Source organism: Magallana gigas, chromosome 10 (assembly GCF_963853765.1).
Source record: "Magallana gigas chromosome 10, xbMagGiga1.1, whole genome shotgun sequence".
NCBI lineage: Eukaryota > Metazoa > Mollusca > Bivalvia > Ostreida > Ostreidae > Magallana > Magallana gigas.
The window spans coordinates 5,688,415-5,760,503 of NC_088862.1; the positions used below are offsets into that span (position 1 = coordinate 5,688,415).

At 31.3% G+C, this 72,089-nt stretch overlaps 1 protein-coding gene and 3 long non-coding RNA genes across 4 annotated transcripts; 3 read left to right on the forward strand and 1 right to left on the reverse strand.

Moving 5' to 3' along the window:
* Positions 1-34,183: 34,183 nt before the first annotated feature.
* Positions 34,184-36,631, forward strand: LOC109620421 (uncharacterized). Its single transcript, XR_010710151.1, has 2 exons — positions 34,184-34,899; positions 36,245-36,631. It is a non-coding gene; the product is annotated as an uncharacterized lncRNA (long non-coding RNA).
* Positions 36,632-44,928: 8,297 nt separating this feature from the next.
* Positions 44,929-46,060, forward strand: LOC136272246 (uncharacterized). Its single transcript, XR_010710207.1, has 2 exons — positions 44,929-45,307; positions 45,657-46,060. It is a non-coding gene; the product is annotated as an uncharacterized lncRNA (long non-coding RNA).
* A 1,092-nt stretch (positions 46,061-47,152) lies between these two features.
* Positions 47,153-48,682, forward strand: LOC136272250 (uncharacterized). Its single transcript, XR_010710209.1, has 2 exons — positions 47,153-47,557; positions 48,298-48,682. It is a non-coding gene; the product is annotated as an uncharacterized lncRNA (long non-coding RNA).
* Positions 48,683-57,896: 9,214 nt separating this feature from the next.
* On the reverse strand, positions 57,897-62,852 carry LOC105342355 (uncharacterized). Its single transcript, XM_066074209.1, has 2 exons — positions 60,558-62,852; positions 57,897-60,358 (listed from the first exon to the last, which is right to left on the reverse strand). The coding sequence occupies exons 1-2, from the start codon at positions 62,718-62,720 to the stop codon at positions 58,799-58,801; spliced, it is 3,723 nt and encodes a 1,240-aa protein (XP_065930281.1). The 5' UTR covers positions 62,721-62,852; the 3' UTR covers positions 57,897-58,798.
* Between the last annotated feature and the right edge of the window lie 9,237 nt (positions 62,853-72,089).

Sequence of the window (72,089 nt, forward strand, 5' to 3'; positions counted from 1 at the left end):
GAGCACAAGAGTATCAAGATGGCGGATACGATGAGCAATTATGAGTTTAACATATGTAAATTTGAATTATTATTGACTGTATCGACTGGTATCAGATTTCTTTAATGGGGTAAAGTTAAAGGGCGCTTAAACGGTGACAAAATAAAACAAAAGACTGTAAATTAACTGTAAATTAAGCAGTCTGTCTATAGAATTAAAAGGAATATTTTAAAAAATCATGGTAGCCTAAATATATCCTAGAGTCATCGGTATTTATCTCAGATTTCGGTCTTTCAACTTTTCCAAAAAGTTCTATATACTTTACGTATATATTTTTTTTATTTCACTTATTTAAGAAAATGTGAGTCTAACAAATCTAACAGATTGCTGTTATTCGTGGGGGTCAATTTTATCGGTGACCATAACTTTCATGGCAATGTTGCTATGTTTGTAGTGTAATCGGGATATTTTATATTTTTTTTATTTCATATCGTCATCAGGATCCCAGGAAGGAGATGATAACCTATCGACCAGAAGGATTAAAAAGACAAAAGGAACTACGAAAGTAATGGCCGAAGACTCGTGGAATACAGATATAACTCAAAGTACAACACGCGTATCAACGATGAATGCAAATTCTGATGGACACACAGGAACGTCATTGGACAAAACTGGAAGTTTGATATGCACTAAATATTCTAAATGATTTTACAAAGATATCTCTATAATTGTAGCATTTGTTATTTTGAATACATTTTTGAAAATATATCTTTGATTAATTGGATACAAAAAACTCGTTATTTATCAATAATTAATAATTGATTTAGATAAATTTATCTTTGCATTTATAAATATGATAGCAAAACAGGAAAATGCTTATGAAAAAGAAAGGTATTGTACAGGTTTCCTTTATGTATTTTAAAATTATCTTAAATTAGATAAAATTCTGCGTTTTGAAACATTTTCTTGTTGGCGAGCCTATATGTTGATTAAAAATCGTTAAATGGTTTGTATATGAAAGTGTAAATGAGCCCGCATGAGATTGTATTATTTTTAAGATTTCGTTCTTAAAAAATCGTACAAGCTTTGTTCGGATGTAGCTCTCAACAAGTCAAGATGAAATCTCATTGGATGTTGATTTCGGCAAGGGACCTAGGCGTTCATTGTACATGTATCTGCAAAGTCACTCAATTCCATCAATACCTGTAAGGCATTTAAAAAGTTTTTAAATATATGTATGACAATACAGGTTGGTTTTATAAAAAAAAAATCAACAATAATGTTAATGCAAATACAGTTTTAGCATTTAATTGTTCTGGAAATACGTTATATTCACTGGTTAATGTTCGACCACTTGAATATCTCAGCATGCATTTTAGTAATTACAAAGTTATTTGCTAATAGGTATATAAGGTATAACATGACTCATAAATATGTGTAATTTTTCGTATCAAATTAAAAGTATCAGAAATTAAAACATGAAATATTGTAATAGAAATACCAAGAAAAATTTAAATGAATAGGATAAATTTTACCTTCAAATGTCACAAGTCTTACTATTTTATTTTCTAAGAGCATTTGGAATGATTGAACTAAATACACAGCTGACAATAGAGACGACGGGCGTTTATACATAAACATCCCATTGAGTTGCACAGGAATTAGAAAAAGACAAATTTCTAAAAACACATCTCAACGATTGACATTGGTAGGTGTGTATTGTAAATATTATACTTATTCTAAAGTTTTGATTTGTTTTTACGTTTTGCAGTGAGAGAAACAATTTGAAACCTCTTGACGGTCATCATGGAAACGTTATAGAAGGTTCATGTCGACAGAGGAATCTAATTTTCAAAACAAACTGTTTTTAATCAAAATAGAATGTGAAAAAAAGAACAGCTGACGATTTTCCGAATATTGTTTCTGATAAAACTGTTGTATGTTTTATATGACTGTTGTTATCTGAAATAAATTGTATTATCTGTATTAATGTATTTTCCTTGAAGGGCATAAATGTAGATGCCCATTTCAAACAAATTAAAACTGACAAAAACAAGTTGTAATTTAAGACAGACTTTTTTTTTTACAAAAAATAGAAAAGGAACACTTAACAAATTAATCAATACATAAATGTATAATTAGCTTTAATCAATCAAAATTAGATATCCACATGGATAACAAAAAAACAATATAAACAGATGGAATTCTGTCACATTTGATTTTAATTTGTTTTGTATTCACGTTTGATTTAATATAAAATGAAAGCTTAATTTTTTAAGACAAAATGTGTTCTATATCCTTTTTCTTGATATGTTGAAAAAAGAACTTCAAATGCAATTGAATTTGAATTTTCGATATGATTATCTGTGTTTGTTTTAATTAATTAATAAACGATCACGGAGTAAAAATTGCGATTCAATATTTTGAAAGACGATGAGGCATCTCTCTCTCTCTCTCTCTCTCTCTCTCTCTCTCTCTCTCTCTCTCTCTCTCTCTCCACATCCATATCACCCATGAAGAAGTACACAGTTAATAACATGTCTTTTGTGCATTTTAAAACGAGTTCGTTTTCAGAATGGTGTTCTTATATTATGTTAAATTAGAATTGTTTTCTTATTGATTGCATTAAAATAAGACTGTTGGAACAAAGTGTAATTTATCATCTTTAATAACACATTATAACCTTAACATTTTGAAACAATTTTGTCATTATATTTTGCCAGGACGCTTTAAAACGTCCCTTATTCCAAAAGTTCGCTTTATGTGTATTCGCACATAACAGATTGTACTGTAATTGGGTTGACAGATGTATCCAGGGGGTGACAGAGGCTCACAGGGTTGTACATATGATGTGTGTAGGGGATTGGAAGGACGAATATGAGATGGCATGGTCCAACATGAAAAGACGGGTGATGGTTGATGGGGAAGAAATTGGATGCACATGGTTAAGAGAGGGTGTGAGTGCAGAGGTAAAGGGGAATTCGAATACGTTCGATGACAGAGGACTACAGGGGATTTTCGTAGAGGCAGTTTTTTTTTTAAAATCAGAAGTGTCAGTGAGATCATTAAAATGATAGCAAAAAACCACACAAATGAAGATCATCATTATGATAATAAATCCAAAACGCTGGCCTGGTTTGTTGCAAAAATGTTCTTGGACCTGGGGTTGTGTTTCCTTAATTAACATATTTTAGTTTCCAAATTATTTATTCCTCCAAAGTTTCTAAAAAAATATCTTTTTTTTTCATATAACTGAATGTGTTATCTCTATTTTTAAATTCAAAACATACGATTTCTTTTAAATGCTACATATTGTTCTTATTTAGTCTGTTTTAAATAATATTAATCTAAAAACAAAATATCTAGCTTAATTCTCTACTTATATATTTATTTGCATATTGATTTTCCATCTTAATACATGTTATTTGCACACTGTTTTTCTGTACGGTCACCTCTTTTTCATATCCTTTTGTTTTTATTATGCGATGCTATTCTAATCATGGTACATTATGAAAAAATATCGAAAATGTAATAATGTTGTCCACAGCTGTAATGTAACAGGTGTCCCTTTATAAGGAAATGGTTGAGCATTTCTATTCTTTAGTGACAACAACGTATTCAGTTATATTTCCGTCTCGTTTCATAACAAAACTTTATCAACAGGCATTGTAAATTGTAATATGTACAAGGACATTTTTTTTTAATTTTTTTGAATAGTTTTATGTAACTTAAAAACCGTGAGAAATAATCAATGTGACAAAAAGTACACAATTGTAAAGCATTATACTTCTTAAAACAATATCAGTACAATTTTTCAAGTATCCAATTGCAATGTCCACGTTCCACTTTATCACACATATAATTTGTTGTCATAAAGTGAGCAGTTTTAACACAGATCCTGTTTAAAATAGACAACGCTTTAATGTGGATCAACGTATGATCGATTTTTTTTTTAAATTTTCATTAAGGGAATGAGGAATCTTTCTTTGACGATTATCCGGTGATCAAAAATGGTCAGTGTGATAAAGTCTTATAAAACTCGAAAGGCTTTAGGATAGATTTGATCACACCTGACCGTATTAAATCACTACATAGTATTCCAATAATGAATCCTCATTACTTATTTTTATATTATTTTAAGCAAATGTACGATTAAATATTATAATAGTCATTAATGGAATGCATTGCACTATACGTACGAAAGCGATTTGTTTTGTTATCAAACAAAGACAATGGGAAATGTTAATATTAACTGTCAAAAACTAGGCCTCCATCTTCAAATTATGAATTGTACATACATGTAATGATATGAAGCAAGGTATCAAATATTTTTAAATATGACTTGAAGGCACCATGAAATCCATGGTGTGTTATACTTTTCCTGGATCTAAACATTTCTCTAAATTTAAAATCACCGTCTTCTCTGTCAAGCCCTGGCTTTTCGAGACATCCTATGCATATTTCATGACTCTCTCTTTACACATGTGGAATATCCCCCGTCATTACTTGTTCATATTTCCTGTTCACCCCGTCCCCTCTGTACACAAATGTGTTGTTCCTTTTACCCCTTGTATATCCCCGTACATTTCTGTCCTGTCACACTCCTTCATTTGTCGTTAAACGTGCCTGGCATTCTCTGCACACACCTGCCATTTCTTGAACCAATTTACCAGCCAATACTTGAACACACCCTTGTTTCCCCCTAACCGGTTTTTTATAAAAAAAAAAAATTAGGAAAATATACTTTTCATTTAGTGCAAAAGCATATTACTTTTCTTCAAAAATTGTTTATTAAGATCAAGTGCAAAAATGAGAAAAATGTGGTGATGTTGTTAACTGAGATTGCTTATTCATTGTTATTAACTATGAATCATTTTTGGGAGTTGATTTTAATCAACTCTCCTATGCAGTCACTCTGGCAAACCGAAAATGAAACAGTGTTTGGACCTAAGCACAAATCATCACCGCTGACAAGTCTTAGTTCTTGAAAATGATTGAAAATTTCTTTGTAATGTATGCTGTAGCATTGTGTTTCAAGGAAACTTGTCTATAAACACTTTGGAAATAGTCAGATTTAATATAATACGAACAATTTAGATATTTTTGTAGTCTCATGTATTCCTACGCCAGAGTTTAATATAGTCTCGTTTAACCAAACGCTCGGCTGTCTTCGTAAATCTCCGACAAACAAGAGAGGCTCTGTTGCTTGTCGAAAATTAACGGAGACAGCTGAGCGTCTGGTTGAACGAGACAAGAGTTCGATATCAATTGTGCTTGGATCAATACAATTTTAAGAATTATTTCGATTACAAATACATAGTTTGAAATCTATCTTTAAATATTACACAACATGATTCATATGGAGTTTGTTTAAATTCTTATCGGAAAAGTCTTATAAAAAGTCATATTACAAAAAAAAGTGTGTAATTTAAATACAGACTAGAAACTAATTGCCACGCAAGATAAGTTGATTTTAAAATAAATGATAATGGATAAAATCAACTCCTGTCAGTATTTCAGTCCATTGATTTAAACTTAGGTTTTCATTTGTTTTACTTATCATACATCGTACAATGTAAGGTTTGGTTTCTTTTACACAAAAAGTGATCTTTTTCTGAATTTGTACATCATGTGATGTGAGTCAGAGGTCAAGATAAATGAATGGTATTTAATGAAATTAATAATAAAAATTAAACAGTTTTCCGGCGTTTGTTCCTTGTAGTATATAGCTGTTTCAGTCATTGACCAGAAATTGTATTGGAGTCTTGGTTTGTAAAAATAGAATATCTTTGGTGCTATAAAACGGTCAAAAATATGATAATTTTCACGCAAGGATTGGTGGCGGTTTTCTATTTTACATGTAAGTATATGTCTGATAATTATCTGTATAATAACAAACAATTAATAATATGGTTTTATTTACGGTGCGATATTTGTCCATACACAGGGTGTTATGTAGTCATAAGAAGACCTAAAACTGAAGGCTTAAATTGTATCTTCTGAATTCTAATAAATCATTATATGATACAAAGCTAGTTTATTACCATTTTCTTTGCAGACTGTCCTACCTCGACAATTTTTTGATATCTTGAAAAAGTCGTTGATTTAAATGCAAATTACTTCAATCTACAGGTATATGTGAGATTTCCAAGAGAACAAGATTTACAATCGCTCGTGTCAGGAAAACCTGAAAACTAAAAGTTAAAAAACTGACGTGCTATACGTTCTTTCTAAAGTTGAAAAAACAATTTTGTGCGGATGTTGATTTCAACTGCTCTACGTCCGGTAAATAGTGCACCGTAGCTATAACATGGCCATTGCTTACGCAATGAGTGCGGTTAAAAGTTAAGCAATATTTTAGCTTTCTATTTTTTTATTATGCAACTAGAGTGTGTGGTTTTGTTTTTCTTTTTTTATCATCCGTTTTGGAAAATAAAATAAATCATTAATCATTTTGCAGTATTATGTAAGATATTGATAATGCTTATAAATATGGCTATCATTTGATATTTTAGATGTGACATCAAGGGATTTTAATGCTGAATATCTAACCCTGCCTCTATCAAAAAGTGTGGCAATCAAGTCTCCCGGCTATCCAGACATTAACTACACGAAAGACACGACCTACAGATGGCACATTAATTCATATGGCATAACAGCGGCCATATCTATTGAAATTAAAATAGATATATACAGACAGTCTAAGAGATGCTCAGACTATTTACAGGTTTGTGTTTCAAAAAAAAAATTAAATATATTCATTATTGTGTTTCAGCAAAGCTAAAAATTATTTACTCTCTAAGGCCGAACATTTTTAGCGGGTGGTAAAAATCAGATGAGGGCGGGGCTTGATATTCAGAGGTGTGAATGCCTCCGGGGCTTGCAGTCTACTTGCAGTCGTAAACGGTGCAAATCTCTTTACACAGAAAGTAAATTAATACACAGAATTTTTTTTTAGTAAGAATTGATCCTACTTGCACTTGAAATATCTAACTGTTCTAAATGTCAATACGAAGCGATTTTATACAGAACTGTTCTACATCGACGTCTTTGCCGTAAAACTTTTCCCTAAACACACGTATGTAAAGCACACCTAAATTCCCTTCGAGAGTAAGTTAGATCATTTTGAAATTAATTGTTTTATAAATTCAATACAGCCAAATCGCATTTTACGCCTATTATTTGTTGACTTTTACACAAAGGAACTTTTGTTCAATTACGTAACCAGATGACGTTACAAGGGCAATGAATTCTATGAATAAAAAAGTTGAACATAAAAAACTATATATATGATGAATATAATCACTGCAAAAACAACTAAAAATCTAAAAAATAAAATCTTACCGGTTCCACTGTCGGCATTGAGCAAATATCAAATTAATGTTTGAGATTTTTTGTGTCGTATCAAACCTCGTTTTATATAAAATAAAGTATAAGTTGCCATTTCGCCAGAGCTGTTTATCTGATGTCGTATACCTTTTCTAGTTGTAAAGAATAATGGCGTCTTAATATGATATCATAGTGATTATTTGCACTTAGATATATCTATTTTAGTTGGTTTGTGTTATAAAAAGTTTCTTTCGTCATAAGGTTATTTTTATCTTAATTTCAACAGTTGAATTATATATATTTGATTTCAAATATTGTTTTTCTTTTTGTATTCAAAATTTCTATCTTTAGTATTCCCCTCATTAAATGTTTCACTACAGTACATTATCCACATTTGCCAAAATTAACCCTGCTTAAATTTTGATGTCCAATTTTATTTAGCTATACAACATTTTTGATTAGATGCATGTTAATTTATAAGTCTTAAGTATTTAAATTAGAAAATAAAAGACAAGAAAGAAAGACAAACAAGAAATTTTACCAATTGAACTACTTAAAAAGGACTGCGAACGATAGCATTGTCTAACCGCCTAACTAAAAGTCATTTTTTGAAAGTTGTCTAATTAAAGTTATTTTTTTATAATAATGTAAACATTATGATGTATATTTTCATTAAATATAAATGATTTTGACAAACAAAGCGAGATAACTTTGTATTTTGGGGTAAAATAGCTCATTTCATAATAGAAAATAACGGAAAACGGAAATGTTTTTTAAAAGATCCCCCCCCCCCCCGTGAAACAAAAATTCCTTTTGAGGGGTTTTAATTATTGTTATTTAGCATATTTTTACTAAAGGGTTTGTTGTTTCACGGGGGGGGGGGGGGGGGAGGCATATGTCTACAGACCGAAATACATTCCAAAAAAAGAATTTTGCTTTGTAAATTTTCGAAAACTAATTATCAGAGTTATGAATTAAAGTGAAATTTTACTTTAATACATATCGTAAATATGTTATTATTAAATTTTTATGCACATATTGGCCGCTAAATAAAATTTTCCTTACTCATAGAGACCGATTTCAATGAAATTTTTTTAAACCCCGCGTTAGCAAAACTTTTGTTTAAAAACAAATAATTTTATTACAAATTTTGTTTTGATATAAATTGATTAGGATTTGATTATACTTTTTAGTAGAAAACTTAGTTTTTGAATATCTGACAGAAATTCCGAAATATTTGGATGTAAAATGCAGGCGGGAAACTTGCGTTAGCGTTCGCAGTTCTTTTCGATGATTTTCAAATACGTTCAGCTTTATTAAATTTGAAAATTTTTGAGAACTTTGGTATTTAAAATATTTTATTATGAAAGACATATGATTAAGTTATGCTGGGTAGAAACATGAACACGTGGCCTTGTTGAACTCAAAAGAATATTGTGCCCTCCGTCCAGTTTGGGATAATATGAACATTGCTTCACTTTCTACTAATATTTGAAACCATATTACAAATTAAGGTTCATTTGGATTTAATTCTTTTATTGAAAGATTCAAGAAATCAATGCTTCAGCTGCAAAATCAACTATTTTTAATGGATGCGGAAAAAAAGTCACAGACATCACATCAAAGGAACACCGACTATCAATCGTATTTGTTTCAAACAACGATTCTTTTACTTCCAAAGGATTTGAAGTAGTTTTACAAGGTAGATTGGTTTCAATTACTTCTTTCATTAAGCCAATACAAAATCAAAATGTGTTACAGTAATCTACTTTTTTATTGTGACGTAACACGTTTGAGGATAGTTTATAAAAATAGTTTAATCTAAAAAGAGAACTATCAGTAGTTATCTAAATATACCATGTATGTTTCATGTGCTCGAGCATTTTGCAAAAAAAAGGAAAAAAGAAAACAAGCCAAATGTATCTATGCTATAAAGGCCATCATAATTACCACACTATGACACGTGTATAGAAATGGCGTTGCATCGAATCACAGTATCTGTCCGAAAAGTAATTGATTTTCCTTGTGTAAAATAATTTAAAATCCTCAAGCTTTTATTTGTATTTGATCTTTAACTATATATCGACAGTTTACAAGACATTTACTCTGTCCCATTCATGTACACTTTGTAAACATTATATGCTACACAACTATGCCACTGATTCTAAACATTCGTGAATAAGATGCTTTATATTTTTGTTTCGATTATCGTCTGCATTAACTATTGTAACTACCTGTTGTTTTATAAACATTTCATTAATGTCATAAACTAATTTCTACTGCCGAACGTGGTATTTTGAAATTATGTGATTTCAATTAAGGAGATTCAGAGTCAATATGATATTTTCATTTTCTGAAAATCGTTTTTAAGTAGGTGCAAGCTTATTGCAGCTGTTAAATATGTCACATTCACAGCTTACGCGTACAATCCATTTTTAAATGATGTCTGTTTATAAAATTATAAACAAAATTGTAGTAATAATATGTAGAAGCCCTTTAAAGCAACGACAAAGAAAACCTTCTTCCACTTTTATTTAAGTAGCTTTTGTAGTCTGAGATGAATCTGAAATCTAGAAGATACATTTTTTGGTTTGAAAAAAAAATCTCGTAACTAGAACTATGTTTATCAGGAATTCCATCCATGAAAGAGTTTGCTTATCACACACATCTCCCATCATATAAAGAAGTCATTATCCAGTCCCCGGGTTACCCGAATAAAAACTACTCTAGAGACACGACATATAAGTGGCTTGTTACTGCACCATACACAACAGAAGAAATTTTGATCAAGATAAAGATGGATATCCAAAAATCCCCTGCTATTTGTGAAGACTATTTGCAGGTATGTAATTCCAACAGAAAGTAAATTAACATATTAGTATTGCCAAAAAACCTTGATATTGTTTAATGTTAATAAAAACCAGTTTTGTTATTATGTTGTAAGAAATGAAAAAGAAATATTAATATACGGTGCTATTATTTGAGAATAATTTTTTTAACAGATTGAAGAAGCCAATTCTCTCACTGGAAACTTCCAAGTTTTTAAACGATGTGGGATATCAGAAAATAACAGAATAGCGCAAGGACATCGACTTTTAATCAAACTTGTTTCAAATAATGATCATTTGACTTCCAAAGGATTCGAATTAAAATTGAAAGGTAAAAAAAAAACTATATATATTTTACAAAACAAAGAACAAATATCTCACTTAACCATTTCACCTAAACAAGAGGATTTTGACAGGTTATTGACATTGGCTTCTTGATTTTGTATTTAAAAGTCAATCTATGTTGTTAACAACGCTTATTAAGGTATTCAACCAACTGAAAAGTGTCTGTTGTTGACTTATAAAATGATACACTTCTTTGTCAAAAAGGGTAGTGACAGTTCTTAATCAAGTATTATCAAAAACAAAACTTTTTATAATTGCAATGTTTAGAATAACTCATGACCATACCCCTTAAAGCAGTCTGGTACATACACTTGTAGGAAAACAATTAATCAATTACAAAGATAAGATTTCTTAGGGAAAAAGTGTACTAGTTCAGGTGCGAAGATCAAACAAAATCAAAGAGATGTTTGAAATGATATGACATCCTACTAGAAATACGTACCCTAAAATTTGTTAATAGCCTGAAAGCAACTATGGATATTAAACAATATCTTCATTATTTTGATCAGTTTTTTTTATAACTGCCAACCTGTTCATACAATTTTAAAGCAGCACTATTAATAACAATTTTTTTGGCCAGGTTTATTAGCTTCTCGATTTTGTCGTCGTGTCTTTTATGAAACCTCATGAAAAATAGAGTTTAAAATAATCAATGCTTTTTGGAAATATCATTGACCTTTTGATTTGAAACAGTGATAAAAAGACGACCAACAACATATAAAAGTTTACCAACAACAGCCATAACCTCACAAAGGATTTCGTCAGAAGCCTCAATATCGGTACCATTAACAACAACGTCAACTGTAATGTTATCAACATCATTTGATGCTCATACAGGTATAAAGTTTATTTGACATATTCGTTATCATCCAATTGCAGAAATAAAGGAGAAAATGTTTTAAGAACACAAAGACGTTAGTTTGTTTGCAATAAATATGTTTTTTTTAAATTGTGGACAATTTAAGGGTTTATTTTGACAGTTGATGAAAATTGACCTTTACAAATAATGTATGTCTCTACTGGTTATTTGAAATGCTCTAATGTAGTGTTATTGATTGGAGAAATATTTTAAAATGTTCTTTATGAAACGACACCAGAATTTATAAATAACAATTTAAAGACAATAAACATCAATAACTTAAAAGTTCTGTAAAAGTGTAATAAAGATACTGCACAGTTTTTGGTAGTTGAATTGATCAAGTGTCATGTATTTAGGTAACGATATAAGATTATAAGATCTCTTAACTATATTCTTTTAAAGAATGATTATTAATTATCTTTCAATATATCTAAAGTCAGGGCAAGAGAGGATCATTAGCACTTGATAACTTGCATTATTTTTGCAAAATATCTATAATTGCCATATCATGCATTGATAAAAGCTATTGAAAAGTAAAAAAAATCGAAGAAGTTCGAAAAGGTTTATTTACAATATTGTTGTGTTCTTGATAGATCTGGATTTGTTTTCTTATTTTTTTATAGCTATTGTTTATTGTCAAATACATGAGTAGTATGTCATTTTAATTTCATATTTTTAAATTATGAAATTTATGCTGATGTCCATTAATTGTGAAATTTTTTTTGTGCATATTCACTTTTAAATAGTTCATGTGATTTAAAATCAGTAACAAAAGAAAGACTAACGATATTTTTGGCTCAACAGTAGCCGCCAAAGAAATGACATCGACAGAGCGCTCATCATTAATATCACCATCAACGACGAAACCAACAACAATATTGTTCACAACTAAGACCTCCACAAGTGAGATTTTTTAAAATCTGATTACGGTACCAATAGAAAAAGCTTAATCATATATAATTGAATATATAAAAAGTGTACTATTTTTTACAATATATCACAGTGTTTCAGGTTTAGGGCCAGTAATACAAAGGTGGTTGATTCAATCACTGCTGTTGTAACAAGACACTTTATCTATATAGGCTACGTCCATCTAGCTGAAAGCGTGGTCGGGATAAACCTGTTATTGACTGATGTCTTATCTGGGTATAGTAACATTTGGGTTCATAGCTCCGGCCCTCATTTTCGTTCAGCAGCAAGAGACCCCTTGAATGAAAGCCCATCAAATTTCTCTTGTTAAATTTTCGTGGTGTAAAGTATTTTCATTTCCAGCAAAATGCGCCTGCATTGAACATTTCTAAAAATGAAATAAAAAGTAGGCAATTTCTCAGTTTTGAAAAGGATGTACATCGCACCATTTTATTTTTTCTTTAAAATGATATTTCAATTTTCACACGCCTTAAAATTAAAAATCCTCGGAAGGGCGAAAATAAAACGGGGGCGAATATTTCCTTGTATACTGTACATGTTTGTTTTCTTTTTTATCGTAAAATGAGAATTCTTCACGTTTAAAGAGGCATGTTAATGATCTTGATGCAATTTTCTTTTTCTTTTTTTTCATTGTTAACAATGCTGTAGTAATGCGATTCTAATGGTCAACGAAAATTTGAATGTCATTTGTAAAGTTATAAACAAGATGGAGAGCTCCAAATTCTTTGTTATGTTTGTTTATTGTTAAGTTTTACGTAAATGCAGGATTAAAGTTTACCGTTTTCTTTTTATTAGGAATTCTTAAAAGTGCATCAGATGTAACAACAATGGTTGCAGATATCGAGGGACCAAGAACGACAATTGATCTCTCTACTTCACTTGACAAATTCGGTGGTTTGATAGTCATCCTATTTATCAGATAATAATCGAAAATGTGCTCACACTTGTAGAGCATTGTATGAGTATTCATTACAAATTCATAAAAGATATGATAATATTTATCATGTAAAATATATATTGGAACTATTCAAACTATTGCATTTCAATATATGTCTTTGAATTTTCATAAACGACGACAGACATGGAAGAGACAACGTTGCCAAGCCAAAATACTGTCTTATCCAGTCCAACATCAAATTTCTTTTTGGAATACAAAACAGGTATATTGTTGTATACTCTTTCTTTGGCAATACAAAAACTAAAAATAAACAGTTTGAATTATATTTCTGTATTATACTTCCAAATGAATGAAGATTATATCATAGTTGAATAACCAGTTCGATGCAAATCATAAAAATCTATAAACATGTAACAATGTAAAAACAATGCTTGTTAAGGAAGGAGTCTTTTCTGGTTTTCGATTTGTCAAACGAAAATTAGATTAATTGTTCTTTAAATGAAAATGAAAGGAAATTGAAATAGTATATATTTCTTTCTTTTTTACTATCATACAACTTGGCATAGAAAAAGTAATCAATTTTTAGAATCTAACAGGACTATATTTTTGGCGTAATATTGGCAAAGAAAAAAAATATCACATGTTTCGTAATTCAGAATTGCTGCAGATTAGCATTTTAAAAACAATAAGATTAATGTTGGATTTTTTACTAATGTGATCTAATGATATGATACATGTACTTGGGTTTCAGAATACGTTTTCAAAATATGATTTGGCTATCAAATTACATTTTTATAAGCTTTTTAAAGCGCCCATTCTATACATTGATTTTTGTGAAAAAATCATTAAAATCAGTTTTTCTCTCTTATTAAATAGTCAATATATTAGCTTTTCTATCAATTTTTATCATTATATAAAGTCTTCATAATACATAAAAATCAGAAACATTTTATCATTGGAAGCATAAAAAAATAATCAGAATTTCTTAAAATTCTTTAAAAATTAGATGAAATGCGGGCTAAGCAATATCAATTTTACTATAAATATTTATTCCAATTTAGTATTATAAGCTGATAGACATTCTGATATTCTATCATTTAATTGAAGAAAAGAATCTTCAAATCTTAAACAAATGTCTACAGACTTACAAAGAGCTTTTTTTTATCATCCTTTACATTGAGGAAAAAGGTGGTAACCTTGACCTGACCTTTTATACGAAAACAAACAGGTCAAATTTGATTAAACTGCTAGAGTCATTTGGTAATATGATCCGTTTGACTGTGTCAAAATTTCATGAAAAACTTATAATTAAAAGTATTTTTGATAAAGAGATGACTCCTTCCTTAAGTAGGTTTTTTCGAGGTATTTACCGGTGTTAAATAGTGCCTTTTCCCCCTAGCCATCTTTCCCCCCGGAAAAATGGCTATATAGCAGTTCTTCCCCCCGGAAAAATGGCTATATAGCAGTTTTTTTCCCAGAGAAAGCTGACTATATAGTGGGCTTTCCCCCTTTTTATAGTTGGATTACCCCCACGGAAAACCAACTATATAGTGGATTTCCCCCCTTCTTTTACATTCCGGCCATGTATATGGTGGACCATTCGTGGCAATAATTTGCAATAATTGATAGGATATCAATTTCTCATAGAAAAGGATAATTATGGCATTTATTAATACATAGAATAAAATAGTATTTCATGGTTTTTTAACCCCAAATATGAACTAAGGCACGCGCCTCCATAACATTCATGTGTCATCATCGTTTATTTTACTTATTTTTTCACCTTTTTGAAACACCTTTTACACGGATTTCGGAATACCTCGAATCTTTTGCATTTAATCGATGCTTATCTACAGTTTCGACTTCGACGTTAAGAACACGTGAGAACACATTTGAGTAAAAATACGCTGGTTTGGAACTTTATTTTCCAATGTATTACCATCTCTGTAGAAGCTTCTCCGAGGGAACTAACTGTACAATCTTGACTTAATTTTGTAGAGGAAGGGAATAAAAAGTGGAAATGTATTACTCCCTTCGTCCAAAAGGCTATCAATTTTAAATTAATACCGTTCGAATTGACGATCTTAAAAACAATTATATATTTCTTCTTCTAAATATCAAACAGGGTGTAATGATATGATGAGAACTGAAATGTTTTAGTTTTATTTTGATTGATGGGGTTCTAAATCATGGGTAAGGGGTATTTTAATTGATTATATATTAAAAGCATGTGAAAGTTAGTGTTTACAATTTTGTTTTAAAGTTACGCATATTCATATTTTTTAGCACATTTTTTACGAAACGCGAGATTTTATGATGTAAACATTTTGTTTCAAAAAAGTCTTCACAACCAGAACAATGTCGGTATCTTTGCTGGTTACTTTGGAAAATGTGAAATGGAGCCTGAACTAACCTTATGTATATATTTACACTAAGTATTTGCTAATTTTCCACTTTTAAGTTTGCAACGTGATTTATAAATATACAATTTTGAAAACGATGCCATATAAATCGATTCACTTACCTAAAAATCGTATATTACTATTTGTTTCATATTATTGCAATAAAGATTTACTTGTGTACCATATTATTTCTTCGAACAATGAAACAAGGGTAATTAAAAACAAACCAACCCCCAAAAAACAACCACATCTATTGTGATGAGCTGACTTAATTTTTTTTTAAATATAAGCTTGGTCTTCTAATCAACTAACAAGTTTAAAAAGTCGTATACATGTATGCGCTTAGGTTGGTTATTTATTTTTGATTTTCGGTTGCTCCTTTTATGAATAAAAGTTTATTGATTTATTTATCTAGTTATTTATTATATCATTAGTCATCTTATGAATTGATTAAATGTTTTGAAGAATAATGAATTTACCTGCGTACCTTTTTAAAAAAAAATGTTCGTAAACTTTGGACTATATATGATATGGGCGCCTTAGATGGCCCCCTAAAATGAACATCGTCGTTTTACTTCAATTCTTTTTTTTTTCTTTGCATAGATATAAATGTGATGTTTATACATAATGTTCATTTTGATTCAAGTGCTCACATTTAAGAAATATGACATCGTAAAGACAACCTTTTCCCGCCATTTTTGCAATTTTAGCATAAAACAGCTTGTTATCAAGCAGTTTTTCTTTCAGAAAACATAGAGCGCATGCTTGAACAAACAAAATATTTTAATCAGAGATATATATAGCCAAGACTAATAAGTAACAAAAAATATCTTTGTTCAAGCATGCGCTCTATATTTCTCATTCGTAAACGGATAAGAAAAATGTCAATTTTTGAACGATTTTGATTGAATTGTAGTAATAGCGTTAATTCTGACGTCATATACTGCAAGTGAGTGCAAATAAACCAAATGAATAGGTAAAAAATATATCTTAAATCAACTCTTCTAAAAAGTAACATAACATTTTACTGTACCCAAAACACTTTAAAAAATTGCGAATTATGGGGGCCAAATTTAAATCATATTAGATATAGTTTTAAAAAAGAAAAGCAGAATCGTAATTTTCAATCATTTTGAAAAGGAAATAAATGAGCGATTGTGAATTTTTAACTGATGTTTTTACTTTTAAATGACCGTAAAAATATGTTCATGTGGTCATCTTTAATTTTTGAGATATAGGGCCCTAAAAAATACATTTTCTTTATAACTGGATTTCAAACATCGGGCTCGAAAACAACAAAGGCCTCTACCCTGCATGGGGGCTAAAATTTTCTGTGTCATCTGCTAGTGGTATAACACTATCACTGTGAAAATATGGTTAAGTGGTCATCTTTAGAATATGAGATTCGGATCCCCACTTATAGAACACTTTTCAATCATTATAATGGGTTTTTTTGTAATTCCATTACAGATATGTTCAATTTTCAGCATAGTCTATAAAAATAATAAATTAGCAAAACGAAACTTAGCCTTTATAGATGAATTTAGTTGTACATGTATGCAACCTGGGAATGTAAAAACATTAATTTTAATCCTTGCTGGATTTCCATCAATATTTTTTATAAAATCTGAACCAAAAACGTGAGGGAGAAACCCTACTATGGGGGAAAAGCTACTATATAGTAGCTTTTCCCCCCAGGGGGAAAGGCTACTATATAGTAGGTTTTCCGGGAGGAGAAGCTACTATGGGGGAAAAACTGCTATACAACACGGGTCAATATAATTATGATGCAAATTAACTCAAAATGGTCATTGGTGGTAACTAAAGTCCTACTCGTGACTTCCAACACTTGCCTCTTGAGATGTCTACATCATGATAAAGTGTTTAAAACAAAAAGGAGTAAATTATCAATCAAAGCTTTTTTGGAGATACAAGCCATTTTCCCTATCACAAAATATCTCAGAAAATTCATATTAGGTACCTTTTAAAGTGGGCATAAAGTGGTTATAAAATAATAAAGCATTTCACAAAGTGACCTTTTAATATAAATTGCTGTTACATATGAAGATGCCTTAACTGTTACTTATCTTAGTATCGTGTAGTAAAAGACGATTTGTCTTGCATTTAAAAGCAAAGTTTATCCATTTAAAAAAAATGTATACAGGATATATAATATCAAAATCATATTCTATACTATAATTAGAATTTTTTAACATCGCCAATAAATAATGTGATAAATACATGAAATGTGTTTTTTGGCTATTGTGTTGCAAATCCATCACAATTTCTAAAATACATTTTAATATTGTTTATATTTATAAGTAGAAATCATTTTCATTTAAATCCTTTAATCTAGCATAGATAAAATGTTTATCAGCTGCATAATATTTATTTACATTATTTTTTTCTTTGTTACATAGTGCTTGTTGTTGTTGGACTTTGCATTGTGGAATTGACGTTAATTATTGTCGGAGTACTAGCAGTAGTAAAACACAAACGTCGAAGGTATGAATATTGAAATAAAACAACAATGGAGGATAAAGCAACACAAAATAACTCAATATGATTCTCAGTTGGGTTCATAAACTAATATGTATTTGCTTGATCTTTAGAACATACAATACCGCTTTCAGACAAACGGATAGGAACGATGGTCGTTTGCATACGAGACAAAATAGTAACAAGTCGGCGAATAAATATGACGAAATAGAATTACACGGAAACTACAAACTAATCGATGATGACAAGAACCCTTATGAAGAACTTCCAGAAGGTGAATACGACAAAATATTTAAACCACGCCCTCATGTAAATAAGGGCGATTTACAGGAATCGATATATTCAAAAGGAGCCATAGTATTGACTATGTATCGCCGATCTTCATTCTCCAACAAAAATACGAATGAAAACCCTCCGGTCGTAACATTTTCTACGTTTAAGGTCTCGGACCACAGTTAAATTATGATACCAAATATAAAAAAGCACTAATTTGGACCCAATGCCCTATATTTGTTCAAATTACTATTCGTAATGTCACAAAATGGGTTTGATAACCAATCTTGAAATAATGTTTTTATTTTGGGTTTTGTTGGTCTTTTGATTTTTTATTATTTGTCAAGATAATTTCTTAGACTAAATATTTTTTGTGTTGAATTTTAAAACTCATATCTCAATCGTCTAACTGTAATAAGTCGTGATAAAATTCATCTTTGCATCCAATTAATCGTTTAATATTAAGTATTTTCACTTTTTATTTCTATAAAGATGTCATTTAAAATTCAGATTTTTTCCTAACCATATTAATATCATTCTACATTTATAAGTAAGCCAATTTTACAACCAATCTGTTCATCATCAAATTCAGACTAATAATCGTAAACAAAGGATACTAATATATTTCATTAGCTTATCATTTCAATATCAATGCATGTATTTGAAACTAATTATATTATCACATCCAGAATGAATACAATCTTTATGCATTGTTCGGTGTAAATATTTTATGATCTTGAACAGGAGTCAATATTTTGAGCTAGTTTCTATCATTCAATGTAATATCAATATGTTTAACAGAATTTAAACTATATGTTTGAGAAATGACCATCCCTTTTCATTTTGAATTAAAAAAAAACAACCATATAACTCATCAAATACATTTTGTATCACGATCACAAAAAGACTTTCAGTAATATCAGAATTGAATCATCATTACTTATATTGAAATCGATGCACCTATGTATCGCTATTACATCTTTGATTACACAAAATTTCAAAAACATGACCTGTGTTGCAAATCAAGATGATAAATAACTATAGAGATTTAAACGGTAAATATTTATTCACACAAGAAAGTTTAAAATTATAAAAGTAAAGTACATGTAAGGAAAGATAAATCTGTACGAAACCCTTATCATAACAAAGCTTACACTTTAGTTTCAACTGGCGCTGGCACCTTTTAACGAGGCCTGATAGTCAATAAAGTACCTATCAGATTTTCCTAAAAAAGATAGTAAGCCATTGAAAACGTTTAGATAAATGAAAATTTTAAACATGTTAACTTCACGTTTTTAATAGATTCTTATATCTACAGTAAATCACGGTTAAAGCAAACACGTTTATAATGAATTGACGCTTACAGCAAAGTGATTTTCATTCCCCGTGACTATATAACATGTTGTAAATTTGACGGATATAACGAATTACGCTTATAACGAAGCAAGATCGCCCGTCTCTGGCACTTCGTTATAACTGTGTTTTACTGTATATACAGATCGTTCTTTTTTCCTGCATAATATCATAGTCTTTATATGACCACGAAAATCCATTCACCTTAACGTGTCCTAATACTCTCAACATACTGCACTTTTACAACATATCTACCAGTTGATCCTTTTAAAAACACTATTACTTATTACAAATATGTAATTTGTCAATTAAAATTAACAATTTTAATTGTGTAGTTATGTTTAAATAAAAGAAATCAGTGTTTTTTGCCTTTTTATTGCAAAAACATAAATCGTTACACTGTAACGCATGTTAATACCATATGTTTTACAGAATATTGTTACCAAATAAGATTATTACTTATGAATTGTGAAATACTGATACGAATAACTAATATATTAAAATGTTATAAATAGCAAAAAGCGAAATTTCTATGCTTCTTTTTAAAACCAATGAGCATATTTTTCTTAATGAGGTTTTCCTTTAAAGTATGAATTATGCATGTACAACGCAGGCCAATGATATGAAAGTTTCATTTGAATTCCTCTGTAAAAATATTATCAGCTAATAATTTGTTTCAAATATTGACATGCTTATTAAAACATTAAATGCATAAAATCAGCATTTGTTTTCACCATTTCAATAAAAAAAACATACCTTTTTTAAACATGTGTTCGTAATACACATTTTAAAGGCTTCAAAGTACCATTTCAACTGGAAAAATATACTCTAACAAGAAAATCAATTTTCAGTAAAAAAAAATATATAGATTGTGCCATTTTATAGAATTTCAAATAGGATTTTCACAGGCGGTAATGTTGAGACGATTTCTTATTACAATAAATAAGATCCGAATTAATTTTCTTAGTGATCCTCATATGGCATAGCTTCAACATTTCCTATTTTAAAAAAATACTATACAATTAGTAGTTTTGTTAAAACAAAAGCACCATATTTATTGTCGTTCTCAAGATTTTTTAAAGGGGATCGTTTGCAGCATAGAACACTTCAGTGAGATTTTTTTCTGGCTTCTGTGTGTGGTGATTACGCATTTGTTTATACATGTAAATTAACAGACAGCAGACAGTACAAATAGTGTATAACTGAAATTGTTGTAAACAATTAATATCATTTTAACACATTGAAATTCGTTATATGATCAAATAAACTAATACCAAAAGGTTTATAAAATGAAAATAATGAAAGGTTAACACTAAAAGATATGATTGTGTTAAAAAAGACGTGTTTAAATAGGTCGTTTTAATATTTCTTTTACAATTCGATATCAAAAGTAACACGTTACTGGGTTAAACATCAAATGTGGTATTAACGATTGATTATTACAGCAAACGTTTAGGCTTCAACAGAAATTGTAACTTGATATCATTTTCCCATTCAAATCATGGTGTTTAATTTCTGTAATTCGGTGTGTCAAATTTCGTTTAAATACGTAATGCTCTCAACTTTTGAACAAAAAATTTGTGACAGCATCATTAGGAGGAGAAGTTTGTTTTAAAAAAACACTTGATCCAGCATTAATTTTTAGTAAAAAAAACGACTCAAACTTCGTGATTTCTAAGAATACATATTTATAATCAATCGATTCGTGTTGGTATTTTACTTGTTCAGTTATACAAAATGTTTATTGTATATTTGTATTTGCTTGCATTTGTTTGTAAATGGTGGCATATACAACGCAGGTGTGTATATGTTCAAATTATCATAAGTAATTTGTAAATTTAAAATGGTATTCAATATATATTTCTGTTAGACTTTCAAATAGTTTCGAAACCATAGAAAGATAGAGCTTTCAAATTTTCAGCAGTTATAGACAGTCAATACCCGCAGTGCCGTTTAAGAATTTAAACACCCATCGTTACTTCCGATTGTCATTAAATGGTAACAAAAAACCGTAAAACTCTTTTGTTTTTAAAATTTTTCTGTAATATTTTGACAGTTGATAGATACGTTTTTATGAATGCAGAATATACAATTTGTTTCAAAATCAATAAAGACATTTGCAAGGTTGTTGGGTTTACAGTCTTGAATCGAGACTCCTTGTGGCGTAATGGTTAGAGTGGTTGACTATATTCATTTTTTAATACTTGTACTTTTGTATAGATTTATTGACCGGGCTCAGCTGAAAGCAGGCAGGAAAATTGCCAATGTTACTATAAATAGCACAACTTCAAAAGTAAACATAAAAACCAAACAGCGTCAAAGTGAAAGCTTCCGCTATTATACCAAATAGTTACACAAAGAGCCACGTTTTGTCAAAAGTGTTGGCATATTTTTTCTTTTTTTTAAAATTAGTTTTCTTATTAATAACTGTTTTAAAAACAAGAATATGCATTTTTGACACATACAATGCGCATGAATTTCCATGAACTTTGCTGCCCGCTGAAGATATAACGATTGTTGCAAAATTCAAGGCAGCAACTGTTGAACTTTTTTCCACTATTCAATTATTTGTTTATAGCCGCTTACAAAATTTGGTCGCTCTCTGACGCTTTGTCGACATTAAAAGCATGAGAGAGAGAAAGAGAGAGAGAGAATGTTTCAGTCTTTACTACAATGCATAGAGACACACCAAAAGACCGGCTTTCAGTACTTTTGTACTATGATTTCCTTTTTTTTTTAGACATTGCTGTTTTTTAAAAATAATTTGTACAGTGTGTTTAATGTTGAATTTCAATAAAAGATAAAAAAAAAAAAAAAGGAGTGGTTGAATAAGTAATTGATCAAAAGAAAAGTGATTGACTCGTGCACAGGCAGCCCGAGTTCGAATCCCGAGTGCCGAATTTATTTTTCTTCCTAAATTGTTTGCCTATTTACGATGTTATCTTTCATGATGGATTTTACTGCTTTCTATTCTTATTTGTAATTTTATTTACAGTTATTGCCATTGTGCCTTGTCTATTGAGTTTAGAATAAGGTTTGCTGAATGAGAGAAAATAAAATTTAAAATTAATATTTTTTATCCAAATTCATTATGTTTTCTTAGTTAAATCAAATGGATGAAATTTAAATTTTCAAACATTTCCTATAAAAAGAGTTAAAATGACTTTAAACCAATTTTAAAACATCAAATCAAAGTCGATCTTGCAAGTATGCTTATGCTTATTCTTAGTTTTAAGTGAAATTCCAATTTTTTAAAATATTTTAAATTAATTAAAATCGAGTTGAAGAACATCAAACTCGTCAGGTTTTGATTTCATTGCAAAAGTGATCATTATATTAAGAAGATTATGATTTAATTATTTCATCCTCACAAAAAGATAATGGCATAATTTATATAAGGGTCTGGCCACCCACAGTCACCAGTTTTCCTATATTTCATTAATGCGCGCACCTAAATGTAAAACGAAAATCGACACTTAAAATTATTGCCCGGGTTGACCGTTGGTATTTTAATCGATGCTAAAGATGTAAAAATAGTAAACCTACGCTGAAGCCATATTAAAAGGTTTTGCCTTCTATATAAGCTATCAATGATGCAAAACAAACTTATTCTTATTGTCAATTGTCAAACTATATTCGTAAAGCACATCGAATTCGAAGAAATTTAATAATTTACTCAGTTTCAATTTATTCACACTTATTTGATAATTTTACTAGATATTTAATGTAATCATAAAAAACCTAAGACTTCTCAGCTATTCGTAGAGATGAATGTGTTTCACGAAATCTTAACTTTCAACATTCTACAACAAAGATGAAAAGCACACTTTTGTAAAATGCTAAATAGAACATGTATAGTACCCGACATAATTTGATACAGCAAAGTTTTTTACGCAGGTTCGTTTTTTCAATGAAAAACAAACGAAGACGAAAAATATAACGATAAACGTATGAAACTTATTGCCGGAGAGCACTTAAATATAACTTAGAAAAAAAGTTTCAAGTCGGAAATAATAAAACAAAGTAACACATGATGAAACTGTGTCATTAAGTCAGCTGAAAAATTTCCCAATGGTCTTACAAGAGGAATAGAAAGATACATGTAGAACTAAGTTTTTTAGGTAACTTTTACTTATCTTTAAGTCGCCTTTAAATATACAACTAATCTCAAAGACCTTTCACCGATTTATTACTTGCTTTCAGTTAATGAACACAGTATTTAAGAGGGCAAAATGGCTTCAGACTTCTTTCAAAGAAAATAAAAATATAGGAAAATACCGAAATTGAAAAGTCTATATATATATAGATTTTTTTTCTTTACTAAATTATAGTTTATAACTAAACACACCAAACCTTAACATTTTAGGTGTATCTGATAATTCATTTATTGATCATCCAGCCTCCTGAAACTAATTGGTATCTATCAAACAAAAGGGTATCGTTAGAATTAGTATATTTACTGTACAAAATATTTAACGAGGCCAAGTACAATTCGAATGCGCATGACTTTGTGAAAATCTTTTTATTTTCAAGCCACCATAGGTGCAAAGTTACAACTTTCTTTTGAATTGTGTTTTTATACGAAATTTACATTATCTGAAATGTTTATTAGTTGAGCAATTCTGATGTTATGAATTTGATAGGGTAAAACGCAAAAATGGCGCTTATGAGTCATCATTTTAATTATTTTTAACCATAAATAAACCTAAGAAAAAATATAATTATCTCTTTTATTCGAGCGGGCGATTGGTTTTGAAATTAAGAATTTATTAACCGAGCATGAAAAGAAATATCGAAGCATCTTTAAAATGTTATTTCATTAAAAATTGATTTTTAAAAGCCAATATATACATGTACCCAATTATGCTATTTTTGGAGAAAAAGATAAACATTGATATTATCCCTGGACCAAACCACGAGATAAACATTTTTTGGTTTTTAATTTCACCATTTGGTGACTTTTTACAAAAGTTTCTATATATATATTTGAATGAAAAAAATCCTGTTGGCAAAAATATAAAAAAAAATATTGGAAAACGTGAAAATTTAGCGCTTTTTCAACAAATAACCAATGGGTCCCATAAAAAAACGTGTTAACTTTGCAGACGTACCCATAAGTAATCGGTGTGGTAGATAAATCATTTTTTTACTTTAAATAAATGATATAGTTGTAAAACAACGTGCAAGAAATTGCATCAGAATAACTAGGGTAGAAATAATTAAACTGAGCCTCGTTATATAGAATTATTCTGTTTTTTTAAAACACTTTTCCTAACAATAAAATGACATCTATTTGCCATGTATAATTAAAGGTTATGTATTGTATTGCAAAACTTTAGGTAACTAAATAATTGAATAAATCAAATGGTACTTTTTGATACCAATCTTTAAAACAGATAAAAAGCAAAACAAGATACACTTTTTATGATATAAGAAAATCATGTTTATTTCTGATTCCAATAAAATCAACCATGAAAATCTAATGAAATGCAGACTTTTTCTTTACTATGGAGAGACGCAATAACGTAAACTGTATTGTCAACATAAACACAAAAAACCGCAAGTAAATGAAACTTGACATGGCTACGGTCTGGGGCGTATCTTCCTACATCATGAAATTTATTACGTGTTGTCAACATAACAAATGACTTATTACGATTTATAACCACTGATTGCAGAAAATGGCAAGGTTTGTTTCGAGTGGAAAACCCCTGGATCCTATGGTATATATTGGCCAAAATTCCTAACGCCCCACTTTTTATTTTTTTTGTTATTATTTTAGATATTTTTTAGATAACTGTAACTTCATTTTCAGTTTTTAGGTCGTTGCCATTATCAGCTTGTGCTTAAAATGCTCAACTGTTCATGACAAAAAATTGAAATCGAGTAAGTAACTACTCGACCATGACCGTATTTGTTGAAAAGTATGGAGCGCGTGTGCGATATGTTTTTTGGATGTGACTCAATTCGATCAATTCCTTGACTTTAACTGCTTATAAAAGCAGAAAACCAATTGAGTGAAATGCGACGCATTTTTGCAAAATAACCTTCATGATTAGATGGCGTCGTCAAAGCAGAGCGCGGTTCACAATAGGTTTGTTTCCTTTCGCAATATATGCGTCGATTAATTTTAACCTTTAAAAATGATTCTATAACCAATAACAAAAGGCCCATGGGGCCACATCGCTCACCTTAACAACAATGATTTTAAATGGGCGTTCAGAGGATATTGTGCCATATGTCCCCTCGGTAGAATAACAAAACAAGTATTCCTTTTAAAGGAATGATCGTCATGAAATATGATTGGTCAGCTATGTTTTATATACTATACGCAATATGCAGTAAACTATATATAGCACCGTTTTATTGATTTCCAAAATGGCAAGGCATGAATGAGCTTTACTTTTAGTAGGCGAATTATACTTCCGACTAATATCCTTACGCATATGTGAAAAAAACGTGATTTGAGTCATTATGTATGTAACTCTATAAATGCTTTATTTTCAGGATAAACGGATAAGATTACCGTTTAAGTAATCAACGTCTAATTAAAGATTTAAATAAGGTTGTCAATGAATAGTAAATAAAATAGTGCAAGGCGAAATGCGTGCGCAAATAGTTAAATTTGCCGGATGCCTCAAATGAACACAACTGTGATCGGCCGAAGCCGATCACAAAAATTACCGTAAAGTATCCAGTATGGTATGGGTACACTGTTAACTTCGAATTCCCTTTATTTTCTTTCTGCCACCTTCTCCCACCTTTTAAAGCGATCAAAATATGAGAGCATATAGGTACATTTTCTTCCTAAACTTCTTTTTAGCTATTGTATTTTTTGAAATATATTATAATTATTATTGTTATTGCATTTTATTTAAAAATAAAACTTATGTATGTGAAAAAAGAAAATTTTACCACATTCAAAAGTTGTATTGGTCTTCTCTATTATAAACGACAGTCACTGTTGTTTATCTGGCGTGAACTCGTGTGACGTTTTATAACCTTACTCACTTGATCGATGAATACACTCGAATGAAAAATGTTGTCACGTGATATGTTTAAGAGTTATTATTACATGCATCAATGTATTGACTAAAAATGAATTGAATAATTTTTCTATACATCGACGTATTAAAGGGAAAATTGACCGGAAAACGTCATCAATGCGCTACCCGCATTAATAAAAAAGTTTTCCAGTCATTTTTTCTATTGATACGTCGATTAATAGAAACATTATTAAATTCATTTCTTATCATTTAATAAAACATTTTCAAATCTTAATATGTGAAGTATCATGGACCAAAAATGTAAATAGTTTAAACAAAGTGCGCGTATGAATACAAAACAACAACAGCAACAGTATTCAAAATGGATGCGCCTTCAGCTGATGCAGAGCTATTGAGCTGAATTTTCTAGCATTGAATCATGATTTTTTGAAGTATACACTCTCATAACTGCAGCGGTGTGTGCATACAAATTGAGTAACGCGCGTTAGCGCGTTATGAAAATTTGTATGCCCACACCGCTGCAGTTATGAGAGTGTATACTTCAAAAAATCATGATTTAATGCTTATATTTACATTTTTTTAACTTCTTGCCTTGTCTGCAAATGTGATTCATACCTTAAAATTCCTATCTTATCCTAAGGGTAAATTAATATTAATTGAAGATCACAGAATTTAATGGAAAAACACAGTAGAATGTAAATATAATGGATTAAACTCAAGAAAAGAATTTAAGCCGACTTAACTGAAAACGAAAGGGAAATACATGCGACGGCGTGTAATGTTATTCTCTGTGCAGCAAGATTCATTAAAAATAGTTTTAATGAGAGTTTGATTGCCGGAATATGCACCTGGGCATAACCATGCAAGGAGACGCGATTGTGGACGAAAAAGTTGAATATGTCGACAAATATATATAGGATCTCTCATTATTTGCGATGGTATATGATTTTTATCCAACGAGTTGTGTGTTTTATATCCCCGAGCCTTAGCGAGATTGTTTTTATGACATGTTTTATCAAGTATTTTGTTAATCCCAACTTTTTCTGTAAAAATTGTGATTGTGAGCCACACAACACATTATTTACAACACGTCAACAACGTTACGCATGGAAAAAAAGTTCCTTGAAGTTTAACAAACATACATTCATTTTCGAACATTTTTTTTATGAATTCATGAAAAATAACTGAAACAACATTAAATGTTTCAAATTTATATCTCAACACCTCTCAACTGAATTACTTATTTACTTTTTCATTCTACGTTAATCAACCGTCTAAACTTACGTAATGATTAACTATGACGTCACGTGGCGTAAGAACACACAGTGGAATATCAAAAATTTATCCCATGAGTGATATCCACCGTATATTGGGATAAACATGTGATAAAAGTATGAAGTGCGACCTTTGTAGATCTTGTGATAACTAGATAGTCAGTCTAATTATAAGGCACTGATTATCTGCCGCTTGGAATACGCCGAAGGAGTTGTTGCATGCACTACTCGTAGCTTTGCTTTACAATGTTTTTTTTTTCTGATGACCGATCATTTACGTGTGTTAATTTAAAACGCATCGTTACCAAATTTGAACAGCAGTGTTACTGTGAACGTGCTTGTGCCTTTATGTTCGTTATGATTTATTCCTGAAATTGGAATAGCCAGCCTCTCCGTAAATGTTTATCGTTGATTTCAAGCAGACGATATAATGAGAAGACGCTTAATTTTCTATTTAAAGTGAATTAAATAATGTGTATTGTTTATTTTTAAGGTAAAACTTTAAGTTTTTTATATTCATAAAGTTGTATTTTGTTTGTTGACGATTGAACAAACACAACCTTTTATTTTTATGCCAGTATTTATCTTGGAAATAAAATTAAATAGTGTTAAATGAGAACAGATACATGTAAGAAAAGTAGATCCGGCAAAATTTTATTGAGGCAGGTGTCAACATTTTTCGACCAACTAGAAACGCCAATATCGTATCAAACTAATAAATATTAAATGACAGGCATATCACTCTTTTTTACTGAGGCATATCAATTATTATCATCTTTATTCAAAAACAACAAATGGCCACAAATTATGGTGTCCGGATAGGGTCATTTGCGTTAGTGCGACATCTTGTCAGATAAACGAGACATCGCGCTAACACACAACACGCCGTCGCGCTAACGCAACTTTTCACAACACGCCGTCGCGCTAACACCCAACACGCCGTCGCGCTAACGCAACTTTGCATAACACACCGTCGCGCTAACACACATTACGCCGTCGCGCTAACGCAACTATGCACAACACGCCGTCGCGCTAACACAACTTTTCACAACACGCCGTCGCGCTAACGCAACTTTGCAAGTTTCTCAGTCTAGTAGGAAATCGTGTCCGGAAATATCAGACTGCGCATGCTGAAATATGTAGGCCTGCACGCAAGCATGGATGAAAAATAAATAAAATGTACTTTGAAATACATATATTAGTTTCATTTATTATCAATACCTGTGAATTAAAATATGGTTACTAGTATGTCACTGTATAAGGATATGCTAGCGTGCATATAAATTATCAATAAATCTACCAATTGATAAATTAACCTCGTATTTTTAGTATAATTAATTAATTCAGCAATAATATATTTATAACATGTACATGTCAAAAATTCATATTAGGAGCTCTGTATATTACCAAAGCAAAGAAATTTTAGAATGTAAAATGTCATGAATATATTATTGTTGATTAAATGAATTATATTAAATATTTAAGGTAAATTTATCAATTGGTAGATTTTATAATAATTTACATGCATGCTAGCATATCTTAATACAGTGACATACTAATAACTATATTTTTATAAATATGCATTGATTATAAATGAAAATAATATTTATATTTCAAAGTACATTTTATTTATTTTTAATGCTTGCGTGCAGGCCTACATATTTTAGCATGCGCAGTCTGATATTTCCGGACACGATTTCCTACTAGACTGAGAAACTTGCAAAGTTGCGTTAGCGCGACGGCGTGTTGTGCAAACTTGTGTTAGCGCGACGGCGTGTTGTGTGTTAGCGCGACGGCGTGTTGTGCAAAGTTGTGTTAGCGCGACGGCGTGTTGTGTGTTAGGGCGACGGCGTGTTGTGCAAAGTTGTGTTAGCGCGTCGGCGTGTTGTGCAAAGTTGTGTTAGCGCGACGGCGCGTTTTGTGTTAGCGCGACGGCGTGTTGTGCAAAGTCGTGTTAGCGCGACGGCGTGTTGTGTGTTAGCGCGACGGCGTGTTTTGCAAAGTTTCGTTAGCGCAACGGCGTGTTGTGCAAAGTTGCGTTAGCGCGACGGCGTGTTGTGTGATAGCGCGATACCTCGTTTATCTGAACGCGATGTCGCGCTAACCCAAATGGCCCTATCCGGACACCATAACAAATGGCTGCAATCCAGGATGATTTTCCGCTGCAATATTTTCTTAGGAATAGCGATGTCGTTACTTCCGTAACAGAAATGTGTCGAAACTATGGAAACGGTGTCTTTTTTATTTACACAAGTATGAAAGATTATCAAATCAATGTAGATTTCATATAATTCATCGTATAAAGAAGGGGCCCCAGAAAGAAGTTGTAACATATTCTTCTTTTATTTTATTTTTTGCACAAGTATTTAACGTTTAGCGAGACATTTCTAATGATTAACCAAAATTTTAGCGTCAACTGTTGAATTATAAGCAAGATATAGATCTCACAATTCTGTTAGGTTTCAGTCATTTTTTTGTTCACATGAGTTTAATACATTCATCTTAAGATGTTTTTACCTGGCTATTTCCTATTCAGCACTTGAAGTGTAAAAAAAGAATGGCTTCAGCTCTTTGTACAAACGTAGAATTGTGAGCAAAGCTTTTTATCTTGCTTATATTTAGAAGCTTGACACTCAAACATGGTTAGAAAATAAATTTTAAACAATTAAAACAGAAAAAAACATGCACTTAAGGATGACGTTTACTCAGTATGATAAAGAAAATCCACCGATAATAATGAAAAACTAACTATTGTATGTTATAGACCTTTGATTGTAGTGTTATTTTTCACTTTCAAAAAAGTAGGTTTATACTTTACTTTTTGAGTAAATGGCCTTTAAATATTTTTTGAAAAATCAAGAAATATCCCATTATTTTTTTTTACTACGATAGAAATTTTCTTAATTTGAAATGTATTACAAATACTAAACAATTTAAAAAATGAAACACACTAATGGTAGTGGCACTAAATAGGAACAAAGCATTAAGATTTCAGCAACAATTTTTAAAAATATTCCTTTCCTAATTTCTTCTATCAGTTTTCAAAACCTGCGCATTTCTTATCCAATTTTACAAAAAGATTTACTGATGATAATACATAAACATTTATAGTATGGAGTACTTATATTAATCTTTTTTTTTTTGGCATAAAATTTATTATATGTCAATGATCAAAATTTTGAGATATGGTGTCATGTATCATTTTTAAGTATTTTTCAATATTTTTGCAATTCGTGCCATACGCTTATCTTTATGATAAGTGAATTAAAATCAACAGAAAATATAAATCTTTATATAGAGTAAAATATAGAATCTTAACTTTTAAGATTAGAGTACTGTCAAAAATGTTTAAGCGGAAAACAAAATCTGTAAAATTTAGTCCAAATTTCCTCTGTTTTGCTAAAAGTCTATTTTTGTTTGGGCCAAATTCCATAATAAAGTAAAAATATTGAATGATTTGTCAAAAATTGTTCATTTCATAAATACTTTTTTCTGTTTAGAACAAATTTTACTCAATACACTGACCTTTATAACAATCCAAATTTGAGAACTCAAACCCTGAGTAAACAACACACTTACACACATAAAAGCATAGTCTATTTTTCAAAATGAATCATATATAGTCCTAAATATTTCTGTCAGCGATATTAAACTCTTTTTAAACTGAATATACCCCAGAAAGTGCTGAACATCTAAAAAAAAAACCACATTGCATTAATCAACCATAACGCAAAAAATCACACCGAATTACCAACAGAATGAATTGTATTTTAGTATGTTGTATGCATAAAATTTTGATTATTTTGCGCAGGTAAACAGTAAACTGTCTGAATTATCGAAGTACATGTTTGATTTGATACGTTAAATTTACAAACGAAAATCAAACCAAGCTAACACCAGTCAAAAGTGAAAACTGTTAACGCATTGAAATACTTAACCTCAATTTACTTCAGAAATCGGCATTTAAATATTGAATCTCAATTTGATTAACAAAATCGGCACCAATGCATCTTGCATATTTCAAAGATTCCCTTCGCACGCGAACTCTTGCACAACAAACAAATTCATCTTGGTCAGATCGACCCGTTTATTATATGTCGAAGCTGCTTTAAGGTATCACATCGGTAATCGACCAATGAAAATGAACTTAGTTTACATATATTATGCCTTTAACATGACTGTTTTAAACAAAGAACCTTGTTTTCGAAATTTGGAATACCGAAACCGAAGTCATAAACCGATTGAACCACATATCATTATTAAGGTCTTCCGTTTCCAACGGAAGACCTTATTGTTTTCGTTCTGTTTCTTTTTCTTCGCTATTTTTCTTTTTTTTCCAACAAATTTTGTGCACGCGATTTCTCAAAAACGACTCAACCGATTTTCATTAAATTTTCAGATATGGTAGATACTGATCTAAACTTCATACGTAATTATACGTTTTTTTATTTTGATGACGTCATTTCCGTTTTTGATATATTGACGTTTTACCGATTTTCAGAGGGTCGGCTTGTCCTGGGATCTTCTCCTTAATGATTAAAGATATTGAGTTCAAACTTTCAGGGATTGTAGTCGAAAGATTGTAGATGTGTCTTTAGGCATTCATTTCTGTCTGACTCAAAAGGCGCTGAACTTCGCCTGGACCCAGAAATTGAGATTTAAAAAACGTCGTTATTTTTTCTGGTTTTCTTTGTGTATCTCTTTTCTGAAAAATATTTTTTATAAACATGTTATGTAAAATGTGTTAAGAATTAAATGACCTTTCATTTGATATCAAGAAAAAGGGGCTGGCCCCTCAAAGTAGGGAACAAAGGGACTCTTAAGTCTTTCATCTGTAGCCCTTTACTGAGGGATATTTTGTGAAAGGTTATAGAAGCAAATATGTTTATTTTACAATTATGTATCCAAGCAATGTAATGATTTCATCATATGTTACGTAATTATGGGTTTTTCGGGGCCAAAAGTCCAAAATTTTGATCACCCATATCTCAGAAAGGAAAAATATTCTGAAATGCAGTATAGAAGAAAAGATGCGTAAAATGATATACTAAATAATATTCAATCTTCAAAATTTCGTTAAACGGCCCCAATAAGGCGATAAGGGACTGGCCCCTAAAACATTCTTTCTCAGCTATCTCAAGAACGGTAACGAATTTCTAAACACTTGTTGAAAAACATGTCTTTATAATTAAATGACTTTTCATTTAATACCAAGAAAAAGGGGCTGGTCCCTAAATGTAGGGACCTAGAGGACTCTTAAGTCTTTTTCCTATAGCTCTTAACCTAGGGATATTTTGTAATAGATTATAGAAGCAAATATGTTTATCTTACATTTATGTAGCCTAACAACATAATGATTTTCTAATGTGTTTCGTAATTAGGGGTTTTTAAGGTTCAAAAGTCCAAAACTTTGATCACCTATATCTCAAAAAGAAAAAATATTTTGAAATGCAGTGTAGAAGAAAAGATGCTCAAAATGATGTGATTAACAACATGCAACCTTCAAAATTTGATTCAGCGGCTCTAACAAGGAGATAAGGGACCGGCCTCTCAAACGTTTTTCACAGATAACTCAAGAACGGTGACGAATTTCTAAACACTTGTTGAACAAAGCTCTTACACCTAAAACAAATTAGTATCTAACCCTTAAATTGTAGACCCTCCTTTCCTGTTTTAAATCATTTTAACTGTTAAATAGCATCAAGATCAAACATAAATCTCAAGTTCTAAAATCAGACGGAAGACCTCCTCGTTGCTCGCAACCAGATCGTGTCTAGTTTTTTTATTTTTGTAAAAACACAAATTTGAAACAAAATTAGCCATAAATTTTTGCAATTTCAATTTCCCTTTCCGTAAGAATGATTTTTGCAAAATTGCGTTGCATTTGACTCAATTGGTCTTAAGAAGATTTTTGAAATTTCACCCCCTCTAGTTTACAGTTTGGAGGTTTTTTCCGCTTTAAATGCCAACTGGCCGTTTATTTATGCAGTTTATATTTGCTTTCCCATAAGAGTGTTTTGTACCAAATTTGGTTGAAATTGGCCAAGTGGTTTTAGAGAAGAGGTTCAAAATGTGAAAAGTTTACAGACGGTCGGACGGACAAACGGACGACGAACGACTGACAAAATGTGATTAACTCAGGTGAGCTAAAAGGTGTATTCTAATTTATAATATTCATCACAGTTTGTTTGATTTACTTACAGAACCACGAAATCATTCCAATTCTTGACCGGAAAAAAATGCAACTGGAAGTGTTAAAAACCTACCATGAAGGTTAAAAGGTCATGTAAAGACACGTCAACATGACCGCTACATTAGCGTAACTCACCTTTTTGACACCGCACAGCACGTGCAACACCACGGAACATCTTAGATCACATTAATGGACGTTATGGGTGGGACAAGATAAATCCAGAAGTGAGACCCTTCCTCGGCATCAAAATTACGCAAAAAAAGACCACATAAACAAATAAACAAATTGAATAATTTCCACAAAGGTTTTCTGCTCAATTGTGGGATGTCTAGGAGACCCTGTTATAAGTGGGTATGGAAAAAACACGTGGTATTAATGGTGTTGTTTTTTTTTTATATCAAAGTGTACCTGTGCCCTCCTAATTTTTTTTTTTTACAAAGCCCTAAAATAAATTTTAATTATTTATTTTAAATGCTTTGTTATTTTTTATTCTTGATATGTTATCGTTGTCATAGTTTGAAAAAATATAATCACGAACATTGTATTACAAGCACTTGCCTGGGGCGTTAGAATTTTTGACTGGTATATAAACTCGACTAAAAGATATAAACTTCAGCAGTTGGTACAGAAGGAGCAGGGAACATGTATACAAAAACAACTTTGAGTGTTCTTCTTGTTTTGATAACATTTTCTTTTATGGTGATCGACGTCACGAACGGATGGTTATTCGGTATGTAGAAACGTTATTTTGATTTTATATTATTTTTTTTTCATAAAAAATGATATTTTAAAATATGTTCATGCGAAAAAAATTAGAACCTTTAGATTGTTTAATATATCAACTAATTGAAATGTAAATATTTTTATGCAAAGTAATAGAAAAGTGATCAAAATTACAACCAAAACCTTAAATAGAATTTACATTGCAAGATCCTCTACCTTTTAAGGAAACACTTTTTTCTTTATATACTCCCTGGTGATAGAAAATCAAAATTATGTCTTTATAGAATCTTAATAACAGTTGTCATGATAAAATCATTTTTCATTATCCTGATTGCATGTTAACTTGTTATAATGGTTTAAGTACATAAATACAACTTTGACTTTGTATTTATTGGCTAAAGATGGTTGTAGGCAATGGATTAAACAAAACCATTATTCATGATCTTGCACAAGTGTGTACGATATGACATGAATGAAATAAATATTATACAAATATTGGCTGAGGTTGAGGGCATCATTTATCATACTAGCCCCCGAGGGACGAAATAGTGCCCGATGCGAAGCAAAAATCAAGAAAGGACTTGAAAACAGATCGTCATAATCTCCTTGACTCAATATAGAATTAACAAATTTAATTTTGCGCAAAGTTTATTTCAAAATATCGCCGGCATCAAAAGGTCACTAGTGATATTTCACCGTCAGTAGGAAGTAAGGTCAAGATGTTTTAACTGATTTTTCTTCACAATAATTCGTAATTCCATATCCCCGTTATGAAAGCGAACTGTTGCATTGTGCGTCCGTTGTTTACTTGCTTTGACTGACTGTCTATTATGACATCACCTTGTTTTGGAATCGCAAAGATTTATTTACGTCACAGTTTACAAATCAACAAATCACAGCCGATTATTTGAAATAGAGGGAATGTTCTCTATATATTAAACCTAGCCGGTCAATATTTTACAGTTGTTGACTGTGGTCGAGGACAACAGTTGATCTGCCGGACCGGCTCGCAAACTGTTGCCGAAGGCCAACAGTCAAAATGCTGGATATAGTAACTGTTTAACAGGGGTATAACAATAAAAAAGAATCTATAGAAAGTTATAAAGTTATATAGTGGGAATATACTAGATATAACAATATACAAATATTGACTAAGAAATTAACAAATCAGAAGCGAGAGAAAATAGTCTCTAGATATTATTCCTATCAATTTGAAGTTAAATAGTGAAAATATACTACTGAATATAGCAAACATATATATTTAAGGATCTGATAGTGCATAATTCAATTTTATTTTAAATTTCGTCAGTTCTGATTTATTTCATTAAAAAATTTTGGTTGGATATTTTCAGATCGAGATCGAGATCCATGGGGTGGAATAAAGTTTCCAAAAAGATGTATAAAAGTTTGCATTTTTCATCCTTGTGATTGTGATTCTCCTTTTGGGTAATGATGATATACATATATCGACCTTAATTGTCGACAGCTATTGGAACATTATTGAAAACACAGAAATGGTGTGACGCCCTGCAAATCATTTAACGATGATTGCAAAACATTTGACGATAACTGCAAAACGACTTTGTGGAGAAATCCGATCAAAATATAACAATTACAACTATATTTTAACTTGCAATAAATGTATCTGTTAACAAATTATATATTAAACAATTATATGTTGTAGTAATGTTTTCTGTATAATTACAAACAATGTTCACAATAAAAATGACATAATTTTCGCTGCTTCTTTCTTTTTTATGCATACGCATGTATATTTAAAGCTATACAACTATATTTGAAAGTTATAAACTCAATTTCATTCTGCTTTAAAACCGGAACATTCTTTTACGGTGTAAAGAAGTGTACAAGTTCAGCAAAGGATCTCGATGTTCATCGATGTATTATGAATAAAAAGACATTTCATCGAACACATGAAAATAGTAATATAACGATATTTTAATATGCTGGAATAAGCTTGTTGAAGTGACAAAGAAAGAAGAGTAGGTATAGAATAAAAAGCAAACAAAAAAGTTCTCATTTAATTTAGAACACATATATGAAGTAAAATGTTTATTCGAAACATGAAATCAATCACACCGCATTCTTTTTCTACAATATTTTTGCAATGGCGTGGTCACACCAATGACAAGTGTTTGGAACACATTCCAGTTTGAAAAGTTGTGACTTGAACTGTGACGAAATGCGGCAGCAAGTTGAGAAAATATCGCAAATACGCACAATTACTATTTTAAACCATATGAAAAGAATATTCATGTTAGTATTTTTTACTCTAAATATGTGGTAAATTATGAACAATAAGCATAAATAAATCTGGTCGTGAGTTGCACAGCCTGCCTTTTTAACTTACAAATAGTATAAAAAATATACTCCATATGTATGCTTAATTTCTCTAAATAATTATAGAGAAACCTGACCGAAAGGACGAATAAATAACACGTATCAATGTTCATTTTGCAAACAATAAATGTTGCAGTCTGCAATCTAAATGTTTATTAATCTTTACGCAGAAATCATGTATGTCATGAGTAGTCCCTGATTATTCCTCTTAACATTTGTGAATTTAAGCCAAAAAACTGGTCCAGTCCAAATGCATAGCGTTGGATTCTTAATCAAGTTTGTTTTGAATGTTGTCTTTGTGTCCTGTCGTTCTTAAGGTATCAATAAATAATGGTATTTATTTTTTCTTTTATCAAAATGAAAATAATACATAACAAGAAAACACAATTAAGGATACCTGACTAGAAGTTCTGGTTGTTTTAAATAAATAACCCATTAATTAACCCTAAAATTGTAATCAAGTACAGGATTTACCTGTTATACAGACGACTTACCATTTAACGTGTTGTGATTTAACAAACCTAAACCAGGAACAAAAATAAACCATACATAAATCAAACATGACTGCGTTCTGTCACAGTAGATGGAACATTTAAACCTGTGGCAGAGAATTATCCATGACAATTGCAAACCAACTATCATGGAGAAATCCGTACAAAGTGTACACATCCATCAAGTGCAAAATAAATTTTAAGAATTTCGCAAAATTAGCATACAGGAGATACGTTTTTACGCACCATAACCAAAATATTGTATTTATATGCAGCATAAAGGAATTGATACCATCTCGAGTATTTTTGTACCTATATATTGTTTTGTTATTTGTCCGGATTATCATTAACTGTTAAGCATTCGGTTTCTTTTTTAGTTTCTGGAATTTTTTGAGCCACATACATTAAGTTGTTTACTACTCGCCATTTAGTATTGCAAACAAGCATGCTTTAATTTCCTAAGGAAAAAATTGTTGACCCATCTCCTCCCCTTTCAAACGCCAATATTTAATATGTCAAGTTTATATCTCTTATTGGTCATTTTACTTTGTTGTGATATAAAATCCTCTGTTTAATCTTTGTTTTATTTGTTTATAATTTTAAATTTTGTAATATTTTAAAAAAACATTTTTTGTTTTAGGTTTTTGGCATTTTTTTTTTACACCCCCGTATTTTTGCCATTTGTAGTCAATTATATGTTGTATATGCTTTCATATCCATTATTTTGTGAAATGCCAAAGAAGACAAGGAGGTTTGTTCTTTTTTACTTTTTATTTTTTTATTGGTAGCAGATGCTGTATAATTTTGTCTACCAAGTGTGACCATTGTATAATGAAAAAATTTCAATACTTTTGGCATTTTATAATGAATGCTATTTTCCAACACAATCTCTTTTTTATATATTTTTTTTATGTTTTTATATTTGCAAAAAAAAAACATAGCAGAGTAGACTCATGGAGAATTTGGGAGATGCAATATAAAGAGGATGGTATAATTAAAAATATGTTTAAGTATATATTTATATTTGAGGTGCAGATTTGCACTTTTATTTTTCCTCAGAGATACAATACAATGGTAGGTTTCCATTGGCACCCATCTAATGGTCTACCGGGACCATCGCCGTCGACTCCACAACCATCTACAACACCTGGACCACCTACTGCTCAGCCAGTCGACATTATCTTTACACCAAAATGTAATTGGTGTCCGCTATTCACGGATCGATAAATTAAACACTATGATTTATGTTCCTGTAATCACAGAAACTCTAAAGCATTCATGTAAACAACGGAAAAAATCATCTGCAAAACAAGTAGAACATAACAACTTTGAACGACCATAAATGATGTTGTTTTCCCTTGGACTGAAATGTCACACTTTCATTGGTTTAAACATAGCACGTGATTGCCTCATATATCTCTATATTTGTTCGGTGAGAAATAATATTAGGCAATACGGCCGTCATTGGCCGACGCTTTGCTTACTCATTTAATACATGAACCGCATGTCGTAAATTCTTAAAGTATTTGGAGTATTTGCCCTTTGAAATTCTTTAAAATTAGAATAGGCGCCCTTAGAATAATGACGTCACATTGTTTTGTCTGGAGCAGAACAAAATGGCAGCGTCGAAATTTGCTCAAATATCTGCAGAGGAAAGGGAGAAAACATTTAAAATTGAAAAGCAACAAAACATTGTAAGTAAACATGGGTGAAGCAAAGATTTTTAAAGAGTATTTGAAAGGTGAGATTGAAAATTTTGAAGAGTTTAAATGAGTTAAATTGGATGAGATGTTAGGTATCTTGTACATGGCTTTGCGTAGATAATCGCTATTTGTAAATACATATATCGCTTGATAGTCCTCGGGAAAACAAAACACTTATTAGGTTAGTTACTGACTCACTACGGAAATATATTGGATTGATCAATCTCAAAGACGGCTCGGCTTCGCCTCGCCATCTATAAGATTGATCAACCTAGTAATATATTTCCGTAGTGAGTCAGTGACTAACCTAATAAGTAATAATATACATTTACAAATGTATTTTCAACGTTAATAAATGCTTATTTACAACCTCTGGTATTGTGCACTGTTTTTTGGAATGAAAACTATGAAGTTAGCAAAAAAGAGATACAATCTCTACTAGAGGAATTTTGTTGCTGCAGAAGAATAATATTGGGCGCATTGATTTTTAAAAAGAGATCTACATGTAATTTCACCCGCATGTATCAGAAGTTATCAAAAAAATATGTAAAAGGTTTTTTAACACAATATTAAGGTGCGTGGGACATTTTTTTATACAATTCACTGTAGACAGGGGATGTGTGTCTTCCGAACTAGAATTTCCCATGTTCATATTCAGTACAAATGTCTTTATTCACACATTATAAGGCCAAACAGCACTTTCTGAGGACAATTACTAGTTCGAATGAGTAAATTTTTCTACATAGTGGATTTTCAGAGATTTCAACCCTTTCATATGTCTCCCATTTTTCATGATTTTTCAGATCTGAGTTTTACAAAAGAAGTTATGACTGAAGACTAAATTATTGAATGCTAATGAATCACAAACTTATATTTTTCAATATTTTATTCTAATGGCTGTAAAATATTATTATGGAAATCAAAATAGTTGTTAATAAACGGTTTTTTATAAAAAAAAAATTCAATAAAGACCATTCAATGAGACTGAAAATGTTTACGACCTAGTGGTAAGTTCTTTTGTAAAACGCAGTCCTCCTTTTTAGACCCCCAACTATTTCCCTGCAAAGGGACCGTGAATATGTTGCATCATCACAGGTAAGAAACTTACCGGTGTGTAGTTTACTATGTCCCATCTACCTACTTTTCGTGTTATTTTACCTCCCATCTTTAACTTGCTATTTCACCGTGTAAAGTCAGCACAACAGAAATAGCCGCAATTTCGCATTTTATTTTTGATTCACATATACTTAACATTAGGGGCCTACATATTTTATATCAATTTCAACAAGAACCATCTCTCTTACTAGGAATGATCATCAGGCAAGTCATTTTATGAATTTTAACATCCATAAGCCTTCACGTACAGCAACTCTCAATTTTACAAAATTATTAAGTTTTTAAAGCATAGGAAAACGCTCAGAGATCTCTAAGTTGACTGTTTCAAATTTCCACATGCAATTCAAAAGTCAACCTAGTAGTAATGATATGATAAATTCACAACATTTTGTATCTTTATTTTGATGTTAAACATTAAATTAATTAACCAGGCCATTGGAGGAAAATACGACAAACATTTAATAGGTGGGAATAGCAACAACTAAAAATTACGAGCAGAGTACCGATCATACACAGTAATATTTTCATTCACGAACATTATTTAGTTCATGAACAATTTGCAAATGTTAAATTTTCCTGAATGAATAAAATGAATAACAAACAATGCATGCTATTATTTCATCTTCTAGGGTACGAATTACCAAGAATGATTAGAACAGGCGTTTAGGTCCCGTTCCTGACCGTTATTGTCTATTTGTTATGAAATCAATGGTAACGTAATTACTTTATAAAACCATTAGTATTCGAATATATAGGTATATACATATAAGTTTGTAGTGTTTGAACAGGACCGTTTTCTACCGACTTTTATTTAATCAAAGAGGTTCCCATTTTAGAATAAAGCTGAAACGACAGCTTTGAGTGTGGTTCGATAAAAGAAGCAATATTACTTAATTGTTTTTCAGAGATTAACAGAGACTAATGTAATGGAGAGAAAAGAGAGACAAATAGAGAGAGAGAGAGAGAGAGAGAGAGAGAGAGAGAGATTAAATTCTATTAAATGGTTTGTCGCCTGATATTTCATAATAATATTTTATTTAACAGATTTACGTTAACCTCGCTTGCATTATACATGTAATTACTTACGTAATTTTGTGCAATTGAACTAGTCTATTTATAAAGACTTTTATTATTTTAACTTTCATTCCATACATACTTTTGGTTGTTGGAAATCTGTTCAATTGACTGCGTGCCTGTACTCTCCTTTACCAAATTATAAATGTAATATCATGCAAAGATATATTGCGTGAAACAAACACATGCCTATATATCATAATTAACATACCGTTTGAATTGTTTAAAAGTGCATTGCACCAACACATAATAAAGTATTAGGTCAATGTTACAATGTAAACGTTTAATCGTTTTTCTTATGTTTGTAATAGTGTTTTGATAAACATGTAATTTCTTTTAATTTCTAGGACTAATTGATTTGCATTGCAAAGAAACTATTACCAAGCACCGGGAAAGATTTGCAACAGGAGATGGATGTGTCAATGATATCAGAAATTTTCATTGGTTTACTGTTTGTAAAATTTGGAATGTTTTGTATAAGAAGTATGGTTAATAAGTTAACTTGTAGTTGTTTGGATGATGTAATTATATTGAGGTATCAATGACTTCTAAAATTGACGCAGTGCATAAATCTTCTACTATTATTTTATGATTTTCTGAAATTGAATAGGTAATTTCAAAACACGTTATATAACACAGGATTTTAATTTGATATATACAGACTGCAAATTATACGTTAAGTGTTCTAAATGCAAAGAACATCGTTATCTGCACTATAATTAAACAATCGTGATAAGTGCATCAGCTGCGCTTATATCTGTGAAATATTTCGTCAAAATGGATTTAAATTGCCATGACAGAAATAAACAAGACTTGCACTTTAATATATTCCCTGAATATATTTGAGTTGTTCTCTTAAAATCAACAGAAAATAGAAAATATCTCGATGGGGGGGGGGGGGGTTAGATTAGATTACCCTGTTTATGTTGTGGATATAGTATGCATTTTATAATAAGTCATGTCTAGTTTTAAATATTTTTCCAGATAACAATATTTTTAGTGTCGACAAGGTGACTCGCAAATTTAATCATTTCGTTTGATTATGAAATGCTTTTTAAAACTCTAAGATGTAAGGTTCATAGCAGTATTATATAAATTTTTAGCTACCAGATAAACCTTTTAATGATTGACTTATTAAAATATTGGGCAAAAAAAAGATTTTCGTTTTTATCTAATAGAAGAAATAGGTCATGAAACGGAACGAATCGTCTGTTATTGGTAATAAGACATGTACTTACCATACAGGCTATGCAAGTTTAAATGTACTGTTATCGACATTGATAATCAAAACTTAATAAACTCTCTCCAGCGTATCGACACACATGATCAAATCAAATTTATGAGCAACCAATTAATTTTTTTACGTACGATCCATGAGGTTTTGGAAAATGGCACCTGAACTGTTAACAAAACCATACATTTTCATACTATATATACATGTATACTCGAAACCTAAGATTTAAGTGTTAGCAGTTTATACTGAACACCTGTCAAGAAGGGTCTCAGAAAAATGAATATCAAAAGGACACTCAGTCCTCTAGTTTTGCTAGCATTCTTTTTAAGTAGGTATAGGTGTTATTATGTAAAACCCGACATTTCATAATGTATTATTGAATATTCTAATGAAAAGTAATGAACAGGTGAGTTAGAATCTCGAATGCTATCTACAAATTCTACCCGCGTAAATCAAGTGCGCGGTCATGATTGGACATATTTGGATTCTGTCTTAATTGATTTTTTTTTCAGTGGCTAAAGCACAGCGCACGAAATATAGGGAATGAACAGCCTGATCATTTAAACGAGGGCTTGCCATCAGGAATACGAAATGATTATGTAACCTTGCAGGTTAGGGAGGTGTATATTCATATGGTTATAACTGACAGTTTACAAAATTAACATATTAATATGTGAAATTCATGCACTTTTTTTTCAAATCAGATTCAACATCTAAAATTCAGAATTTCCTTCTTTTAGTCAGCAAAATATTTTTAAAGAACATATATTTTTGTGATCGTAACATTCAATAACAATAAAAATCACTAAATGATAAACCATGAAATAAATTTTAGGACCTGTTGCATTCCTTTTTATTAACTTAATGTTAATGCTATATAAATCAAAGTAAAAATCGATGAGAAAATCATACTTAAGATTTTGAGAAAGATTTTCTGGCGCACTCTGCTGGTCAGTGCCCTGTATAGTGCCATACAGTTGGGTTCAGTGCCTCAGCAGGACTGTACAGTGGCGGTGGGATAGAGTGCTGGTCAATAGATATGAACTTGTACAGTAGGGTACAGTGGAAGTCAGTGAAAGGTTCAGTGAGTTACAGTTAATGTATATTAGATGCCAGACAATGTCATTCAATTTTTGAGAATTTCAGTGGATATGAATTCAGTAGTGTTACTTCGTTTAGTCTGCAATATGACTAAAAGTAGTCATATTGCAGATATGATTTGAAAAATAATATATGTTAGAAAGGACACTAGCTTAGTGCTCTCTCTCTCTCTCTCTCTCTCTCTCTCTCTCTCTCTCTCTCTCTCTCTCTCTTTCTGACACCTATTCTCAAAAACGCTTGAGTTGATTTTGTAAAAAACAATATTTTACTCTAACAAAATTTGTAAGAAAATTGTAATTTTTTGGCCTTTACTTCGAGATATATCAGATGTCATGTTTCTGCTTGTACAAGATTTTCTTTTAAGGTATCAAAGATAGAGATTTCAAATTTCCAGAGATTTATATTTTTATGAATAAAGACGTTTTAGTGAATGCAAAATATGTAATTTCTTCTTCTCTCGAGATTTGGGTTCGAAGGTTCTGAAGCGAGCGTTCCCGTGGCGTAATGGTTAGGGAGTTGGACTTGTCCCAAAGCGAACCCTGTTTAATCCCTAAGTGCTGAATGTGTTTTTATCAAAAAGCCAAAATAATAGCGCCTTTTTCTAGCATAAATACATGTCTTTTTAAATCCTCAGAGGGGGTAAATGGAATTTTAAGAAGTGTTAATAAATGATAGTAAAGAACAAGTATCCCGATAGCCCGTAAGGTGAATTCAAACGGAAGACATCTCGTTGTTCGCAACGAGATCCCGTTTAGTTTTAAATACTTTTCCTAAATAAAAGAAGACATCTGATTGATATACATAATCAAACGTTGAATGCAGAAATCTATCTATTATGTTGTTTTGCGGAACATAAAGTTTAGATAACTAAATAATCGAATATTAAATCAAAAGGCACTTTCTGATACCTATCTTTAAAATAAAAAACAATTTTTATATCATCAAACATTTATGTTTATTTCTTACTGATTCCAATAGAATCAACAATTAAAATCTAATCAAATGCAGAATTTGCCTTTACTATCAAAAGACGAACTAACGTAAAAAGTATTGTCAACATTACCAAAAACAAAAAAGACCGCACATAAATAATGTCTCTCTACATCATAAAAATAATTTCGCATTGTCAAATAAACAAATGACACATTACAAATAAAATAAACACGTTCCAGAAAATAGCAAGGTTTGTTTCGAGTGGAAAACCACTGTATCCTATAATATATAAACTCGACTAAAAGATATAAACTCCAGCATTTGGAAGCGAAGGTGCAGGGAAAATGAATACAAAAACGACGTTTTCTTTTTTGGCGATCGAATTCACGAACGGATGGGTAATCGGTATGTACAAACGTTATTATGAATATTTCCTTAAAAATGATATTTAACAGAAATTCCATAACGAATAAAAATTTAAACTTTTTTTAATATTACTGATTGAATGGACAATTGTTAAATTGATCAAAGTACGTCAATAGACTTTTTACTTTGTGCAATATCACGATGTGATTGGCTAAAGATGGTTGTAGGTAATAGTTAAAATAAAACCATTATTTATTATCTTGCACAAGTGTAAACAATAATCATGGAGGAAATCAATATACATGTTTATTAACGATCGTTTTTTTTAACTTCATCAGTTTATGATTTCATTTTATTTTTTAAAAGTTTGGTTGAAATTTTTTTTTAGGTCGAAAACCGTGGGATAAAATAAAGTTTCCAACAGGTTGCATTTGCGTTACTAGTCCTTGTCCTTGTGATGGATATCCTTCTATTGGTGATATATCAACGCAATGGTGATATACATATATCCACCCCTACTTGTCGACAGCTAATAGAACAATATTGACAACACAACAAACGAATTTGACGCATCAATTGCAAAACATTTCACGACAATAGCAAAATATTTTACGACAATTATAAAACGACTATCATGGAGAAAGCCGATCAAAATCTGACAATTACAACTATATTAAATAAAACTTGCAAAAAATGTATATATGAACGAAGTGTATATTTAACAGCTATTTGTTTTATTAATGTTTTCTGTGTGATTACGAATGATGTTCACAATAAAAAAATATTATTTTTGCACTTTTTTTCTCTATTTATGCATTAGCATGTATATTTAAAGCTATACTACTGTATATCAAAATTATATACTCGATTTTTTTCTGCTTTAATATTAGATTAATTGTCACGGTTTAAAGAAGTGTACAAATGTAAGTTCATCAAAGGAACTCGCTGTTCATTGATGTATAAAGAATAAAAAGACATTTAATAAAACACATTAAACCTAGAAATATAGCGATAGTTTTAAATGCAGGCATAAGCTCGTTCATGGGATACAGGAGAGTAGGTATGGAATATAGAACAAAGAAAAAGTTTTCATTTAATTCAAAATAAATAGTGAAACGTTCATTCCAAACATGAAATCAATCTCTGCACACCGCATTCTTTTTTTTTAATATTTTTGCATTGGCATAGTCACACCAATGACAATTGTTTGGATCACATTCCAGTTTGAAAAGGTGTGTCTTGATTGGGACGAAATGCAGTGAAAATGGAGAAAATTTCACAAATACGCAAAATTACAATTTTAAACCTTATGTAAAGAATATTCATGTTAGTGTGTTTAATTCTAAACATGTGGTAAATTATGAACAATAAGCATAGATAAATGTGGTCGTGGGTTGCACAGCCTGTCTTATTAACTTATACATTTTTTATATAAGACATACTTCATAGATATGCTTAACTTCTTTCAGTAATAATAGAGAAAGCTGATCAAAGGACGAGTAGATAACCCGTATCATTGTTTATTTCGCAAACAATATGGAATATACATATATATATATAAATATATATATATAAATATATATATATATATAGAGAGAGAGAGAGAGAGAGAGAGAGAGAGAGAGAGAGAGAGAGAGAGAGAGAGAGAGATGATAGATTTGATCACGCCCCGACCTAAATTATCACCTCATAATATTCAAAGAATGATTACTTCTTACTTATATTTATACAACTTTAAGCCATCGTAAGATTAAATATTTAAATTTGAATAAGCAAACCCCGCAGGCGCCTTTTTTTGCGTCATTTGAAGTTATAGATTATATAGTACAAAATTGATACGTAGTGTTATCACAGGCAAAGACACTAGAAAATGTAAATATTCCCAATTAATTAACCCTAAAATTATACTCGTGCAGGATTTACCTTTATACTGACCTCTTGCCGTTTAACATGTTGTGAATTAACAAGCATAAACCAAAAACAAAAACAAACCACACATAAATCAAACTAGACATGTCTACGTTCTGGAGGTAATATACCAATGTTATTGAAATTAACTGACCAATGCCAAGGACACATGACAAATAATACGCAATGAATTCGGAAAATTGCAAGGATTGTCTAGAGTGGATATTTCCAGGTTTTCATCATATATAAACTTGACAGAAAGATGTGTTTTTATATTGAGGTATCAGAGAGCAATGGATATGAAACGGACATTGAGTTTTCTTCTTGTTTTGATAACATTCTCTGCAATGGCTTTTGAATTTGCAAATGGATTCTTTATCGGTATGTAAAATATAAATACTTTGTTTTGATAAACATTTCTTTTAAAGTTATATATCATTGTATGTAAAAAATGACGATGCAAAAATGTTATAATACGCTGAAAACGTACATTTGTTTAAAAATCATAATTTTTTTTTTGGTGAATAAAATGTCAACTATATACATTATAAAGGATATGGCTTGATTAAGGGTAGATGTTATTAGTTTAGATAAAAAAAAGCTGTCAATTACATGTATTTGATCTTGCTAAGTGAAAATGGTGTGATGTGAATAAAACAAATATATATTTATCCGATCTACTGATACATGGCCTGTTGCAATTGCATTTCTGAAAACATATTTTCTCAGATGTCAATGGAGTTGAAAATTTTACTCAGCCGTGTATGAAATATTTATTGTCACAGGCGGCCTATTATAAATTTCCTGTAATGTACTCATCATTTCATATGTAAACAATCATTTCTTCATGTATTAGAGTCGTTTTTTTTTTAATTCACAAAAGTGTATTCATGCAATTTATTCTAAATTCATATTTGAGATATGTTACTTAGGCTACTTAAATTTTTACCCAACTTCATAAAAAATTCTTAAAAAGAATTTCAAAAATTCAATAAATTAATCATGCATTTAAGTAAAACCTCAGACTTAAGTGTTTTCGAGAAATCCAGACCTCATTCCATTATTCAAGTTGCGTCATTGTTGATCTCATTTTATTTACCTTACGTTTGGTTTGATTTTAGGTCAACGACCTGGTAAACCTCAATTTCCAACAGGCTGTGTTTGTTGTTGCCATCCCTGTTATTGTGCTGGAAATCCCATTACTGATATTTTTAACCCCCGGAAATAGTAATACATCAAAATGTCACAAAGAATGGAGCATTGTCATCAACAATTTGAACTAAAGTGGCAGCGAAACATCTATGACAATTGCTAACCAACTACCATGGAGAAATCCGAACAAAATGTACACATCCATCAGTTACAAAATAATATCACAATCTGCTGGGGAAAAAACTAATCGGCGATTGCGATGTATTTGTTTTACGAGATTATGTTTAAGTATCATTGTTATTATTTTTGCGTTACTTACAAATATATTTTACAATAAAAATTATCAAAAGTTCATACCTCTTTTGATTATTTATGTATTTTAAGCTTTTAAAGCAAACTATTTTTTTTAATTGTCGCCTACCATTGAAACCGATGGGACTATAATCTGTATCGCTGTTTTTCAGTATGCATGTTGGTAAGGTCATTATGTCCTAAGTTTGATTTCTATACTATACTATTCACCATACTATCTTTTAAAGATTTGATTTGAAACTACAGATGAAGTTTTGAGGGTTGTTTAGATAGATCAACAGATTATAATGAATTTAAATTTTTTTAAAAACTTAGGGTTTGTTTTTATCATGTAAGGTTCTGAAAAATAATTTCACTATTTTTTTTTAAACATATAAACTTGGCACATAAATCGACATCGATGTTTACGTTAAGGATATGTATTGCTTATGCAATAAACTCAGAATGCTTTTCTTATTCTGGTCGTTTCTGAAAATTGACCACCTTTATATGTTTAAATAATCATCTGTTGTCATGAAAACACTTTCAAAAATAGTTATCACTTACAAATTATGTTCTTTGTATTTAAAAAGAAGTCAGTATGATGAAAATTAAATACGCGTTTTATATGTGAATACGGATAAAATGATCTACCATCATTTGGAAAGGAAAGAGTACAACTAAAGATGCCATCAAATACCACTTTATCATATAATTTATTCCTCATCTTCCCTTTTTAAAATAGCAAATTCCATGAACTTTTAGCATTTGAAGTCAATAAAAAAAAACCAGAAAAGATAGCACATCAAATTTCATCAAATGAAGCCAATAAAAACAACTGAAAAGATATCATTTTAAAGCTGATATCAAGCTAAAATTGTTTAAAGCTTAGGAGAACACTAGGAACCTTTTGCATTGAGCGTTTCGAATATTCATATGGAATTCTGAAGTCAACTTAATAGTAATGATACAATGTTCACGATATCCTGTATCTTTTTTTCACATTATACTTTTGACCAATTGACCAAGCGATTGAGAAAAAAAATACGATAAACAATTAACAGGCGCAAAAAAGCAACAACAAAAAGATTACTTATAGAGTACCATATTATCAAGGTTATAATATACTGAGAACTGCACTTCCAAGAACATTATTAATTTATCTAGCTCACCAATTTGCGAATGTTCACTTTTACTGTAATATTTGTTAAAAAAAAACGAATTAATCAAAGAAAACTATTATTTAACGTTCTAAAGTATGGATCACAAATGATAATAAGATCAGACGTTTAGATCCTGTTCTATACCGTAATGTTAACCTTCCTATTGTCAAAAATCATCCGTTTTTAATGTAGTTTGAAGTTGTTTAATTTCATTTAGCTTTATAAAATTATGTTAAGAAAAATGACAGGACAATTTTATACACTTTTATATAAAATCAGATATCTATTTATACATGATATTCTTATTTCATAATTACTTTGGTTTCATCAATATTCGTTGAATACCAATTTTCGTGGATTTTGTTGTTGAGTTGATCCATGAAATTAAATGTTCATTGAAATGCAATTTCTATTAACATTTTGTATTGAAAGGGTCATTGGCCACGAATTTACGTATCCTTGAAACTGTGATTTACAATTAATCCACGAAAATTGATACCCTTGAATATTAATGAAACCACAGTATATGCAATTTCGATGGCAAAATACCAAAATGTAAAACTGAAAAAAAAAAAAGAGATTGAAAATAATCAAAGAGATCATTATTGAATAATGCAATGGAGAGAGAGAGAGAGAGAGAGAGAGAGAGAGAGAGAGAGAGAGAGAGAGAGAGAGAGAGAGCTTGTATGATAGTGATTTTGTGTTTTTGAAAAACATGTGGCATTGTATTGAAGCTTTTAATTTTTTTGTTCTCAATTTACACATTTTTGGTCCTATGAAATCTGTTCATACAGCTGCGTATATACATGTACCCTCCTATTTCATAAGTTCACTGTAGTATTAAAATATATTTGATGAATTATTTTTATATCTGGAAATTTTGATTCACATTCAGTTGGAATTGTCCAAGGGTGCAGTTAACTTTTGCAAAAGTATTACACTGTAAAATGTATTAAAATGTGTTTAATTTTTGCCGTGTTTAATATTTTTTTGTAGTAATATTTTGATAATGTAATTCCTGTTTCTCCAAAATTTTTCAATCGAATTCGACGACGATCCCAAGGAAGAATTTGTTTTTGTCAGAAACTTACTACTGTTTACGGGTAAATTTTCGCGCCGTTTTATTTCATCCTTTTCGCCCTCGTTGACAACAAGTGAATTTAAGACTGGGCCAATTTAAAACAATTTTTATAACTTAATCACAAAAAGTATATATTTCTAACTGCGTCAGGGTGAATTTAAGACGGAATCGAACAGTTTTTAAGTGTAGAAGGGCAAAAACAGAAACCACGGGGCTAAAATAGCGCTGTATACATTAGTACCAAGTACCGGGAAATATGGCAACAAGTATTGGATGTTTTAATGATATCAAGAGTCCTTATTGGTTAGTTGTTTTAAAAATTTGGAATGATCTGTTTACGGAATTTGGTTAATATGTTAAATTGTAGTTGTATTAACGTTGTAAATATCAAAAGCTATCAGTTACCTCTAGAAATTGCGCAGTGCATAAAATGTTATAACATCATCTTGGGATTTTCTGAAATTAAATAGGCAAGCACGTTATGTAATGCATGATAAACGAGATTGCAAATTATACGTCTATTTAGAATGCAGACATCATAACTATTATGCACTATATTTCAACACATGTAAACAAACGTGATAAGTGCATCAGCTGCGAATATCTCTGTTAAATATCCGTGCAAGAGAATTAAAAATGACATGACATACAGAAATTAACATGGCTTGCACTTTAACATATGCAGAAATTTGACATTTCCTTTTAATATAAACAACAAGAAGATAAAGAAGAAATTTATAACGTGGGTTGAGTATAAGATTACTTTGGATTTGTGGTTATAGCTTGCAATTTCTAATCAATTATAAAAAACTGGGTATATACTTTTATCAGGGAACCACAAATCCTCGTACATGTAATTGGCAATTTAATAATTACATCCTCAATTATCAAATCCAATGTAACGCTTCGAAAAATGATGTTCATGACATATGGTGGTAGATTGGAACGGAATTTGAAATTCGGAAAATTCTATAAAAAGCACAATTGTTTTGTAAATACGAAAATCCGCATCACGTTTACATGTAGTAGATGCAATCTGAACAACTATTATGGTAACTCAAAATACATTTTTGAATCTGCTAATTTCAAGATATCAGACTCTTTTTCTTCAAAATTTGCAAAACAAACAAGAAAGAAATTAAAGAAAGAAATGGTATAAAAATCAAATTAATTGTGGGAACAATTTTCAGATTTTTGAAATGCATACGAATTATTAACCTTAATATTAAGTATTTACCATACAGGCTATATAAGTTCAAATGCACTGCTTTTTACATTCATAATCAAAACACAAGCTTTATTAGCATACAAGCTCTCTCCTGTGTATATACGCATATCACCAAATTTGATTAAAAAGCAACCCTATCATTTTAGTGCATAAGAGTGCATAAATTTGTGTGAAAGTGACAGAAATCTCTTCTAAACTGCTGACAAAAACAAAGCTGATTTTCACTATAAATATAAACTCAAAAAAATTATTTAATTATTAACAGTTCATACTGAACATATGCCAAGAAGGGTCTAAAGGAAAATGAATTCCGAACGGACACTCAGTCTACTTGTTTTGATTGCACTATCTTCAGTGGCGATTGATTTCACTGATGGACTTCGTAAAAGTACGTATTATCGATAAATATTTCAAAGAATATGTATTATTGTAGGGCAAAGACGAATGAAAAGAACAATTAAATGTTTAAATGTGGTTGTCATTCATTCTAGTTTCATAATTTGATAATTTCAATGATTTTAAAGACTGTCTTTTGTCAATTTCTATTTTGCTATTAAAATACAATTGTGTGAATTTTTTTTAAATATCATACACTTTATTCAAATTATCATTGGATGCCAATTAATATCCAGTTGCATAAAAAGTGATTTCGAAACGTCTGTGTTATAAAACCGTTATGCGTTCATTTAATAATGCGTTATTTTTATCAGAGTTCATAGGTCTACCGAAAATGGGACCAACCCCGTTTCCACCACACCGACCACCCACACTATCGCCTCTGCCACGAGATCCTCCACGCCGACCACCCAACCTATCACCTCTACCACGAGATCCACCACCCCGACCACCCGCACTATCACCTCTACCACGAGATCTTTAGTGGCGATTGATTTCACTGATGGACTTCGTAAAAGTACGTATTATCGATAAATATTTCAAAGAATACATGTATGTATTATTGTAAGGCAAAGACAAATGAAAAAAACTAATAAATGTTAAAATGTGGTTGTCATTCATTCTAGTTTCATAATTTGATAATTTCAGTGATTTTAAAACTGTCTTTTGTCAGTTTCTATTTTGCTATTAAAATACAATTGTGTGAACTTTTTTTTAAAAAATATCATACCCTTTATTCAAATTATCATTGGATGCCAATTAATATCAAGCTGCCTTAAAATTGATTTCGAAACGTCTGTGTTATAAAACCATTATGCGTTCTTTTAATAATGCGTTATTTTTATCAGAGTTCATAAGTCTACCGAAAATGGGACCAACCCCGTTTCCACCACACCGACCACCCACACTATCGCCTCTACCACGAGATCCTCCACGCCGACCACCCACACTATTACCTCTACCACGAGATCCACCACGCCGACCACCCACACTATTACCTCTACCACGAGATCCTCCACGCCGACCACCCACACTATTACCTCTACCACGAGATCCACCACGCCGACCACCCAAATTATCACTTCTGATTTCCAAAGGGCTAGCTCCACAGAAGTTACCAACATTAAAACCAGTGCCCAATTAACAGCACCTCTTGCATCGGTAGCTTGTTAAAATCGCGCAAATAATACTTGTTATCAAACAGACAGGACAAGCAATATTTTAAGACAACAAAAACAATAACAAAAAGACAACTCTGATCACTACAAAAACAACACAATTTTTTAAAAAGAAATTAATGGTTATGCTGCATTAGAAAAACAAAAAAAACAGAAAAAACACAACATTCTTAGTAAAAGTAACCACTACAACTGTTTTTGAGGACTAAACGTATGTTAATTTCCATAAAAAGTACAACTATTTTGACTTAAGTTCAATGTCTATACAAGCATCTTGAAAATGAAGTGCAATGTATGTGATAATATTTTCCAGAACTGTTGTAGTTACATGTATTACATATATTATTACTACATTTACAATAAAATTACTTGGCTACATCTCCTCGTCTTTGTATGCATATTTCAAAGTTAAAAAGTTTTTTTTTAATTCTTTTACTGTATTGTAATACGTTTTATTAACCGTTGTTATATAAACCATATACTATGTGGAAATGCTTTGACGATTTCTTGAAAAAATCTTAAAAGGCAACATTTTTAACAAAGGACAATTTACATTCCATCGTTATATACTGGGCCTTAAAGGCTATATATGATATTCTAGAACAATAATCAAGAGCGTTTTCATTTAATGTATACATTTCTAAAAAAAAAAACAGTTTGGAAAACAAATTTGAAGAAAAAATATGAATTTAGAAATCTATGCTTTATAGACTAGCCCTTTAACTTTAAAATATATTTACATAAAGAAGCTAACACATCAGATGGATCCATATGTCTTAAATTTATTTCTCACGATGGTATCAAAAGTTGTTTGACCAAGTCTTCTAAAGCACCACAATTGAAACAAACTAACGATACATGTAAATATGTAAAATTGTTTACAAGTAACATAGTTAAGAACCTCATCTTATTGGGAAAAATAGAGACGACTTAACTGTTGCTCGAACCGAGTTAATGTTTAGTTTATCTCACATTCTAAATACCGTATGAATATTTGAAATTAACAAAAAGAAAGCAAAACAGAGGTCGGGAAAACATTACATTTTGCATGCCTGGTTATAAGTTAGTTTAAACCGAGAGTGAACATTAGGTAATATTTCATATAAAACTTATTGATAAAGTCATTATTAAAAATCAAGGGTCCATCCAACGTTACATAAGAAACAAAAAAAGAAAAGTACTACTTGGTCAATACCATAAAATAATACACAGATAGATAGATAGATAGATAGATAGATAGATAGATAGATAGATAGATAGATAGATAGATAGATAGATAGATAGATAGATAGATAGATAGATAGATAGATAGATATTAGATGCAAAAGCAAAAGCGAAAATGCAAATTTCAGGAAAGCAAAACATGTCATAATTTCTTCTAGAACATTTATAACAAGTCGGACAAAATAGACGGATAGACAAACAGTAGGCGGATATAGACAAACAGACAGAGTGTTTCCAGTTAATTCCCTGCGGTACGTTGGCTTTGGTGAAGATGTATGAATTTGATTTTATTTACTTGGTTACGATATATGAAGACGTTAAGTAAGGCTTATTTCATGTTGTGCCAGAAATATAATGAATAGTTATCATTACTGTAACACTTATTTAAATGCACACCTCGTAAATCATAAAATTACACAGCAACCAAACAATATTATAAACAGGTTTATTTAAACTGCGTACATATATTTAAATGATAACAACTCCCTTCATGTGATTTATCACAACAATTGACACCTGTTGGCAGAAACTGCCAAGATTTGCATCCAGAATTATATCGGCGGAAAAACCTTGGCTTTCCATTTTAAAGAAACTTTAGAATAAAGACATTACACTTAGTCAGAAATTGGATAAAGAGCTATACGCGTTAATTTTTTTCTGAAACGTATGTTAATTTTACCATTGTCAAAGAGAAAAACCGTGAATTTTATGGCATATTAAAACTAGAATTTACTTTTCGCAAATAAAGTTTGTAACAAAGATTAATTTTTTGACAGGTTTCAGAATTTGTCATTATAAATTATTGTCTTAAATGGAAGAAAAGTGTTTCATTATGCGGTAAAGATCAGCGTATGACTCACATAATTATTATCTGTTTGTCTATTTAACTATCAACTGTCATTATAGAATTCATGTTCATAAAAAATCTATTCTGAATGAATTTATTCATTTTCCTTACATGCAAATAATATGATTACTTGATTAACGTGGTAAACATTCAACGCCAATTCGGCATGTCCAATAAAAGGTTCAAAAAAGTTTTTCAGCAAACAGTTTTGGAGTCTTGAGAAAAAAGTGCAATCTAAACAAATCAGAGTTTACTTTTCGTAAGCTGTGTCTAAATGATCATATCTATTGACATGGGATCTGTTAAAAGATATTGTAATTCCTTTTCACCAGAAGTCATTCTTGTAAAAAAAAATTCACTAAATGAGAGAAAATTAAGCATTCTAATTACGGTGTGGTATTTGTTTTAAGCATATTAATTCCTGAATTTCCGATGATAATGATGCAAACAATTTTTCCTCATTATGTTTCTATTAACCATTTTCTTTCCTTTTTTTTTGCTCCGTGGTTGTGATTGTTTACAAGTATCCAGCACGTCAACAGTGACATAACGACTAGAAAATACCAGAAATCCTATACGGTGTTTTATTAATAAAAAAAAGTTTTGTTATGTAAGAAAATTTAGTTCAAAAGATATCTTATTTAACTTTTTATGTTGGTAACTTTTTCTACGGTGGCTTTTGAACTTTCAAACGGCAAATACTGTGTAATCATTAGATTTCGTGGTGGCTCAATTTTCGTGGAATTCGTGGGTACTTCTCATCCACGAATTAATAAATGTTACAAATTCATATTTTTTTTTGTAGGAATAAAATAATAAAATTACATAAAATGTAAAATTTAAGCAATCCACGAAAATTTGCCCCCGCGAATTTTGATAATTCCACAGTAAATGCATAAAAGCATGAATATTGAACGAGAAGATGAGAAAAAGAAAAATACCTTGTCAGCAAATACAATCTTTAACTGGGTCGCATGCTGACTGCCGGTTTTCATACAAATTGTTAGACCATAATTAGTCAACTAATTGTCTACGGACTTTTCTGGGGTTTTTTCCCGATTACGACAAAGAGCACACGGCGGGTGTGACCGGTCAGCAGAGGATGCTCACTCCTCTAGAGGTTCTGCTTAGAATTTGTATTTCGTTTTATGGACTTTTGAGATGGTTGACAGTTTGTTATTGTCATTTTTTTCACTCAAAGAATGATTCCTTATTTCTTAATTTCATCTGACTGAGGGAGAATTAAAAAACTATAGCAAGCAATAATGTATACAGTGAAAATTATTGGAAAAAAGATATTACATCATAAACAAAAAGTAAAAGACTGTCTTAAAAGGAAAATTATATTCAAGAAATAATTTGACTACATGCCATTAACGAAAAATGAATTTCACCGAAAAGGATAATTTGTTAATTTTTTTTAAAGTAGTATGGACACCTTCATGTTGTGACGTATTGTTTATCGAAACACACAATAAAATCAAATGTAATTATATGAGTAGTTTTCTTCCCAACATAGTTACCTAACGGAGTAGCGCATTGGGTTAGGTGGTTTTCAACGAACTTGTGACTCATGAGTTCCAAACCCGCTGGGGAGTTTTAAAATCTTTACCTCTCTAAATATTTTTAAAAGCTATTTTTTGGCAAAAAAAAAGTAAATTTTGAAAATTCTAAAAAGGTGAAAGTATTCTAATTTTAATGTACTTTAATCCATATTAATAGAGAGATGTCCCACACCACTTTAAAATAACTATTAATCATTTATTGAATATACTTTGTAGCAGGTACATTGTAACATGGTTAAACTTTTATATATGTCCTCAATGCTGGTAATAGACACGTCATTTGTAAATTTACCGGGTTTTTTTATAATATTTTTTTTAATCGCAGGGGATGCTCACTCCTCCATGGCACCTGATCCTACCTATTTTTTAGATGTCCGTGTTTGCTTTGCTCCTGTTTTGTATTTTGCCTTTGGACTTCTGAATTCGAATCCCGTTCGTTACATGTATCACCACATGTCCATTTAAAATAGCGATCACTTTTATAGCAGTAAATAACGATATTCATATTTTCCTAATTTCTCAATTTCGGTGGTCTAACTTCCGTAACTTTCATATGTGATTTGACGGAGTTCTGATTCATTCATCCTTCGTTTATATTTTGTGAACATCGTTAGCTGTATTCTTTAGTCTGATTGAGTGACACCCCTGTATCACAAACTTTATAAATAAACGCACAATGATATGCCCTTGACCCCCGCATGCATTATATTGGCGTCTAAATGAAAAATAATTGTCAAATACCATACAATAATTTAGATTTAATTGACTACAGCAAGAATAGTAAGAAAAATTGTAACATCACATTGAATAGGCAACAAATATTCGTTTTTAGAACAATGCCAGAGAACAAATTTTGGTCGTAATTTTGCATGAATATAATATTTTCCTAAGAAATGAACTTGATGACAAACTTGATTTTTATGAATAAGAGAACGAACGGTGTGGACATGCGTAACAATATCAAACATTCATACAACACCCAAAGATACTTTTAAAGTTATTCCAATGCATATGTTGGATATATCACAACATGTTAAGTGGACAACAGATCACACACACAAACGCAAGTAAAATGAAAATGACATTAGTTGTGATAATGAGTTGTTAATTGTGTGCAAGACGAAACAATTGAAATTGGGTGTCACATTACAAGTTATCTAACTCTATGTTCTGTATAATATATTAAAAAAGTGTCGTAATTAATTTTAAAACATTACTTGTTAATTAAAAAAAAACTATTTTGTCAACATATGAATGATGGAAAGTTTTAAAAGTGTTATGGATTGATTTAATTTTCATATGAAAAACATGCAATTTTCATGTTAAATTCACATAAGTTTTACATGAATTTTACACAAATATCTAATTGCATGAAAAACATGCGAAAAATAACATGAGAAACTTTTCATCTGCTTTTACATGATTTTCGCATGATTCTCCCACGAAAATTAACATGCAAGAAAATAATGACAGCTACTTTTTCCTGTCAATTTGTCTCTAGAGTTTGGTGGAATCTGTTGAAAAACCACTCAAACGCCCAGAGATATAAGACACCCAAAGTCCTTTGTACATTCTCCAAACTCTGGCATTGCACACATAGCTCATAAACAGGAAGAATCCCTGCAATCCGTTAAGTACAGCCACAGCATAGGACAAAATCGACAGTTCAAGAAAGGAATCGACGATTTGAAAAGCCCATGTTAGTCCCGTTAGAGCAAAAAGCTTTACAAAACAGACAAAATGAAGTCTGTTTTGGTCTTGTCTTTCGATTTTAGGATTTGATTTTATCTTAAAAACCGTAGCAGAAAAAAAGCCAAAATTTGCCATACAGATGATCGATAATGGTAAAATAAAAGTCAGAACGTAGGATATTTTATCATCGACCAATGTTTCGTTTTCTCCATAACCGAATCTTTGACCGCTTGAACTGATGACGAAAAAGATAACATTGACTAACACAATAAAGAGTGGTAAAGCATAGGAGTATATTGTATACTTTAAAACAATTTTCCATTTTTCTTCTCTAGAGATACCTATGAGTCTTTCAGTAAAGACACAAAACATATGATAAGAAATTGCATTTAACCAAAAGAAAACGCAGAGTAGAATATAATGAGTTAACACCAGCAGCAGGACCTTTAAACTTGTTCCTGCGATAAAGTAATACTTTCTAGTTAAAATGAGAAGCTGCAAGAAAAACAATGTCGCTATCAAGTTCATGCTATTGATACCAGGGATAGTTCGGAGATTATCAAACAAACTGTACGTTACAAAAGTTAAAAAGAGACACACAAGTGAAAGCATGATGCAACTTCCTGTTAAAATTGATAATGGACTGAAAATATCTGAATCATTAGTAGCGAAAGGGATGTAAGTATTTCTAATGCAAGTTTGGTAACTTCCGTTTTCAGATATACGAAAATGCTGGAAAGAAAGTACCACATTTGATGGAAGTAACTTTATTCTGTCCTGAGACTCTACTACAAACTCGTCGTTTTTTAGAGTGACCAATGGGCAAGTGAGCAGGTCATTTATAAGTACGAGTCTGAAAGGAATATCACTCGTATTACTCGTTTCTTTAACATTTTTACACATTTCTCTTTTATTTTTGGGGTAAATGAGTTCAGACTGTGTGTCAAGATTTGTGTGAATTACAGCTTCAATGTCTGAAAGTTTTGCGGTAGAAATTGATTCAACAAGTTTTGCTAGACCAACCTCGAAGTTATACCTGTGTGTCAATTTTAAGGAAAGCTGCATTGTCACCCTACTAAAGATTGAGAATGATGTAGTAGATGAATTGCAAGAGTTTAACGTTAGAAAAGTACTATTTTCAAACTCTATGTCCTTTACATCGAGTTGAAGAATATTAGCTACTCTATCAAAAAACCAAATCTCCACTGAATCCAACAGCTCCCTTATAAGTATTTGTTGCTTCAAGGTGACTTTCATGTTTAAATAGATGGCATATCGGAGATTAGATGCGCTGTTTATTAATGGGATACAGGCATTTCCATCGTAGATCTTTCCTGGAAAACACTCAACGCTCCGACAGGTGCCCTAAAAGTCAGAAAAGTACAGGAACATTTATAAACTCTAAACTTATAAAGGTTCTTACAATATTTGCAAAAAAAGAGTTATTTTGATAATTAAATGTATTTAAACTATTATTGATCATTCAACTTTGTTTGATTGCTGGATCTTGCAGAAATGAACATTAATTTTGGAAGGAAAAGAATCTTATAAAAGCAATGAATACCTCTAAAGACAATTTCAACATAGAACATTTTTGTGGATTTTCCTGGATAGAGTCAAATGAAGACAATGCAAACATGGATCTATACGATTTAATTACTGGTGATATTTCTTCGTCGATCATTGATCCTGAACTTTTCTCTTTGCTATATTCAATATCACATTCTAATTTACCATTGCACATTTCACAAGCAGCGTTCTTGAACTTCGAACAAACGTGTACATCTGGAAGAAGGTTACATGAGTTGGATACGTTAGAGTCTACCACTGGCCAATTAACGCCACATTCTGTCATTGAAGTTTGATCATTTGGTATAAAATGCGGATTACAGATCTTGCAAAATTTGTTTCTGTAAGATATGTTCAAAGAATTATCATACAGAATGGGAAAACGAAAGCCCTCAATGTTTTCACAAGCATTTAATACATCTGCATCAAAGGACCGCCACGTTCCAGTCTCGTTACATTTCTTGATATCCACAAATTTCTCTTCGCACACGACAGACCCTTCATATGGATGAAGAGAATGTGTGCAGTTTACGTCTCTTGTATATTGTAAGAACGAGTTAGCATTTAACCAATCGTTTGTAACGGGCTTTGGACATGAACTTATCACGGTCCATGGAAACGTATTGAACATAAACTCATTGTCAAATTCAGATTCGGTTAGTTTGGACATCAGCATGTTGCCTACCATGCAATAAACATTACGATAAGAGACAAATTTTCCGGAGGAAATATGTGTCACTGGAATTTGTAAAGTTATGTCACCATCTGTGTTTTGAGTAGTACAGAGAGAGTAGAGTGCTGTGTCTGTCATAGGAAATTCGTTTAACACATAATAACCACCATTGCTCGTCTCCCGTGGAGGAAATGCATCACTGATACAAGACAGAGGTTGTTTGAAAGCAAGATCATCACAACAACTTGTTGTACATCCAATATGACAGGAGCATGAGTCATCATCATAGGTTCGGTGAATTGACTGAAAAAGATCTGAATCACAATTCTTTTCGGCGAAGGCTGCTTTGCTAAGCGAGATCAGATTGGTGATGTTTAACTGCAAATTATCGGACGATGGTGGGGGGAATTTGAAATCTGATTTATCTCTTTCGCGTTTTATATTTTCAAGAATGGAGAGCATTATGTAAGAAATATGGAGCCCATATTCGAAAGGTTTAGATCGGTTGTGTAAATACCGGGATGAAAAATGGAAAAGTGTGCCATAATTTGGTATTGCAACCTGCATGCAGTATTTACAAAACACATTTTTGAACGGATAAGTAAGCATGGTAGGCGGGTGATCGTGGCAAGCAGCAGTCATGTCGTTTTCTAAAATTGGTGCGCATGGCTTCTGCTGAATATCCTCCGATGGCACGGGTGGGTTGCATATAGCACAAAATACATTTTTGTACATCTGATAGCTATTGCTGTACTCACTGTTGCATGCTTTTTCGATCTCAAAGTCATAATTTATCCATGTTCCTGAAACGTTGCATTTGGTTACCATCGTATGTACATTGTCACATTTAGTTGCAAATTGTGAAGTGTGCATAACGCTACATTCTGCTTCTTCTGCTGCGGACAAAATTTCTTCATACGATGATTTGTAGTTGAAATCTTGTTGTTTTAAGCAACTAAACTCAATGTTCCAGTTTTCGGTTTGATTTATCCCATGGCATAAAGCGCAGTACCGATTCTTGTAGGAAATGAGTGTCCCTAGATCAACTACAGGAGGGTCGGTCAATCTCTCTATTAGGTTATATTCTCTTGAACAGTTGTGGGCCAATTTCTTGTCCGTGTCGCTAGGACAGACATCTACGACAAAGTTATAGGACTGAATGTTTGACCAATTAGAGGATCGCAGAGAAAAGTCACGACAATGGACGTTGGTTGATTCAAAAAAGATTTGAAAGCAACATGGAGTACTCGAGAAGATACAGGACTCATCGCAGGAACAGTCTGAACAACTAGAATAGACGTACGGCAGTTGTTGTTGAGCAGGAGAAAGAGAACAGAGTCCGTTTGTTCCACAGACTGGTATATACATTGACAAAAGATGAGATATGTTCACGTTGTTATAGTCCTCTTCCAGTTGTTCTGAGGATCCAGAGTAACATAACGGGAACAAGAGGACCAGGATGTACCTCTGACATGATTTATTCATCGCAATCTCCCTTTACTCTTCTTGGCTGAAAATCATTAAAATCTGTGAATGTAGAAAGCCAAGGTCTGGGTGTGGTGGCCGTCATTAGACTAACGGAATGTTAAAATTCCATAAAAGAAATAGTCTGCTATAAAGAAATAGGAAAATGCTGAAATTTTTTAAATATATTTAGGAAAAAGGCTGAAATTCAAAATCTAAAATTATATATATATATATATATATATATATATATATATATATATATATATATATATATATATATATATATATATATATATATATATATATATATATATATATATATAATTTCTATCTTCTACACGTAAATACTAGTAATAGTTTATAGCTCCAAAAAAAATGTTATACAAAACTTCAAGATAAATCTAATGGGTAAATTTGTTGCCCACTCAACCTTATAAATATTACTTTATACTATACTCAGTACTGTAAAATATGATTCTGAACAGCTATATTTCTTCTCGCCGAAAAAGACCTTTTTTTGACAGACTTTTTAAAATTCCACCCGGTATCCAACTTTTTTTTTAATCAGACAAGGTTTGAAGAAAGTTATTACAGAATTTCACAATCCGATGAGAATTTTATTAGCTTCATTAGGACAATCACCGGTCTGAATTCAATTTCTGTAGAAAAATACTTTTGATTACATCCTACTGAAAACTTTTATATGGTTTCGAGACTCTTTATATACCACACTGAATTAAGACTGAGAAAAAAAAATGAGAGAAAAAATCTGAATTCTCAATGATTTGTTTGTTTCTTGTCAAAATTGTTTCTCGTTAAATATGATTGTTTACCTAATATCCTTTTTAAGAAAAGACGCAAATCGATTCTATCTCAAACATGACATACTTGTACTAGTAATGCGATATAAGTGAATAAGAATTGAATAACATTGACATTCAGTATTTACATGTATTTTTACTGGCCTTCAGGAGGCTGGGTGGTCAACGAATTAGCCATCAGATCTACCTTAAGCTTCTAAACATGATATTTTTGGCCATAAACTATCATTTTGTAAAGAAAAAAAACCGAAATACTTTAGCTTTGAATTTGAACATTTTCCTATACTTGTATACGGAGCTCATAGTCTAAAAAGAGGTAGAAACAGCATCAAAATGGACAAGACTATTGAGCCCCCTCAAGGTGCCTCACTACACCTTGGAATAGTTTCTCAAATCGGCAGAAAACAACTTGATTATGATAGAAAGTATGATGGATAAGAAGTATATATGTCAAATTGGCGAACAAATGTGCAATTTTGGATAAAAAATATTTTTGAAAAAAAAAATTAATTCAGTAAACATAAACAAAAGCCCAGGCGGATTCGAACTCATGATCTGCGATTCATAAGCCATGATACTTTAACCACTGAGCTATAACGATACACAACTGAATCGGTCGATACAAACAATTTAAGAAAACATTTAAATCGCCATCTTGTGACGTAGTGTCTTAAAAAGTATAAGTCTAGGTGTAGTGAAGTACCTTAATTAAGAAAAAAAAATTGAAATATCAAAATGTATGCGACCATCCATCCCTCTTAGAAAACGAACTCAATACGGAATCAACAAAAAGGGGTTCACCTTTGGATACAAGACTAAAATACTTACATGAGGGTCTAGTGCCAGAACAAAATGTAATTCTTTGAATCACCAAAGTTGGTTCATTTTATTCTATACGGTGTTGCTAATTGAAAACCAATGAAAGATATTTTAGCACTTTTTGTTCTCAAGACTTGAGAATGAAACGTATTAGAGCGCAGCTTTACGCCACAACATCTATAATTAATCACTTCAGGTGAATGATGGAGAATATGTATAATATCAAATTTCTATTTATTTATCGATAAACATTAGGATAACAAAAATAGATTTCGTTTTTATATCAAATTCTGATTTAAAAACCCAATTTTGGGGCAAATTTATAGAACATTTTGTTCAATCTTTTGCCACTTTTTTCTAGTTAAACACGTTCATACCATTTTTAAGTGTAAAAAACAATTAATATCGTTTTCTTCTTTGGCACTTTAGTTTTAACTAATGTATGAAGTACTACAGTCATATATTTTACTGAAATAATTTATGAAATAGTGGTACTCGTTCAAAAAAATTTAAGTGATTTTTGACAAATTTATACATGTAAACTACTTTGTAAAAAAAAAAACACGATTACAAAATTTCATTATCATAATGGATAGTTCCAACTGCTCTTGTTACAATGATTTTTTTGTTCAATATTAGTATGTGCTAATAGTTTATGCGTCACGCACTATATTTGTAGACGTGTATATTTGTTTTAGGGTTCGGAGTTGTGAGGTGGGTTTCCGGTGGAAATATTGGGGGTTCTGTGGTTGAGTGTTTCGAAAATTTTTTGGAGGGGGGATATATCAATTGTTCGTGTCTTTAGCGATTTTAGTGCTTTATATTTGAACAATAAAATGCTCTCTTAATTTGGTAATTTATGCGGGATGTGAAGATGGCGACATTGCAGAAAAATTACAAAAATCGCGTTATTGTTAAAACTGGCAGTGAAAACTGCAACAACAAAATATCAGGAGCGATACATTAGCAACGGAGAACAAAGAGACCCATCTTCCCAAGTCAAGAGTTGTTGATCCGCTTCACTTCTCGAAGGATCCGTTGACTTGGGGAGATGAAAGGGACCTTATTGGGAGGAGGCCGGTTACATCAAGAGATCTTTAACAAATTATTGGCATGGATTGACGGTATACAGAATATTTTACATGAATGTGGTCTAAGCTAAGTCTGGTAGACGCATAATGTAGAAAATAAAACAAGGATATTAAATGTTGTTTAGCAAAACTTTGATTGCTCAATTTCAACAAAATTGGGTCTCTGATTGTAACGCATCCAGTAAAGGATTGATCTATAATTTGTTTACTAAAAATGATGTTTGTGCCTAGAAATTACAAACACTCTGGCGCTTATATGAAGATTAATACTACATTACTTGGATTTTTGAACAAGCAATCATAAATTATCAACTGAGACAGGCATATCGAACAATATACAATGTACCTATGTAGAAATCAACGATTTTGTAATTTATATAAAAATATCATTGGCGATGAATTATATCACTGTTTTATAATATATGCCAAGATTTGAAAGAATACAGGAAAACCTATTTACCATCAATGTATTTAAGACGACCAAATCCTTCCCAATTTTTGGAACTATTTTCAAGTAAAAAAAGAAAAAGAAGAAGCTGTTATTAAAAACTCTAGTACATGTATGTAAATTTATCATTATACATGTAATAAACAAGAGAGTCAACTCTCCAGGTTGATGTGTACAGTATACACTTTTGCTTTTAGCATAATATTGTCTGTATTGTATATTTTCTCTATATTTTTTATACGATATGGGAATAAATAAATAGAATGAGATTTTTAATTAGCATTCCTCGTCTCCACTCACTTACAGAAGTCTGAATAAATTCATTGAATTTAGATACATTATCAAAACGTCTTATAAATACTGGATGATTAAAATTAAAAGCTGAAAATTTGAAGAAAAAAATACTTTCAAATCACGTTACTTGTACATGTAATTAGGACAGTAATGTAAGGGTCCTTTGAGTTATTATTCAGGCACATAGCATCGTTTTGGAAAGTGGTGGGGGGGGGGGACTCATCGGGGGGAGGGGTGGCGTAGTATAAAACTTCAATTTCATTCCTCATTTCCTTATTTTCATATCAATTCTGTTATTTATCATGATTTAACAATAAATCACCCTGTAAATATACATAAATATAAATCAATTTCATATGATCAATTCACATAATAATTGATTTCACAGGTCATAAAATATACATGATATTTAAATGCTATTAATATGACAGAGTTATTCCCCTTGTCACAGCATTTTACAATTTATGTATACAAACATTTAATCTTTACATGATAACATATTAAGATTTATCATTGTGATTGAACATTTATATTTCAATTATATATTCGTGTAAAAAGAATAAAATTGATTAAGCATATATTTATGACAAATAATCAGTACCTGTTAATGGAACATTGAGTTCAGTTTGATAACTCAGAATAAATAATGAGATGATTAATTAACAACTTGGTGATTAGAAGAGAAAATGAGCACTTACATATGCTTTCTGTTCAACTGGTCGATCAAAAATATTTATATGTTGAAAGCTAGATCAGTAAATTTCATGTCAGCCTGGAATGGCAGTATATCTGAATAAATATCTTTGTACATGTCTAAAGTCAAAGTTTTAGTGGTAAAAGTTTTAACCTATGAAATTTAAGGAATTTAATAAAGCTTAAATTTTATTCTGGTGCCCTAGCTCTTACAGGTGTACTTGGAGAATCAGTGGCGGATCAAAGGATTTAGTTATTAACGAATTATTCATTGAATTATTTTATCTTATTATTTGATCAATTATTATCTTTATTCAATGTATACATAATGTTGATAAAATAATATATTATTGATGGTCAATATTATTTGACACGTAGCTTTGTATGCTATTAATATAATTAATTAAAATAAACATATTTACATATTCATAAATGTACAATCATGTAATTTTGCATTTGAATTATTCAAAATATACCAACTATTCATAGGCGTCAGAACCAGCCCACCCCCCCCCCCCCCCCCACACACACACACTTTTTTTTTGCAAAGTTAGACCTAACCATCAGTGATATACAGTTTAGCATTAGGGAGGGGCCAGAAGTTTTTGGAGTTATCGGTATAAGTACTACGCTATCCCCCCCCCCCACACACACACAAACCCCCACCCTGGATTAAGAATTTCATGATTTTGGGAATATAGCGAGTTGTTTTTTTTTTGGTCAGTTTTTTGTTTGTTTGGTTGTTTGTTTGGGGTTTTTTTTTGCTTAATTGTCAAGATTTCTGATGATCATATGATTAGTCTAGCCCCCCTCCCCACTTTCATTTTGCTTCCACTGCCACTGCTATTACAGTAACATTCTAAAAACGGTAAATGTTAAGTTTTGTATATATCATATATAGTTGGAGTGCAATTAACTATTTAGCATCAAGGCAAATACAGTTTGATATAATAAATCAACTGTAAAAATTTATTAGAAAAACAAAGCATACTGTACATCAATATACTATTCAGTCCAGTTGTGTGCTGACAATCACTTGTTTCATGGATGAATTAAATGTGTTTTGCGTTACATCGTATTACGAATAAAAGTTGAATGACTTGACAAGAATGATTTCGGTCCCAATTGTTTCGTCTCCAATTCGTTTCGCATTGATAGCTATTTACAATTTGACTAGAAATTTAAAATAGATGGTAATGAGATAAATGCATCACAATATTTTTTTAAATAATCTTAATGATAATGAATTATATCGACGAAGAAGCGGCCACTTTCTCATGGTTTTCAAGTAATCTTTTCCGGATAATTTGGTAGAGGGTCGAGATCTCAAGTAACCGTCTCAAGGCTCGCACAAAACGAGAATTTACGAGAGGAAAATAGCTTTGCCGACATTGTTTGAACAAAGGAGCAAAATTTTCTAATTTTCAGTCAAAACATGATGCAACAACCACATGGTCAGCATAGGTTTCCACAACCTGGACCACAAGTTAGGCCCTAACAGCAGCCGGGATATCGAGGGGTGAGAATATTTGTTGAGACCCCCCCCCCCATTCGATTTGTCGAAGATCGAAGACCAGAGTGTCGCGTCGTTTGCGTTACTAAACTTCAGTGACCCTTAAGAACTAACGACGATTGTTTAAACGTAAACATTCACTCTGCAGCAAGGCTATGACCAATACCATTTATTTGATGATTATCAATGTTAATGATTGATATGATTATCATATGAAAATTTAGTTGAGAAACAATCGTTTACCAGGTCGGGCAGGATGCAAGATGTTTAGGGACTAAGACTTTTCGTGACCTAATGTTAAAGACGTTTCGAGACCCGGACGTTTCGGGTCCTGGATCTTTTGGGACTTAGAATAAGATTTTTTGGGACTTGATGAAAGGCTATGATGAAAGATGTAACTTAGCTGCATAATTTATCCATGAAGCCGTATTATTATCAATTTTTAAAAAATAAATGAATCGTAACATGGCATACTATCCTTTGCATGCGGGTCCGGTAAAAGCTCTATAGGTGAGATATCGATCCTTATCAAATTGTCTGAGTGATCTGTAAAGTGTGGTTGATTTTGATGAAAACATTAATTTAATGATTAAACATGTAACATGCAAATGAAAACCAGGAAAAACTTTTTTCTTTTTTGTTTTTTGCCTTCTTGCGTTGAGTCATATAACCAGATAACTAAGTGAAACTATTTTTTCCCAAAATGGCATTTTGTCGACGACAAAAGTAAAGGGTACAGGAGCCTGTACCAAAAAGGGTCAAGTTAATAAGCCCCGACAGTAATATTAACAGTTGATCTATTATACGGTTACCTCAGCCATTATTTGATACATTTACTAGAAATATCCAAGGAGGGATCGGGGCTACCGATAATTGTTATATAAAACAATCAAATCACACCTTTTAGCCTGACCTGTGGATAGGTGTTACCAGGTGTTAATTATGAGGAGACTAATGAAGAGATCCCCTATCTGTCAACACACACGCGTTATTATCTACTAAATATATTTCCTACTACTCATTCATCATTGTTCAGATTAGTTATACTAGTTATCATGGTTATAACAAAGGTCATCGTCGAAAATTCGCTTATGCTAACTGACCTTTAGGCCTGCATACATGTAAATGCACACAAGAATAAATTTTCTTTTTAAATCAGAGCTTTTGTCATGCTGCATTTTTTGTATTCTCTTTATCAAAAATTAAAAAGAACATACAAGGTTGAAATAAACGTGTTTTATCAATCACTATCATGATTAAGTACTTTAAACACGCACGCACGGTACAATTAACCATTTCCTTTGGGGTTTTTTAAGTTTTATCTAGAAGATTTATTCACACACACAAAAAAATTACATTGAACATGGATTTAAATGATTATAGCATCAATTTTATTCAAATCCCAAAAAATCATATTTTAAGTCCCGAAAGATCCAGGACCCAAAAAGTCTTATTCCCTAAACATCTTTTCAGGTCACGAAACGTCCGGGTCCCTAAACATCTTGGTCACGAAACGTCTAGAATTCGGTTGGGCAACCCCCCCCCCCTCCCCCCGGTAATCTATCTATCTCTCAATACGGCTCACCCTCAAACAGTGCGCTGCTTGTTAAAACATAAAGAGAAGTAAAGTAGAGTAAGATTTCAATAGAGTGAAAAGGGGACAGTAATATTAATATGTAAACGGTGTGACCGTTGGACCGAGCACAGATTTCACACAGTGCAGTTTGATTTTTGTAGAACAAAATTCATTTGAAACGCACACAGTAGGATCCGCCTGGTTGCCTACTCAGATCATTAGATAAAGTTTAACTAAACGTCGCGTGCTCAGTCTACATTATGACGTCATGTTTCAGACGTAAAACGTAAGAATCTCGAATGCTATCTACAAATTCTACCCGCGTAATCAAGCGCGCGTTCATGATTTGACATATTTGGATTCTGCGTTAATTGACTGTTTTTCAGTGGCTGAAGCACAGCGCACGAAATATAGGGAATGAACAGCCCGATCATTTAAACGAGGGCTTGCCATCAGGAATACGAAATGATTATGTAACCTTGCTGGTTAGGGAGGTGTATATTCATATGGTTATGACTGACAGTTTACAAAATTAACATATTAATATGTGAAATTCATGCACTTTTTTTTCAAATCAGATTCAACATGTAAAATTCAGAATTTTCTTCTTTTAGTCAGGGAAATATTTTTAAAGAACATATTTTTTGTGATCGTAACATTCAATAACAATAAAAATCAGTAAATGATAAACCATGAAATAGATTTTGCGACCTGTTGCATTCCTTTTTATTAACTTAATGTTAATGCTATATTAATCAAAGTAAAAATCGATGAGAAAATCATACTTAAGATTTTAAGAAAGATTTTCTGGCGCACTCTGCTGGTCAGTGCCCTGTATAGTGCCATACAGTTGGGTTCAGTGCCTCAGCAGGACTGTACAGTGGCGGTGGGATAGAGTGCTGGTCAATAGATATGAACTTGTACAGTAGGGTACAGTGGAAGTCAGTGAAAGGTTCAGTGAGTTACAGTTAATGCATATTAGATGCCAGACAATGTCATTCAATTTTTGAGAATTTCAGTGAATATGAATTCAGTAGTGTTACTTCGTTCAGTCTGCAATATGACTAAAAGTAGTCATATTGCAGATATGATTTGAAAAATAATATATGTCAGAAAGGACGCTAGCTTAGTGCTCTCTCTCTCTCTCTCTCTCTCTCTCTCTCTCTCTCTCTCTCTCTCTCTCTCTCTCTCTCTCTCTCTCTCTCTCTCTCTCTCTCTCTCTCTTTCTGACACCTATTCTCAAAAACGCTTGAGTTGATTTTGTAAAAGACAATATTTTACTCTAACAAAATTTGTAAGAAAATTGTAATTTTTTTGGCCTTCACTTCGAGATATATCAGATGTCATGTTTCTGCTTGTACAAGATTTTCTTGTAAGGTATCAAAGATAGAGATTTCAAATTTCCAGAGATTTATATTTTTATGAATAAAGACGTTTTAGTGAATGCAAAATATGTAATTTCTTTTTCTCTCGAGATTTGGGTTCGAAGGTTCTGAAGCGAGCGTTCCCGTGGCGTAATGGTTAGGGAGTTGGACTTGTCCCAAAGCGACCCCTGTTTAATCCCTAAGTGCTGAATGTGTTTTTATCAAAAAGCCAAAATAATAGCGCCTTTTTCTAGCATAAATACATGTCTATTTAAATCCTTAGAGGGGGTAAATGGAATTTTAAGAAGTGTTAATAAATGATAGTAAAGAACAAGTATCCCGATAGCCCGGAAGGTGAATTCAAACGGAAGACATCTCGTTGTTCGCAACGAGATTCCGTCTAGTTTTCAATACTTTTCCTAAATAAAAAGAAGACATCTGATTGATATACATAATCAAACGTTGAATGCAGAAATCTATCTATTATGTTGTTTTGCGGAACATAAAGTTTAGATAACTAAATAATCGAATATTAAATCAAAAGGCACTTTCTGATACCTATCTTTAAAACAAAAAACAATTTTTATATCATCAAACATTTATGTTTATTTCTGACTGATTCCAATAGAATCAACAATTAAAATCTAATCAAATGCAGAATTTGCCTTTGCTATCAAAAGACGAACTAACGTAAAAAGTATTGTCAACATTACAAAAAACAAAAAAGACCGCACATAAATAATGTCTCTCTGCATCATTAAATTAATT

What these genes read in the sequence shown, in the direction of transcription:
- LOC105342355 (XM_066074209.1), bottom strand. Translation starts at nt 62,720, where the DNA reads ATGAATAAATCATGTCAGAGGTACATCCTGGTCCTCTTGTTCCCGTTA. An exon ending in TGTTGAAATTGTCTTTAGAG is followed by an intron (nt 60,359 to 60,557) that starts GTATTCATTGCT and finishes TCTGACTTTTAG; the next exon opens with GGCACCTGTCGGAGCGTTGA.